Raw genomic sequence first — 72,089 nt, 5'->3', positions numbered from 1 at the left:
CACCAGTAATGCTTTACTTCACTTTTTACACAGCATGATATACAGTACATATAAAAAGCTATTGATGGTCAGGGCCCCTTAATAAGTTAAAAAAAAACATTGGTGCCTGGCCCCCCCCTTACAAGTTAAAAAAAATTGGGGCCCCAAAAAATATTTTTAAAAAAAACATTGGTGGCAGGGCCCCCTTACAAGTTTAAAAAAAATTGGGGCCTCCAATTTTTTTTAAAAAAAACATTGGTGGCAGGGCCCCCCTTACAAGTTAAAAAAAATGGGGCCCAAAAATAGTTTTTAAAAAAACATTGGAGCCAGAGCCCCCCCTTACAAGTTAAAAAAAATTGGGCCCCCAAATATTTTTTTTAAAAATCAACGTTGGTGCCAGGGTCCCCCCCCCCCTTACAAGTTAAAAAAATTGGGGCCCCAAAAACATTGGCAGCAGGGGCCTATAGAATATTAAAATAATACATTGGTGGCTAGGGGATTAAAAAAAAAACCCACATTGGTGTTCAGTAGAATTGAACTCAAGGCTTCAGCACTTCAACTTCAACTCCTTTCGTGACTTTGGGTCTTTTCGCAGCTTCAGGACTTCAAGTTCGGCTGTTTTCGTGACTTCAGTTCTTTAGCCGCTTCGGGAGTTTGGCTTCAGCTGTGTTCTTGGCTTCGGGTCCTTTTGCTGTTCTCAGCACTTCCGCATTTCGGCTGTTCGGCTGGCGCTCGCAAGGGGGGCCCGGCTCTTTTCAAAACTGCAGCACTGCCAGGCATGAAGGGGGGCACTTGTCCCCCTGTCCCCCCCTGATGGCGGCCCTGATTCAATGTATTGTGGAACCCATTTCAGTTGATAAAAAATGAAGGGTCTGGGACATTTTTGACATATGTTTAATTTCTAATCTGTTTATATTTCCACAGACAGGGGTCTATTTTTATTTTCCACTATTTACATACTTTAGAGTTGCCAAGTAGGTCACAGGAGCATGCGCAACCACCTTGAAGATTTTGTATGACTTCTTCTATCCCCTGAATGACTGTATTTGATTTGAATAATTGTTCCACATGCCTCTGAATCATTGTACCACTAACTGATCATTCCCTACCCCTGAACAGATAAATACCTTTTTTTTCCTGATCTACAGGATCTGGGGTGTTTGGTAGAAGTGGAAATTGGAAACTGTCTTTCATCATACATGTAGGCAAATGGTTTCAACCTGGGAATTGTTTAATTGATTAAATAAATCATTTATTATTTAAAATACACAATAGCATGCTGATTGGTGAACGCATTTTCAATTTTGATTTAAAGGGGTTGTTCACCTTCACCCAAGTTAAATTTTAGTATGAATGACCAATTCTAAGCAACTTTTCAATTGGTCTTCATTATTTATTTTTTACAGTTAATTATTTGCCTTTTACATCTGAATCTTTCCAGCTTTCTAAAAACAAATGCTCTGTAATGCTACACATTTATTTTTATTGCTACTTTTTATTACTCATCTTTCTATTCAGACCCTCTCCTATTCATATTCCGGTCTCTTATTCAAATCAATGCATAGTTGCTAGGGTACGGTATATACTCGAGTAAGCCGAGTTTTTCAGCATCCAAAATGTGCTCAAAAATTCTACCTCGGCTTATACTCGGGTCAGCGGGCAGTAGCTGAGATTGCAGTCACTTTTAATCATTCCTATATCAACAGTTCACTTGGGGAGAGACTGCAATATCACACAGCGCCCTCTGTTGGTTATATGAAAGAATAACAGTGACTGCAATAGCACACAGCACCCTCTGTTGGTTATATGAAAGAATAACAGTGCGCCCTCTGTTGGTTATATGAAAGAATAACAGTGACTGCAATATCTCACAGCGCCCTCTGTAGGTTATATGAAAGAATAACAGTGACTGCAATATCACACAGCGCCCTCTGTTGGTTATATGAAGGATTAACAGTGATGGCAATATCACACAGCGCCCTCTGTTGGTTATATGAAGGATTAACAGTGATGGCAATATCACACAGCGCCCTCTGTTGGTTATACGAAAGATTAACAGTGATGGCAATATCATACAGCACCCTCTGCACATGGTAGTGGGACAGTGGGACAATGCACACAGTAATCCGTTTGGCAATTCTCTGTCACCATCAACTTTGCAAAGAAGTCCTGTTGATCCCTGGGGGGGTCAATTTGGCGGAATGTGCGCTGCTGGGAGACAGGGCTGTAGTTTTGTCTAGGCTTATACTCGAGTCAATAAGTTTCCCCAGTTTTGGTAGGTAAAATTAGGTACCTCGGCTAATACTCGGGTCGGCTTATACTCGAGTATATACGGTAATTTGAACCCTAGCAATCAGATGTTTTGCATAAGTATCTTCATTTTCTGAAGTCGCCCGAAGTTGCCTCACGATTTAACTTCGGACGACTTAGGAATATGAAGCGCCGCATGTGCCATGCCACAGGTGATTTTTCATTATAGCCGGCGCAAGACAGGGGGAAGCCGTTCGGGTAGATTAGTCGCCCCCCAAAGAAGAGGTGATAAGTCGCCAGGCGACTAAATCTCCCAGAATCACCAAGTCTGCCCTTACCCTTAGAGGTCTAGGAATGGGGAGAATTAACATGTCATAATATTGACCAACCCATTGGGAAATCAATTTTATCTTGATCAATTTTGGATATTTGATTGCAAACTTGGACTGTCTAATTGGGTACCGCTTAGGCCACGTACTTGTGACTTAAGAGTGATAAGGAAGTCATCTTTTACGCTCCATTAGCCACTGTACTTGTCACGATCGCCGCCCGGAGCAGGTCCTGGAGCTCCGGGCGGCGCGTCCCTCCCTGCCGGCGTCGCTCCCAAAATGGCGGCGCCCATGGCCGCCACGTGGGTAGCGGCGCCGGCGCGATGACGTCAGCGCGTCGACGTCGGCGCAAGGACGCAGATGACGTCAGAATGGCGCCAAATTCAAATATAAAAGCCTCACTAAGACGCCAGAATGGCGCCCAAGTATAGGAATCTATTCCTGTGAGACTCCTGGGTTCCCTGTGAGCTTCTATAGCTATATCCTGTTCCTGATTGTTATTTTGACCCTTTGTCTGGACTTTGGACTTTGCCTGCCTGTGAACTCTTGCCTGGATCCTGACTACCCCCTTTGATTAACCCTTTGGACACCGCGACCTTGCACCCTCAAGAGGGCTTCCTCCTCGATCCTGACTACCTCCCTGGAGGGAGCTCCCGGCTCCCTGACATTATACTTGGGCCATGGATCCTACTGAGGAAGCTACGCCTGATGTCGGACGAGCGCTCCGCGGACTGGCATCCCGCATGCAGGAATATGAAGCCCAGCAGTACCACATAGGACAGGCACTCGATACCCTTCTCTCCCGAGTGCCTCCAGCGCCTCCTGCTTCCCAAGCGGCTGCAAATCCTCCCATGGCGGACGTCTCATCTAGCACAGGTTTCTCGTCTGGTGAGCCTCGTATTCCACCTCCTCCTCGCTTCAGTGGGGACCCACAGGCCTGCAGAGGTTTCGCTACACAGTGCCAGATCCAGTTCGAGTTTCAACCCTCGCACTTCCCCAATGAACGTTCCAAGTTGGGGTATGTGATGTCTCGTTTGGTGGGCAAACCGCTTGAGTGGGCAACATCTCTTTGGGAGAAGAATTCTCCACTGACTTTTGATGCCAAGGCTTTTCTTCAAGCATTTCGTACTGTGTTTGATGCCCCGGGTCGGGTCACTAATGCCCCTTCTCGTCTTCTGCAACTCCGACAGGGAAACCGCAGTGTCAGTGACTATGCTATTGACTTTAGAACTTTGATGGCTGAAACTTCCTGGAATGACGATGCCTATAAGGCCGTATTCTATCAAGGTCTGTCTATTCGCATTAAAGATGATCTTGTCTCCAGGGAGTTCCCTGATCTGCTGGAAGATTTGATTGCACTATCCATTAAGGTGGACACTCGTCTCAGAGAGCATCAAGTAGAGAGGGAGCGTTGTAAACGATTTCAACCCTTGTTGGCACCTCGCTTCCAGAGACCTCTCTTGCAAACTCCAGCTGCTCAAGCTTCTCCTTCTCCTCCGGAGGAACCGATGCAGGTTGGAAGGGCTCGCCTCTCCGAACAAGAAAGACTCCGTAGACGAATGGCTGGCTTATATCTGTATTGTGGCGGACAGTCTCATTTTGCGAACTCTTGTCCGGTGAAGCCCACGAGTTCTGTTCCCCGAGGTATATCTAGGGTAACTCATGTAGGGGGCACTACTCCGAAGTCTCAAGAGAACACTCACAGGTTTCTCCTTCCTTTACAGATTCGCCTAGCCACTAAGACCATTGTCGGCTCAGCTTTCATTGATTCTGGAGCTGCTGGGAACTTCATGGACGCTCTTTTCGCCAAACACATGGAAGTTCCCTTATTTCCGTTGTCTACTCCGCTTCGAGTCACTGCCATTGACGACAGACCCCTGGAGGCTGAATTTATCTCTAAAACAACGGGGGAATTGCCTGTGCAGCTTGGGACGCTGCATAAAGAAAGACTATCGTTCCTTATTATTTCCTGCCCGTCCGTTCCTGTTGTTTTGGGTCTCCCTTGGCTGTGCCTGCATAATCCCACCATTGATTGGTCCGCAGGACAGATTTCCCGTTGGAGCCCATTTTGCCAGCAGCACTGTCTTCCTGCTGAACCCCTCCAGAGGGTGAATATCTCTATGTCTGATCTGAAGACTCTACCCTCCTTCTACAGGGAATTCTCTGATGTATTCTGTAAGAAATCCGCAGAATTCCTTCCTCCACATCGACCATACGATTGTCCTGTCGATCTCCTGCCAGGAACCATGCCCCCTAGGGGTCGCACCTATCCTCTTTCTCCGGCTGAGACTTCTGCCATGAAAGATTATATTCAGGAAAATCTCCAGCGGGGGTTTATCCGTCCCTCTACTTCTCCTGCTGGGGCAGGTTTCTTCTTCGTGGAAAAGAAGGATGGAGGTCTACGTCCTTGCATTGACTACCGGGGCCTTAATAAAATCACTGTTAAAAACCGGTACCCCTTACCTTTGATTGCTGAACTCTTTGACCAATTGAAAGGGGCTAAAATTTTCTCTAAGTTAGATCTCCGTGGGGCGTACAACCTCATCCGCATCCGTGAAGGGGATGAATGGAAGACGGCATTCAACACTCGGGATGGGCACTATGAATATCTCGTGATGCCCTTTGGCCTCTGTAATGCCCCCGCTGTCTTTCAGGAGCTTGTGAATGACATTTTCCGGGATCTCTTGGGAAAGTCTGTGGTCGTGTACCTGGATGACATCCTAATCTTCTCGAAAGACCTCGAATCTCACCGCTCCCAGGTGAAAGAAGTACTCTCTCGTTTGAGGAAGAACTCTCTCTTCGCCAAGTTGGAGAAATGTGTCTTTGAAGTGTCTAAGATTCCTTTTTTGGGTTATATCATCTCCCCAGAAGGTTTCGAGATGGATCCCGTTAAGGTGTCAGCAATCCAAGAATGGCCCCTTCCCTTGAGCACCAAGGCTATACAAAGGTTCATCGGATTTGCCAACTACTACCGGCAATTCATCAGGGGGTTTTCTTCCCGCATTGCACCTATCCTTACTCTCATCCGAAAAGGGGGCAATCCCAGGTCCTGGCCTCCAGTTGCCGTAGAAGCTTTTCAGTCCCTAAAAGACGCATTTTCTTCTGCCCCAGTCCTCCGTCATCTGGATCCTAAATTGCCCTTTTGCATTGAGGTGGATGCATCTGAGGTAGGTGCAGGGGCTATCCTATCCCAGAGACATTCTACCGATGGGAAATTGCACCCCTGTGCCTTTTTCTCCAGAAAGTTTTCTCCTACGATGTAGGAAATCGAGAACTCCTGGCTGTCAAACTTGCTCTCGAAGAGTGGCGTCATCTCCTAGAGGGTTCTTCAATTCCGGTCACGATTTACACTGATCATAAGAACTTGGAGTTCATACATTCTCTCAAGAGACTGAATCCTCGTCAGGCTAGGTGGGCTCTGTTCTTCTCCCGCTTCAACTTTGTCTTGACCTTTCGTCCTGGCTCCAAAAATCGGAAAGCCGACGCTCTGTCTCGAAGTTTCACTCCGGTGGATCGTACTCCTGAAAGACAAGAGCCTATTATTCAAGATCATCGCTTCACTGTACCCTCAGTTTGCTGATCAAATCCTGGCTGGTCAATCTTCTGCCCCTCCTGATACCCCCATCGGATTGGCTTTTGTACCTCCTGAGCTTCGTCTGCCTATTCTGCAACAGACTCATAGTTCCAAACAAGCGGGACATCCTGGTCCTGTTAAAACTCTTGAACTTTTACGGCGTCTTGTCTGGTGGCCGACAATCCGTAAAGATGTCAAAGACTTTGTTTCTGCCTGTACTGTTTGTGCCACTTCCAAGTCCAGCCATTCTCGCCCCAGTGGGTTACTACAGCCGTTGCCTGTTCCCTCTCGTCCTTGGACGCATTTGGCAATGGACTTCATTGTTGAACTTCCTCCCTCATGTGGGAACACCGTGATTTGGGTTGTCATTGACCGCTTCAGCAAGATGGCCCACTTCATCCCTCTACGGAAGCTTCCATCTGCAGTGGAGTTGTCACAGTTGTTCATCCAGTTCATCTTTCGCCTGCATGGCTTCCCAACTGAGATCGTTTCTGACAGAGGGTCTCAATTCACGGCTAAGTTCTGGCGTTCCCTGTGCAAAGATCTAGGTATTAATCTTCAGTTCTCCTCAGCTTATCATCCCCAGACTAATGGAGCGGCTGAGCGAGTGAACCAAACCTTGGAACAGTTCTTGAGGAACCACGTTTCCCTTTGTCAAGATGATTGGTCTGATCTCCTCCCATGGGCGGAATTTGCTCATAACAATGCCTGCCACACTTCCACTGGAAGGTCTCCATTTATGTCGGTGTATGGTCAACACCCTCAAGCCTTCCCACAAGACTTTGTGTTGTCTGATGTTCCGGCCACGGATGACCATGCAGCCCACATGTCTGCTGTTTGGGCTGCAACCAAGTCAAACCTGGAGAAGAGTGCGCTGGTTCATAAGACGTTTGCAGATCGTAGACGTAGACCCTCTCCTCCCTACAAGGTCGGTGATAAAGTCTGGTTGTCTTCCAGGAACATTCGGTTGAAGGTACCATCTCCTAAGTTGGGTCTGAGGTTCGTAGGTCCATTTTCCATCTCGGAGGTGATCAATCCTGTGGCTGTCAGACTTCAGCTTCCCCCTGAGATGCGAATTCCCAACGTGTTTCATGTCTCCTTGGTGAAACCCGCTACCTCCAACCGCTTTTCCGTTGTCCAGCCTCCCCCTCCTACTATCTCTGTGGATGGTCAACAAGAATATGAGGTGGAGAAGATCCTTGACTCCAGAATCTCCAGGGGTTCTCTTCAGTACCTCATCAAGTGGAAAGGCTTTGGCCCTGAAGAATGCTCCTGGGAAGGACGCTCTGATGTCCATGCTCCTCGTCTGGTGAGGGAGTTCCACTCTAAATTTCCCCAGAAGCCCAGTCCTGGTGGTCCGGAGGCGCCCCGTGAGGGAGGGGGTACTGTCACGATCGCCGCCCGGAGCAGGTCCTGGACAGTACTCCCTGACAGTACTGATGGGAAGGGATCTAACAATTAACTTTTTAGTTGACTAATGGCCCCACATCCAGTGATGGGTAATCAGCTTAGCTGAAAAACAAAAATGTATTTCCTGAAACATGACCCCTGATTATCAGCACTTGATTTCTGTATTCTGCATAACTTATCTGTTACATGCTATGCAAAAAAATACCCTTGAATGCATACCTAAATTACAGTTTAGTTTTATAAAATATATTAGAACTTCTGAATATTATTGTCACGGTCGGCACCCAACACCAGAACAAACACCAGGCACCCTGGTCTCGGCTCGTGCTTCACCAGTAGTGTGACCGCCTTTGGGCCTCGGGAGGAGCCCTCGGCTTACTTGGATGCCACCTGGACTTAAACGAGAGGTGCAAGATGAGGGTTCTGGATAAGCAGAGGGGCACGACAGTAAAGCAAAGTCTTTGGACAGAAGATCGTAGTACAAGGCGTTTAGGCAAAAGAGTAGTCAGATCAGGCCGGGTCGAGGCAGGCAGAGAATAAACGTTATCAGGCAGGCAAGGGTTAAACCAGGAAGTCAATCAGAGGGTTAATCAGAGGAGGTAGTCGGTAATCAGGCAAGGGTCAGAATCCAGAAGTCAGAATAGTCAAATAGCCAGGCAGGGGTCAAAAACAGGAATCAAACAGGTTCAGAATATAGCACAAGGCTCAGAAGCACCAGGAAACAAAATCCTATCACGGGCAAGGTCCCACAGCCCTAATGAGCTTTAAATAGTGTTTTTTAAATTAAACCAGAGCGTGCCACGCGCGCCCTAAGACACCGGCGCCTGCGGCCTACAGGAAGCCGCTCGTCGAGGCGGGTGTCCCCGCCGAGGGGGCGTCAGGCGTCCCTGCCGTCCCCCCCCTAGACCACCAGGCACGTTCATTACAATTATATTCAGTATATAATATTTCAATGTATAAAATATGCAGCTATTAATGTTATTTAGCAAAAGGATAAGGAAATAAATAATAAAATGAAATGCGCATTTCACATATATGTATATTAATCTAATAATAAAGTAAATTTTAAGGTTCACCTGTTTAAAAGGAAATATCTAATGGTTTGCTATAAGTTACTGCATCTTTATACCATTTATTACATACAGGAAAGTATATTTTCAAGACATTCATAGTACAGTTCATTCTCATGCATTTATTGTATATCAGTCTCTTTTTAGAATAATTATTTGAAATTACATATATATATATATATATATATATATATATATATATATATATATATATATATATATATATATATATGAAACAAACATACAATGAGAATAGAAGCAGCATTACGGAATAGAACGGTGTTACTTTAAATGGCATAGCCAAAGCGTTTCAAACACATGTTGCTCATAGTTGTCTTTTGATGCAATGAGCATTTTAAATAAAAACATTTTAATTATTATACATCATAATTTCTGTTCAATCTTTATTTGTTAGTCATTATAATTATGGAATTGTGTTTTTTAATAAATACAATTCATTGCAACAGATTAGATCTGTCTAAATGTTCTCAAGCTAAAACATATAATTAATATATTTTTACACAAAATTGTATGGTCCTTTGAGTGTTGTCTGCCTCCTTTGGCTGACATTTCTGCACCTTTGGTGTAATCTGCTGAGAGAAAGGATATCACAGTTGTACTACAGACCTACTAGCACTATGGGGCAGATATTTCAGGTGAATTTTCGTATTCAAAAAATTCAAATTTTGAGCTATTTTTGTGTACTTTGACTAGGGAATAGTCCAAATTCTTTTTGAATTTGAAAAAAATTCAAATTCAAATTTCGAAATTTAGAATTTTTTCGAAAATTAGAATAGAGGGGGACCTCCTAGAACTATTTGGAGTCAATTGGTGGACTTTGGAAAATGTAAGTTTTTTAGGGGGGAAAAACTTAGATTCAAATTCGATCGAATGTGCTATTACTTTGATTCGTATGATTCTAATTTGGCCTAATACGGACCTATTTGATCAAAAACAGAGCAATTTGCCCAAAAAATTAGAATTTTGAAGTTTTCCAAATTCGAAATTCGACCCTTGATAAATATGCCCCTAAGTGTCTTTTGCTGCTATATATATATATATATATATATATAATATAAACCTAACGTTTAGCCACGACAATTAAGTAATATTCATGACCATACAACTACCAGATTAAATTTCACATATACTGTAATTTACATATTTTATGTTGTTATTTGCATATCGTAAGGACAGGGTGTTTTTCTTTGGAGTTTCTAATGCTAATTAGATACTATAATTTAATTTTAATGATGATTTAAAAACTTTAGGATGCCTCACACTGTAAGAAAAAAATCGATTTCTATTATATAAAATTGTTTCCAGCAAATACTAAATGACTTTTAGACAATGTTGTTTAGATGTAATGCTTGTATTTGGCTGCCCAGTTAAGTAGATTATAATCTTTTCTTTATTTAGTGCTGGCATACTTCAAAGAATGCTGCAGTGTATGTTCAGTAATTGACCTTAGTCACTACTACTACAATAGATCTGACAAAATAGTTCTCCTGCCACAATTAATCAAATAGATATGTCAGTTAATCTTCACAAAGCCTGTAAGGAAAGTCATTCAAACAGAGGCATAGGTACTCTAGGCAGATAGTGCCCTGGCTGTAATGATTACTACCTTGCCCTCTTTCACCAAAATTAGACTGCATTAACCTTGAAATTCATAGGCATTTGTGTGGTTTCTACAAGATAATGGATATGTGCTTTTCTTTTCTTTTCTCAGGTCAGTCGGTGAGAAACTATTGTTACTTTGTTGTATAACAGGAGACCATATCTTTTACACAGACACTTATTCCGTAAGAATAAGTTATCTCATGGTTTATCATGTGAAAACTCATGGACGGGATTCAATTTGAGGAGAAAAATGTTTTCCACTTTCATTTCCAGTTTTTTTCCCATAGACTTTTCCCATAGACTTCTATAGAGTTTTCATATGAAAAAGTGAGATACGTTTTTATGAATCTCAAATTGATCTTGTTCATGAATTTTCACATGATAAACCATTTTCTCACTAAATTGAATCTTGCCCTTAATTGGAAGATTTCGGTATTTCAATCACTTAAATCACCTGTTTCCTCAAATTAGAGGGGGACAAGGCAATATATTAATGAGAAAGCATTTGTAACAGACCAACATATTCAGAGTTACTGCTACGGTTTCTACTGCCATCCCTTCCAAGATATTAATACAAAAATAAAGTTTTACAACAAGTTCACAATGTAATTTAATTATATTTTGGCTGTATTATTGTTCCTGGACAAAACCAAATGTGATGACATTTAGACCTTACTAGCTTACATTATATATATGTATGAATAATCTGTTTGAGTTCAGCTTTTGTAAACTGCAACTAACTGTTCCAAACCTGCTATGTCCATTTAAATTGATGTTACTCGTGACTTTGTTTTATTAAATTGGATGTTGTCACCTTGTGTGATTCTGTTGTTAGGTGGTATAGAGTAAAGCACAGACTATGCTTGCTTCACAACACAGTAAAGGCTTCTGGAACATAAGGCAAGCAGTGCATTTGGCACACAGTACAGAAGGAGGGCACACCTTAATAATGGATTTCAGGTCCAGCAGCTCTTCAATTAAATCTCAATTAAAAAATTAATTTTAAATATAGTAGACAGTTCAGGACACAGTGAGAGGCAGCTGCAATCAACCTGACGGTTTTTCTATACCACCTTAAACTGAATAACCAGAATTACTAATAGTCAGTCCCAGCTTTGTTTTTATCACACTATAGAAGCAGCCATATTCACAATTATTGTTGTCCCAACAGGGGCCAATAAAAGCCCATATGTGGGAGCACCTGATGGGCCTGGCCAAATTTGACTTGCATTTTTGATGATGTTTGTTTTCTCTTGTGTCCTCTTTATAAGGAATTTTGGCATCCATTTTGACCAAATCTCTGAAACCAGTTCAGATCAGGTTAATTTCCTATAAGACAAGGACTGTTTCAATGGTTTCAATCTTTAGGGCATATTCTGGCAAATAAAATCACATGTCATGCACAGTTATGGGTCCACCTCATGTGAGTCCCCAACCTTTTTTTCTTGTGAGCCACATTAAAAATAAAAGTTTGCATGCAACATAAGCATGCAAAAAGTTCATGGGGGTGTCAAATTATGGCTATGAATTGTTATTGGTAGCCCCTATATGGACTGGCAGCCTACAGGAGGCTCTGTTTGGAAGTACACATGTTTTTTATGCAACTAAATTTGCCTTCATCTCAGGAATTAAAGAAGAAGCATCTGCTTTTAGGCCAGAGGGAGCATTGGTTGGTAAGTAACATGTTGCTTGTGGGCCACTGGTTGATGATCATTGCTTTGAAGCAAAGAAGTACATCTTGTTGGACAGCAGCAATTTATAGAGAAGCTCTGGTCTGCCTCTATATTTGTTTTAAGATATGGATAGGAGAACAGAGTTGCTACTTCACCCCTTTAAATAAAAAATGAGAAATCCTCATGGGCACAAGGCTGATATGTAATGGATTCAGGGCCGGATTTACCCTCCTTGCCCCCCTAGGCCCAGCTACTGTGCCGCCCCCCCCCCCCCGCACGCATTTTCTGGATGTGAATCTTTTTCCAATCAGGACATTTATGCAAAAGTGGATCAGATGGATCAACTAGCAGTTAGGCTTGTTTGAGATATATCTATATATATTCTCTATATATAGACACCTTTTTATACATAGATGCAGAGAGAGATGTGTCCCTTGTTTTGATAAGTTTGTCAATTGTGCTACAGTGGGCAGCCGCAGCATCAGTTAAATATTTATTATAAAATAAAAAAGTCAAATCTTGGCAGCATCATAATCTTTGTAGTTCCTATTTCTCAGCAGACATTATCCCTTATAATACATGAGTGATACTCCGAGTTCCCTGTATAACTTAGCCTGCAGCCTTGTGCCTTTATATGGTTACTGGACCCCTCAGTGACTTCTTATATCCTTATCATTTACAGTAGGGGTTACATTATCCCTTATAATACATGATGATACTCCGAGTTCCCTGTATAACTCAGCCTGCAGCCTTGTGCCTTTATATGGTCACAGAACAACCCCGTCAGTAACTTCTAATATCCTTATCATTTACAGTAGGGGGTACATTATCCATTATAATTCATAAGTGATACTCAGAGTTCCCTGTATAACTCAGCCTGCAGCCTTGTGCCTTTTTATGGCCATAGACAGGGCCGCCATTAGAAATCACGGGGCCCCGTACAACAAAATTTTTGGGGCCCCCTGGGCCCCGCCCACACTGACGACCAAGCTCCGCCCCATATCCCGCCCACATCGCAGTTAAAAGACCACACAGACATCAGCGCTAAAAAAGTAACCCCCCCCCCCACACAAGTTGTAAAAAGCTATTGATGGTCAGGGCCCCCTTATAAAAAAAATTGGGGCCCCAAAAAAAAAAAATTAAAATTTTTTTTTTTAAAAAAACATTGGTGGCAGGGGCCCCCTGTTAAAAAAAACTTGGGGCCCCAACAAAAAAAATGTAAAAAAAACTAAAAAATAAACAAACATTGGTGGCAGGGGCCCCCTTCTAAGTTAAAAACAAATTGGGGCCCCAAAAAAAAATTTGAAAAAAAATTAATTTTTTTTTGAAAAAAAAAAAAAACATTGGCGGCAGGGGCCCCCTTATAAGTTAAAAACAAATTGGGGCCCCAAAAAAAAATTTGAAAAAAAATTAATTTTTTTTTGAAAAAAAAAAAAAACATTGGCGGCAGGGGCCCCCTTATAAGTTAAAAACAAATTGGGGCCCCAAAAAAAAAATTTGGAGAAAAAAAAATTTTTTTGAAAAAAAAAAAATGGTGGCAGGGGCCCCCTTACAAGTTAAAAACAAATTGGGGCCCCAAAAAAAATTTTAAAAAAAAATAATTTTTTTTTTGAAAAAAAAAAAAAACTGGTGGCAGGGGCCCCCTTACAAGTTAAAAAAATTTGGGGCCACCAAAAAGAAAATTAATTTTTTTTTTAAAAAAAAAACCCAAAAAAAAACAATGGTGGCAAAGGGCCCCTTACGAGTTAAAAAAAAAATTGGGGCCCCAAAAACAAAAGTTTTAAAAAAAAGATTGGTGGCAGGGGCCTATAGAATATTAAAATAATACATTGGTGGCCAGGGGATTAAAAAAAAAAAAAACACAAACTGGTGTTCAGTAGAATTGAACTCATGGCTTCAGTACTTCAACTTCGCCTCCTTTCGTGACTTCGGGTCTTTTCACCGCTTCAGGACTTCGGCTTCGGCTGTTTTCGTGACTTCGGGTCTTTGCGCTGCTTCGGGACTTCGGCTTCGGCTGTTTTCGTGACTTCGGGTCTTTTCGGCGCTTCGTGACTTCGGGACTTCGGCTTTTTCCGTGACTTCGGGTCTTTTCGTCGCATCGGCTTCGGCTTTTCGGCACTTCCGCATTCGGCACTGAAGAGGCAAGACGTACGGCTCGGGCGCTCGTAAGGGGGGCCCGGATCTTCAAAAAAATGCAGCGCTGCCGGGCCCCCCTTCATGCCCGGGCCCGGTACGCTTGTCCCCCCTGTCCCCCCCTGATGGCGGCCCTGGCCATAGAACCCCCTCAGTGACTTCTAATATCCTTATCATTTACAGTAGGGGGTACATTATCCCTTATAATACAAGAACTGAAATGGTTTTCATTTTGTAGGAAGCAGGAAAGGGACATAAAAAAATCTGTAACAGGTTTAGAAGTTAGAACACTTGTGATTCTGCACCTCCAGCAAATCTGCAAGTTGACTATGACATATTTCTCTACATGGCCGATATACAGCAGATCTGCAGGGGAAATATTAAATGTACATACCAGGAACAGATCACCTTGCTGGGACACACGCAGCACAGCAGAGGCAGCAGCAGCACGAGCACAGAGAGGAGTGGGAGGGGGCGGAGCCACAGCGGGAGATAAGCTGGAGGAGCGGTCCTAAAGCCAGCCGGATCTATCAGGAGCAGCCCACTTACAAAAGATGTTAGGGGGCGCCTTCTTGCCGCCCCTAACATCTTGCCGCCCTAGGCCCGGGCCTAGGGGGCCTTTCCCTAAATCTGGGCCTGAATGGATTCAGATGCATCTTGTATAGATATTTAGGAACAGAATTGGATACAGTATATGTCTGTTCTTTAGGATATATGTCAGTATCTATATTTCTTATGTAGTCTGTATTAATGTAATGAGCTGGCCAGCCTAAAATTGATTTCCTCCTTTTAATCTGACTTTGTTTCGCCACATTATCTTTTTAAAACTAGTCATTGATCAATTACACTGGTCAAAGTTGTTAGGAATAAAGACAAAAAAGATGCTGAATGGATGCATATGAATTGGCATACATGAGAAATAGACATGTGCATTCAGAATAAGGTAAATGGCTAATTAATAAAAAAATTCCACTTTAATAATACAGTGCCACAACAGAAAAAAGAAAGCTAGGGATTATAGAGCTGTGGATCTTTACTGCTGTAACCATGTGATGTATTCTGAGTCTGAATAGTAATTCCAATACATAAAGTATGGCATTCCTTGCTTAATCCTTGCTAAATTACTGCTTCACAAGCAGGATTAGAAGTTATAAATCTTGTGGTAAGCAAAATATATTACTGCAGGCATGCTATTGTATTTCAAACCCCATAATAAGCACAAAGTTCTTGCCTGCTGCATGGAGTAATAAGAGATTTTTTTTACACTCAACATAGATATACCATGTTGATATCTGTTCAGAAGAAAAAGTTATTTGATAGTCCTGTATCTTTTTCTTTGCCTTAGTTCAGTTTCAGCCAAAACCCAGTGACATAAATAGACCATATGCATTTGATAACAGTAGTATGGTATGGTTAAAGCTACTGGGAGAGACATAAATGAGGTACATGGACTCCTATTTAAAGGAGAAACAAACCCTTGATAAAAAAACCCTACTCCCTACCCTACATAGACCCCCTCCCTCCTCCACCCCAGCCTACCTGCCCCCCCCCCTCGGGGAAATGTCCCTAACTCTTTACTTATCTCTCCATGCGCATTCTGTCCAGTGCAGTTCACGGCAGCCACCTTCAGCCACGTTAGTAATCTTCAGCAATATTTGTGAGTTTATGTGCATGCCCAGTTGTCGCTAAACAGAAAATTACTCCAACTGCATGTGCCGCTTCACCGGTCGCATTTCACAGATTACTGAAGAGAGGAAGATGGCTGCTGTGAACTCCATTATAATAAAATCACTAAAACCTATTGGTGAAGATCTGTGGTCTTGTCATATATATGATGTCACACACATATTTAGAATTCCGTAAAACCCTTTCAGCTGCACTATATACACATAAATTATTACTCTTTTAATTTTGCCTTTTGATTAAAATGTATAAACCTGTCCCTTAGATATCACTCACAGTAAACAACACCACCTTTCATTCCACCACAGAGGCACGCTAGACTCACATCTGTATTTTTCACCACACATTCAAACACTTGAAAATCTTGTCGTATTCAACTGCGCAACATTGCTGGAATACGACTATATCCCAGTTTACAATCAACTAAAACACTGATTCAGTCTCTCATTATCTGCTGCCTTGATTACTGCAACCGACTCCTCGCAGTTATTCCAACAAATCACCTTTCACAACTCCAATCTGTGCTAAATGCTGCTGCTAGACTCATATGTATGTCCCTTCACTCGCTCCCAATATCCTCTAGAATCAAATTCAAATTACTAACACTCACATTCAAGGCCCTTAATAATGAAGCCCCTCCCTATATTTCATCTCTGATCTCCAATACACTCCTTCACGCAAACTTCACTCTGCTTCTGATCTTCGCCTTGCTTCTCCTCTCATCACTTCTGCCCATTCTCATCTACAAGACTTCTCTGGGGCTTCTGCTTTTCTCTGGAACTCTTTGCCTCGAGCTGCCAGACTCTCTCCTTCTTTCCAAACTTTCAAATGCTCCTTAAAGACCCACCTGTTTAAAGAAGCTTTTTCAATGTACCTTAATTAATCAATCATTGCTGAATCAAAAATCACAAAATTGTTTCTAAAATCCTAATGTCTCCATTGTACCTTTAGTTTGTAAACTCCAATTTGTAGGACCCTCTAATCCTATTGTACTCTGTAACCTTTTTTTGTTATCCATCATTTATTCCCTGTTTGTTATAACTAAGGTAAAGCACTGTGTATCTTGTCGGCGGTATATAAATAAATGATGATGATAAACTTTAATGGTCCATATTATGATGTTTTTTCAGCATGTCAGCATACAAATTAGTGGATCATAGGCTTAAGCGTATGATCCACTAATTTGTAAATAAGATCCACAAGTTTGTATTCTGACATGATAGATTTCTTTTTCATTAAAGAAAGTAAAACTGGAATATTATTATTTTTTTGCCATTACAGCCCCTTTAATCACAACGAGGGCTGAGTGGCCAAATAAAGGAAGCTTTGTTTATTCCTCTTGGTATTAAACATTTTGTAATTCACGCTATTACGCCCAAACTTGTGTCCATTTATATGTTGTGTTTGGAAGTGTTGCACGCCATGTCAAAGTTCTCATAGCATGACAACTCCTATTGTATTTCATATGAATCTGAATCACGCTCTCCTTCCCTTTCACAACCTGGTGCTACAATTAAGGAAGTTTTTGGTTATTCTTCTTGCAGTTAAGTATTTACGGCTGTCAGACCCAAACTTGTACTGCTAGTAGTGTTACAACACTATAGAGACATGAACAGTATTGGCACATATCCTTAATTTAGCTGGGTGTTGTAAAATCACATTAGATTGAGTATAAACCGAGTTTTTCAGCATTAAAAATGTGCTGAAAAAGTCTACCTCGGCTTATACTCGGGTCAGCGGTACCCGACCCGAGTAGCTGAGATTGCAGTCACTTTTAATCATTCCTATACCAACAGTTCACTTTCATATCCCACATTGCCCTCTGTTGGTTATATGAAAGAATAACAGTGCACCCTCTGTTGGTTATATGAAAGAATAACAGTGACTGCAATATCACACAGCGCCATCTGTTGGTTATATGAAAGAATAGCAGTGACTGCAATATCACACAGCACCCTCTGTTGGTTATATGAAAGAATAACAGTGCGCCCTCTGTTGGTTATATGAAAGAATAACAGTGACTGCAAAATCACACAGCGCCATCTGTTGGTTGTATGAAAGAATAGCAGTGTGCCCTCTGTTGGTTATATGAAAGATTAACAGTGACTGCAATATCACACAGCGCACTCTGTTGGTTAACAGTGACTGCAATATCACACAGCGCTCTCTATTGGTTATATGAAAGAATAACAGTGACTGCAATATCACACAGCACCCTCTGTTGGTTATATGAAGGATTAACAGTGATGGCAATATCACACAGCGCCCTCTGTTGGTTATACGAAAGATGAACAGTGATGGCAATATCACACAGCGCCCTCTGTTGGTTATACGAAAGATTAACAGTGATAGCAATATCACACAGCACCCTCTGCACATGGTAGTGGCACAGTGGGACAATGCAGACAGTAATCGGTTTGGCAATTCTCTGTCACCATCAACTTTGCAAAGAAGTCCGGTTGATCGCTGGGGGGGTCGCTTTGGCAGAATGTGCGCTGCTGGGAGACAGGGCTGTAGTTGTGTCTAGGCTTATACTAGAGTCAATAAGTTTTCCCAGTTTTCGTAGGTAAAATTAGGTACCTCGGCTTATACTCGGGTCGGCTTATACTCGAGTATATACGGTAATATATTATGACATAGTGGGGGTCACAAATTTGCCCATGGGCAGTTACCTATAGCAACCAATCAGTGATTAGCTTTTTAGTGCCAGCTGCAAGTAGAACAATGAATGCAGCAGTCTGATTGGTTGCCATGGGTTACTGCCCATGGGCAAATTTGCCCAGTGTTGATAAATGAACCCCAGTGTGTATAAAAGCAACCTGAGTGAATCTCATTGGTTTATTATATGTAAATATGTAGTTGCTGTAAATGTTTTCATCCCTTTGTAATTGCTTAATTGTTCTTCTAGAAGTTACAGAATCTAAACCGAAACCTTAAAATGGTAGTTTACCTTTAAATTAACTTTTATTGTAATATTGTGAAACAATCACAATGTTTATGAAGAGTGAATGGGGGAGGCAGCTAGGCATCTCCCCTCCCATCCCTGCTTTGCTGCCACCAAGTCTGCTCTCTACCACCTTGCTTGCACTCCTATCCAAGTAATAAATCACCTCTATAAACTTAATTTACTGGATTTTAAATACATCACTTTAAAAGGGAACTAAAGTCTAAAATAGAATAATGCTATAAATGTTGTATTTTGTATATGTAGGGATGTGTAAATAGCCACCCCTAGTATTTTGTGCAGGCAGTCCCTCCATGTTATGGACACCTAAATGGGTCCTAAAAATACAGTTTAGAGGGGTACTGTTGACTCTTGTTGTTTCCCACAGTGACCAGCAGATGGCACTGTGCTAGAGTATAAAAGGCTCTGAAGGCAGATTATCAGTGTCCATCTTGTGCTGGCTCTAGCCTGTGCAGGAGGCAGAGCTCGAGTTGGAACCTAGACAGGTCAGGTCTAGTAAGAATAGGTTACTCACCTTTATAGATCACTCTAGGAGTGATAGTCAGTCAGATTATTTAGCTGAGCAGTCTGAGGCTCCTACGAGGATTGCAGTGGGATTAAGATCCCAGGGTACTCATTGCCCAGAAGTAGGGACTAAGTGTACAGACCTAGGGTAGATAGATTCCCCTCAGGTTCCACTTAGGGAAAAGGCTGAAAGCTGGGTGTACCTCCTCAAAGCTGCATGTATTGTTCCTATCTCTGAGGAGAATCATACTGACCAAAGGTGTTGTGAGTACTGCCTATTCAATGTATTGTATGAACCTGCAATGTTCTGATCTATGTACACTCCACTGAGGATTGTATACTGTGCTCAATAAATCTGTTATTTGGTTAAGTTATAAGAACCACTGGCGCCCAATTCTTTGCACCCTGATTACTGTTACAATTGCACTACACCCTGCTTCCACCTCGATGCGAAGGCTCACTCCCTAAGATTTAAGGTCTCATCCGGAGCATATGTAATAGGAGTGAAGCCCATAGTAGAGTAAGGTGCACTCAATTTACTAGTGCTACATATACTAAACATAAACATGAACTTATTGCACCAGAAGCCTAATTAAACAAATGATTTCTGTTTTCAAAGTTGGCTGCAGGGGTCATCATTTTGTAACTTTGTTAAACATCTTTGCAAGACCAGGACCATGCACATTCTCAGTGTGGTCTGGGCTTCAGTTGGGAGGTTAAGCTTAGGGATCGTCATAAATTATCAAAACAAGTCAAATAATATCTGCCACAGAAGCAGATACAGCGTGACTGATTAATAATCAGAATATGCCTTTTGCCTTTTCTCCAAATAGGAGCATGTGTCTCCATATTTTGGGAGGATTTGGGAGCCTTGGTATTCCAAGTAGTTGTTATTCTATTCTGTTACTCCGAGTTCTTGTTTGAAGTTCAAAGCATGTGTTAATATGGTACTGGCAAACCACCGATCTTTCTGTAACTGCTTAAAAATGTAATGATACCATAATTACTTCTGAAACACTGTATTCTTATCGAAGGTTTGTATTTCTTGTTTTTATGAAAATCTTCAATAAAACTTGTTAAGTTTAAAATAATCAGAATTTGCCAACTGCACTGGGTCACTAGAATGGGATTTTATTTTTTTTACCTTTACACCCACTTTAAGATTGCCTAAGATCAGTTTCGTAACAGCAGCAGCAGACCCTAGGGGGTGGGTCGACCACAGGGGGTAAGCTGGCAAAAAGTAAGCTAACAGGTTGGCTGGCTGAACGGGGATGGTGGAATAACTGCAAAAGATCGGCACACAGGCATTCAAGTTGCAGGATATACCTGCTCGTTTATTGTGCAGAATGCAACGTTTCGGGGTCATGCCCCTTTGTCAAGCATGATGGTCCACATCATGATTGTTAAGTTAAAGGGGTGGGTCACCTTTAAATTAACTGCTAGTATGATGTAGAGAGGGAAATTCTGAGACAATTTGCAATTGGTTTTAATTTTTTATTATTTGTGGTTTTTGATTTATTTAACTATTTATTCAGCGGCTATTCAGTTTGCAATTTCCCCAATCTGGTTGTGAGGGTCCAAATTACCCTAGCAACCATGCACTGATTTAAATAAGACTGGAATATGAATAGGAGAGGCCTGAATAGAAAGATGAATAATAAAAAGTAAAAGTCAGTGACCACCATTTAAGCAGCTGAAAAAAATCAGAAGAAGGCGAATAATTCCAAAACTATATATATAAAAAAAAAGACCAACTGAAGAGTTGCTTAGATTTGTCCATTCTATAACATACTAAAAGTTAATGTTAAGGTGAACCACTCCTTTAAGTGAAATAGTGACTATTAATTGTGTTATATTTTTGTACCTTTAATTAGATGTGAAATACAGTAAAAGTTAAATAAGACACATACCCAATACTACATTTAAATTATGCATTATTTAATTGATATATTTAGAATGCCATTTGCAGATTTTTAAGCAAGTAATCTCAGACTTTAATATTGGGTGATATTGAAGCTATAGCGTATGGTGATTAATGTCTCTTGATAGCAGCCAGTCAACATCTTGTGTCATTCCTTCTTTCAGTGTTGGTGTTGACCTCCATGGGTCTGTTTTTGCTTACATGGATCTAATTAAAAAAATAAGACAAAGATAAATCCTGTTTGAGATATACCCACATTTCCAAGAATGTGTTTGCCCCTTGCATACAAAATGATATCAAGGTTGTGTAAAGGTTTATGCTAGGCCAAAAATTCCCCTGTTTGTCAGATATAATCTGTATTTCTACATTAATGTGTGATAAAAGGTGGCCTTTTTTTCCTTTTGAAGCTTTTTACTATATGTCATGGTTGTCTATCTTGATGCCCTCAAACCACATGTGGCCCTATGAGGTTTAATATTTCTGTGGCCTCCTTCTTATCTCGCAAGGGACCAAAATACAATTTATTGTAGATTGATGTGTAAGGGTTATTCAGGTTGTTGAAAGGCCCAGTTCTGTGGAGAGACCACCAAGGCCCTGGCGTAGAGCAGCAGGATTTTAGGGGGCGGCATGCTGCCCAACCACACGCACATTGGTTCAGAAACACTGGTGATACGCAGGAGATACAATCGTTTTTAAATTTCCTGGGTGCCAATCCCCATTGCTCCAGTCCCGATGATGAAAATGTTAGTGAAAAATCGGGAGGGGATTGGGGTGACGAAAGACAGTGGGCCTAGGGGCAGCTGTTATGTAAATTCGGCCCTAGTTGTCGCTCCCCTACACCTATCTCTATAATAGTGGTCTTGCTCCTTTAAAAATGGGTGTTGGTCTGGGCGAACTTACTCCTCTAAAAGCTGCAAACAGGGGAGAACTAAGCCTGTGAAAACAATGCTTAGCTCTTGTCAGCCTCTCCACTTATAAAAGTTATTGGCAGGAAGGATCAAGCCTGTGACTGAGACCAATGTCCAGGTCAGGAGACACCTTTCTCAAAAAATGCTACCAAGCAGGGAGGTGTCAACATATTAAAAATATGACTGGAGGCAAATAGTTAGGACATCCATTTGGGGTATACCTTGAAATGGTTTGGTGGCTTACCAAATTTATGATTGGAATTTTGTAACAAAAAAACTTTTGGAAAGTATAAACACTTGCACAGATAATAATAACTAATAAAACAGAGGAACAGTGAATGTGTTCAAACCCAGATCCTCTCCCCTGCTTGCGCTGCCCTGGCAAATATTTGAATTAAAGCTATGTGAGGCAACACAAACGCATGCTTGCTTGAGGGAGGGGCATATGTGTCAGGAGGGGGGCTCTGGTGGTCAGGAGGGGCCCTTCAAGTCAGAAGTCACTGGACCACTGCTGCCCCAGTCTGATGCTGTATGTATGTTTATTGAGACATTACCTTTAAGTGATTTTTTTATGCAAAAGTTAAGTCATTTCTTGTCTCAAACTCAGTCCAGTTTATCCTTATGTTTTTCAAATGATTTTATGTCACATTAAAAAAACAATTGTTTCATTACCTTGGCATTGTGGGACTGGCTTAGGGCAAGCTGAAAAACAAAAGAAAAAGAGATTGTAAATAAGTGGAAGTAACAAATAATAAAATAATCTGAATTTTCAGAAAAGCTGTGACTAATCTTCAAGTAAGCAAACCCAAAAATTGTCTTTTCTGTGCACTTCATAAGTGGCATAAGTGGTGTGCATGCAAAGTGGTGAGTGGGTCCAAGCAAGTAATGAATTATGTGTCTGCATACAAAACTCTTTGTTTGTTCCACAATTTCATTTCCCTTTTTGTTTATCGCGGACATGTGCATAAGGCAAAGGAAACACAGTTGCCTTAATGCTAAACTGCTTTTTAGTTTGCCAAGCAGGATCACACTTCCCAATGTGTTGCAGCTTTACAATTAGCTTTACAACATGGCTCTCAGGCTAAACTAAATTGCACAAATTCCTTCTATTAAGCAGTTATTTCATGCAATTCAGTTCCTTATATTTAAATACATAGCTAGGTTTCTGTATTGCTCAGTAAACCATTAGCTCTTCTATGAGATCAAATCTTAATTAAGCTAAATTACACTGTTTTATATATGTTATTATACTACTAGTATTACATGTACAGAGTGCATCTAGTTGAACTCTAATATTGCAGTTTAATCATGCCAAAGATGTTGATAGGGATGATAGGCATTTGGGCCTATCTAGCAGGTAAAGAAAGAGTGGAAGGAATATAATCTGTTCTGAACCTTTCTTAACATCACTTAACAAACATGTACTGACAATCGAAACAAACTAATTCACTTATATCACTATCTTGCTTTTAAATAAATCATTTAGCATAAAGCATTTTAGCGTATTTCATATTACATACACATTCGAAATATCAATACACTGAAGCTTCAAATCAGAACAGTAATAAGCATTATACTTACGATCCGGGCACTTCTGTGGTGGAGGGCATGGGTTACAGGGCTGTGGAGGGCATGGATTGCAGGGCTGTGGTGGGGCTTGGTCTTGGCATTTCTTCTGTTGACCTTTAACTCCAGACATGATTTGAAGTGCTAAACCCAAAGGATTGCAGGTTTCTAAAATGAACTCTAGAAGGTCTGATTGCTACTAAGCTGTTAGTGCTGAGTGTATTTATACAGAATGGAATGGGAGCAGTATGCAAATTAGAAACCAGGATAAAACTATTTTAAACATTTTGTAATTCACACTATTACACCCAAACTTGTGTCCATTTATATGTTGCGTTTGGAAGTGTTGCACGCCATGTCAAAGTTCTCATAGCATGACAACTCCTATTGTATTTCATATGAATCTGAATCATGCTCTCCTTCCCTTTCACAACCTGGTGCTATAATCAAGGAAGTTTTTAGTTATTCTTCTTGCAATTAAGTATTGCGTAATTAGGGCTGTCAGATCCAAACTTGTACTGCTAGTAGTGTTACAACACTATTGAGACATGAACAGTATTGGCACATATCCTTAATTTAGCTGGGTGTTGTAAAATCATATTAGATTCTTGGTAAGATATTATGACATAGTGGGGGTCATTTATCAGAACTGGGCGAATTTACCTATAGCAACCAATCAGTAATTAGCTTTTTAATGCCAGCTGTAAGTAGGGATGTAGCGAACCGCCGATAATGTGTTCGCGAACGCCGTTCGCGAACACCGGCAAAAAATGCGGACAGTTCGCGAACAGTTTGCGAACTTCGAACATCCGAAAATCGTTCGATTCGAACGATCGAAGGATTTTAATCGTTCGATCGCACGATTTTCGTTCGAATCGAATGATCGAAGCCATTCGATCGAATGATTTCATTCAATCCAATGGCTTCGATCGTTCGATTCGAACGAAAATCCTTCGATTTTAGCGATCGAATGGTCGAATGGTCGAACGATTTTGACGCGAACGCCTATAGGCGAACGTCGCGCGACGTTCGCGAACTTGCGGCGGACGCGAACAGCCGATGTTCGCGCGAACAAGTTCGCCGGCGAACAGTCCGCGACATCCCTAGCTGTAAGTAGAACAATGAATGCAGCAATCTGATTGGTTGCCATGGGTTACTGCCCATGGGCAAATTTGCCCAGTGTTGATAAATGACCCCCAGTGTGTATAAAAGCAACCTGAGTGAATCTCATTGGCTAATTACATGTAATATGTAGTTACTTTAAATGTTTTCATCCTTCTGTAATTGGTTAATTGTTCTTCTAGATGTTACAGAATCTAAACCAAAACCTTAAAATGGTAGTTTACCTTTATATTAACTTTTATAGTAATATTGTGAAACAATCACAATGTTTATGAAGAGTGAATGGGGGAGGCAGCTAGGCATCTCCCCTCCCATACCTGCCTTGCAGCCACCTAGTCTGCTCTCTACCACCTTGCTTGCACTCCTATCCAAGTAATAAATCACCTCTATAAACTTAATTTACCGGATTTCAAATACATCACTTTAAAGGGAAACTAAAGTCTAAAATAGAATAATACTATAAATGTTGTATTTTGTATACTAAACATAAACATGCACTTACTGCACCAGAAGCTTAATTAACAAATGATTTCTGTTTTCAAAGTTGGCTGCAGGGGTCATCATTTTGTAACTTTGTTAAACATCTTTGCAAGACCAAGACCATGCACATGCTCAGTGTGGTCTGGGCTTCAGTTGGGAGGTTAAGCTTAGGGATCGTCATTAATTATCAAAACAGCACAAGTCAAATAATATCTGCCACATAAGCCAATACAGCAAGACTGATTAATAATCAGAATATGCCGACTGCACTGGGTCACCGGAGCTCTCCCCTGCCGTTTAAAAGTATGATAGTTTCCCTGCAAAGCAGTTATTGACGTCTGAAGTTTCCTATCTGCAGCTGTCAGAGCAAGTAAAACGAATGGGAAATTACCTGCATACAGTCAGGTTTATTATAAAAAGGTACACATTTTTTAATTCCAAGTATATTGGAGATAGATTTCTTTTTCACTAAAGAAAGTAAAAATGGGATTTTATTTTTTTTACCTTTACATCCCCTTTAAGACTGCCTAAGATCAGTTTGTAACTACAGCAGACCCTAGGGGGTGGGTCGACCATAGGGGGTAAGCTGGCCAAAAGTAAGCTAGCAGGTTGGCCGGCTGAACAGGGATGGTGGCATAACTGCAAAAGATCAGCACACAGGCATGATGCTTGACAAAGGGGCGTGACTCTGAAACGTTGCACTCCGCACAATAAACGAGCAGGTATATCCTGCAACTTGAATGCCTGTGTGCCGATCTTTTTCTGTTCTATAGCATATGTGAGGCTGCCGGAGCCTCTAAGACTGTGCACCAGGCTGATCTGCATAAGGGTGTGCGCCTGTTCTACCTATTCTGGTATAACATAACTGCAAGCAACGGACCACAGTAGATTTTTTGGACAGGGAGCCCAGACACTTACAATACTTACTTACACCACTGTTTAAGGCAAGACACCCCTTGCTCATTTGATGATTTATATGTCCTAATTATATGCCCTTAATTTACTTTGTGCAAATTTGCATTAATAATTAATACATTAATAAATGCTTAATGCATAACGCATACCTGTAATAGAACTGGAAGCAAAGTGGGTGACTAAATTAACAAACATTTACAGGTTTTAATTGTATGAATGAAAAATTAATTATATAATCAATATTTATTGTAAAAGCACAATACAGCACCTTTATCAACATAAATGTAATGAGCAGGGTCTCATGCTTATTGCTTTAAAAGTATATTTTCATGCACTAAACAAAGCAAATAGTGAAATTCAAACCACTTTCCAGTTTCCTAGTTCTACCAGGTCACTGTTTAAAAATGAGAGATTAGTAAAACAAACTATCAGTATACAGATAGCCCTTTGATAGCTGCTCCTTATCCCAAAGACCAAGAAAGACTTATTGCTTAGCAAAGGGAGGGGATAATTTTTTTTTTATATAAAAAGAACAGGCAGAGTTCATTTGTCAACATTCCTATTTATTGTGCTGAGCAAATATGCAGTATGTTTAGGTGTATACTTTGCTACCTCACCCAGCATTTTATGGCCAAGCTCATCTTGGAAAGCTGCGTATTAACATGGACAGAGTTCAGTAACTGATAGCAACCAATCATCTTCAACCAGTATCTTACTTACCAGTGTGAAGCAATTTTCATTATATGTTACACCACAACAAAAACACAATGGAACAAAAAGTACTAACTTGTACCTGTAACTGGAAAAAGGTCAGAGAACCCTTCTCTTGAGGCAATACAATTGAAAAGACTAAATTAAGAAAAAGAAAAATTAATAAGTACCAGACTAACTGCACCTAACTTTGTGAAGGTATCTTAGAAAGGCAGACATTTACTAAGTGTAAAATTGTACAAGGTATTGTATAGTTATGCCAAAAATGTTGTAAAAGAATAGAAATTGAAAATATATTTTAAACGTGTGACACGCACCTCCTACATACCCAGGTTAAGTTAGGCAGTTTGGGGCTAGATTCAGTTCAGTGAGAAAAAGGTTTATCATGTGAAAGGTCATGGACAAGATTCAGTTTGAGATCCATTTTTTCTCCTCAAAATGAATCTCGTCCATGACTTTTCACGTGATAAACCTTTTTCTCACTGGATTGAATCTGGCCCTTGGTGTCAATGTGACCCTACTCTACTGTCAGACCATGGGCCAGATTCAAGTCAGTAACAAAAAGGTTTATGGACATGGACGAGATTCAATTTGAGATGCAATTTTATTCAGAAAAACGTAACTCAGAGTTGGGAAAACTCCAACTATGGGGAAAAACTGGAACTGAATTTGGAAAAAATATTTTTCTCCTTGAATTGAATCTCATACATGATTTTTCATGTGATAAACCAGGAGATAACTGCATTGTATCTGGCCCCATGAATGGTAAGCTGGAAATTTTGACAGATCATCCTGAAGTGGTTTTTGTATTATCTATTTCAGTTTCCCTTCCTGGTAGAAAAGAGTGTTGCAAGTTTATGAGGCTCTGGTGTCCCCCCCAGTGTTGCAAGTTTATGAGGCTCTGGTGTCCCACCCTTAGTAGATTTTTATTGCCATTTTATAATCATGGAGGAATTAGTTTTACCATTGCCTTGCTTACCCTGACAGTGTTGTTGGTGAAATGGGGTATAAAAACTTTCATTTTTAATGTGCATTCGTTTATATCATTTGTAGAAAACATCCTTTATTTTTTTCTTTGGTCCATATCATGAATGTATAGCTAACTTCAAGGGGTGGGTCATCTTTAAATTAACTGCTGGTATGATGTAGAGAGATAAATTCTGAGACAATTTGCAATTGGTTTTCATTTTTTATTATTTTGACTTATTTAACTTTTTATTCAGCGCCTCTCCAGTTGATCCAAGCAAGTAATGAATTATGTGTCTGCATACAAAACTCTTTGTTTGTTCCACAATGTCATTTCCGTTTTTTGTTTATTCCGGACATGTGCATAAGTGCAAAACGCAAAGGAAAAACAGTTGTCTTAATGCTAAACTGCTTTTTAGTTTGCCAAGCAGGATCACACTTCCCAACGTGTTGTAGCTTTACAATTAGCTTTACAATATGGCTTTCAGGCTGAACTAAATTGCACAAATTCCTTCTATTAAGCAGTAATTTCATGCCATCCAGTTCCTTATATTTAAATATATAGCTAGGTTTCTGTATTGCTCAGTAAACCATTAGCTCTTCTATGAGATCAAATCTTAATTAAGCTAAATTACACTGTTTTATATATGTTATGATACTACTAGTATTACATGTACAGAGTGCATCTAGTTGAACTCTAATATTGCAGTTTAATCATGCCAAAGATGTTGATAGGGATGATAGGCACTTTTATCTAGCAGGTAAAGAAAGAGTGGAAGGAATATAATCTGTTCTGAACCTTTCTTAACATCACTTAACAAACATGTACTGACAATTGAAAGAAACTAATTCACTTATATCACTATCTTGATTTTAAATAAATCATTTAGCATAAAGCATTTTAGTGTATTTCATATTACAATCACATTCGAAATATCAATACACTGAAGCTTTAAAGCAGAACAATAATAAGCATGATACAATTTTGGCACTTCTGTGGTGGAGGGCATGGGTTACAGGGCTGTGGAGGGCATGGATTGCAGGGCTGTGGTGGGGCTGGCTCTTGGCATTTCTTACATAGTAACATAGTAATATAGTAAGTAAGGTTGAAAAAAGACACACGTCCATCAAGTTCAAATTTTTTTTAAAAAAAATCTGCCTAACTGCCAGTTGATCCACAGGAAGGCAAAAAACCCATCTGAAGCCTCACCAATTTGCCTCAGAGGGGGAAAAAAATCCTTCCCGACTCCAAAATGGCAATCGGACCAGTCCCTGGGTCAACTTGGACTATGAGCTCCCATAACCCTGTATTCCCTCACTTGCTAAAAAGCTATCCAACCCCTTCTTAAAGCTATTGAATGTATCAGCCTGTACAACTGATTCAGGGAGAGAATTCCACATCTTCACAGCTCTCACTGTTAAAAACCCCTTCCGAATATTTAGGCAGAACCTCTTTTCTTCTAATCAGAATGGGTGACCTTGTGTCAGCTGGAAAGACCTACTGGTAAATAAAGCATTAGAGAGATTATTATATGATCCCCTTATATATTTATACATAGTTATCATATCCCCTTAAGCGACTCTTCTCCAGCGAGAACATTCCAAATTTGGCCAGTCTTTCCTCATAGCTAAGATTTTCCATACCTTTCACAAGCTTGGTTGCCCTTCTCTTCTCTGTACCTTCTCTAACACAATAATGTCATGTTTGAGTGATGGATACCAAAACTGAACGGCATATTCTAAATGGGGCCTTAAAAGTGCTCTATACTGTGGAAGAATGACCCCCCCTCCCACGACTCTATGCCCCTTTTAATACAGCTCAAGACCTTATTTGCCCTTGATGCCGCTGACATTGCTTGCTACAGCCAAGTTTATCATCTACAAGGACTCCAAGATCCTTTTCCATAATGGATTTGCCTAGTGCAGTCCCATTAAGGGTATAAGTGGCTTGGATATTTTTACATCCCAGGTGCATGACTTTGCATTTATCAACATTGAATCTCATTTGCCACTTAGCTGCCCAGATTGCCAGTTTGTCAAGATCGTGTTGCAAGGATGCCACATCTTGGATGGAATTAATTGGGCTGGATAGTTTTGTGTCATCTGCAAACACTGATACATTACTTACAACACCCTCCCCTAAGTCATTAATGAACAAGTTAAATAAAATTGGACCTAATACCGAGCCCTGGGGGACCCCACTAAGAACCTTACTCCAAGTAGAGAATGTACCATTAACAACCACCCTCTGTACCCGATCCTGTAGCCAGTTTCCTATCCATGTGCAAACAACTTCATTAAGCCCAATAGACCTTAGTTTAGAAAGCAGTCGTTTGTGGGGCACAGCAAAATCCAATAGATCACATCTACTGCCCCCCCCCCCACTGTCCAGCATCTTACTTACCTCTTCATAAAAAGCAATCAAATTTGTCTTACATGACCTATCCTTCATAAAGCCATGCTGATTGCTGCTCATAATGTTATTCACTAGGACAAAATTTTGAATGTGATCCCTTAACAAGCCTTCACATAATTTGCCCACCACCGATGTCAAGTTTACTGGCCTATAATTGCCAGGCTGAGAACGTAATCCCTTTTTAAATATTGGAATAACATCAGCTTTTCACCAATCCATAGGCACCATACCAGATGAAAGTGAATCTGAGAAAATCAGAAATAGGGGCTGGTCTAAAACTGAACTAAGGTCTCTTAGAACCCGGGGGTGTATGCCATCAGGCCCTGGAGCCTTGTTTACATTAATTTTTATTAAAGCTTTATGAATCGTATCCTGAGTCAGCAACTGACTAGATTGAGCTGAGCCATTAGTGCAGCTACAAGGTGAGCCTTGGAACTCAGCCTCCTCTATTGTATGCACTGAAGAAAAAAGATTATCTAAAAAAGCTGCAGAAACCCTAACCCAGGGGTGTCCAAACTATGGCCCGTGGGCCAAATGCGGCCCGCGATCCATTTATAATTGGCCCGCAGCAAATTCCGAAAGTATACCAGAATATGGGCCGCACACAGGGTCGGATTGGCCTGCCGGGGCACTTGCAGCGTGCGCTGCGTCTGCACGTAGGGTTTGATTGCGCAGCACCCCGTGACTCCTCTTCCTGATGTGACTGGCCAGAAGAAGGACCCGACTCCTGTAGAAAACATTGCGCTCATGCTTGGATGCACTCACACGCTCAGCACAGCAGGGAGCAGCGATGGTCCTGAGACGGCAGCATTTAAATATGATCAACATTTTGTTGCTTCCTAGCAGCCATCTTCCAAGTGCTGCCTGGACAGGAGGGAGGTCGGTAGTGTGAGTGAGAAGTGAAAGGGACAGGGGAGAGAATGGTGGAGGTGGGTGAAGGGGAGAGGTCCAGTATGAAGAGAAGGGAGAGTAAGAAGCAGCTAGGATGGGGAAGTGAAATTGCAGCAGGAGGTCAAGTGAGGTGTCTGGAAGGTATTAAAAAAGCAGGGCCCACATCCTATTGTTCCAATGGGGTTAAAAATCATTTGTAACAAAGCAACACAATATGGGCTCTTGGACAAATGTAACGGGCTACAAAGATTTGTACACAGCACAGAATACTATTTGGCCATGCCCTCGTTTGACACACCCAGGGTTGCTACTTTTTATTACTCATTTAGGGCCTAAATTGCTAGTTAGATACCTCGGAAGGGATATCGGTGTCAGGCTGAATGGTCGGCCCCGCACATTTTCACCTCTCCAAATCTGGCCCTCGTTGCAAAAAGTTTGGAGACCCCTGCCGTAACCCCACACAGGCAGTATGACTGCCCAATAGATCCCCCTCGAGGTAGAACTTATCCTCTTTCCTTGCCGGAAGCCCAGGCAATGAGAGTATATCAGGGAAAACCTTGATAGAGGGTTCATTAGGCCTTCTCGGCAGGCTTCTTTTTTGTTGGGAAAAAAGATGGTGGTCTTCGCCCTTGTATTGATTATAGGGGTCTTAACAAGATCACCATAAAGAATCACTATCCCCTTCCTCTGATTTCTGAATTATTCGACCAGTTTAAAGATGCCAAGATCTATTCCAAGCTTGATCTTAGAGGTGCTTATAACCTCATTCGTATCAGGGAAGGGGATGAGTGGAAAACAGCATTTAACACCAGGGACGGCCACTATGAATACTTAGTAATGCCATTTGGTCTCTGTAACGCCCCCGCAGTGTTTCAGGAATTTGTCAATGACATCTTCCGAGACCTGCTGGGTATATTCGTAGTGGTCTATCTTGACGATATTTTAATTTTCTCTTCTAACCTATGTGAACATCAAAATCATGTTCGTGAAGTCTTACGTAGGTTAAGAGAAAATCATCTTTATGCGAAACTTGAAAAGTGTACTTTTGAGGTTATTTCTGTTCGGTTTTTGGGTTTCAATATTTCCTGCAAGGGTCTAGAGATGGATCCAGGAAAGGTGAAAGCTGTACTGGATTGGACCCAACCTCTTTCTTTACGTGCAACCCAAAGGTTCCTAGGTTTCGCCAATTACTATCGTCAATTTATTAAGAACTTCTCCCTGTTAGTGGCTCCCATTACAAACTTGACTAAGAAGGGTGCTGATCCGAGCATTTGGCCCCCCCGAAGCTATCCAAGCCTTCGAATTCCTCAAAAAAGAGTTCAGTTCAGCCCCTATTCTATGGCACCCTGATACTATACTTCCTTTTATTGTTGAGGTAGATGCCTCAGAGGTTGGGGCAGGATGGTCCTTTCCCAAATGCATCCGATAACCAACAAAGTGTACCCCTGTGCTTTCTTCTCTAAGAAATTTTCGCCTGCTGAGGCAAACTATGGCATCGGTTATAGAGAATTGTTGGCTATCAAATGGACCTTTGAGAAATGGCGGTATCTGCTAAAGGGAGCAAAACATTTGATGACGGTCTTCACTGACCATAAAAATCTCCTGTATATAGAGTATATAGAGTTGGCCAAGTGACTAAATCCTATGCAGGCTAGATGGGCTTTGTTTTTCACCAGGTTTCATTTCTCTCTAACTTTTAGACCTGGTTCTAAAAACACTAAAGCAGATGCACTCTCTAGGAGTTTTGAATCCAGCCCCTCTGAATCTACCACTATCCTTCCTGGTGCATTAATTGTGGCAGCTCTGGAATCTGATCTAACTTCCTTAATATCTCCTGTTCAATCTTTTGCTCTTGTAGAAACTCCCTCTGGGAGATTATTTGTACCAGAATATTTTAGGGAGCACGTTTTGAGTGAGGTCCACAATTCTAAAATGGCAGGACATCCTGGCATCGCTAAGACTGTGTCACTTTTGTCCCGCAATGTATGGTGGCCCTCCTATAAACTGGATGCTAAAATTTTTGTTAATTCCTGTCCAGTTTGCCAGAGGTCTAAATCTTCCAGGAATCTGTCTCAGGGATTGTTAAATTTGCTACCCATCCCTGACAAACCTTGGTCCCATCTTTCAATGGACTTTATTGTTGATTTGCCCCCTTCTCAAGGAAAAACTGTGATTTGGGTAGTAGTGGATAGGTTTAGCAAAATGGGCCATTTTGTTTCCCTTCCACAGCTCCTTTCTGCCAAAACCTTGGCTGAATTGTTCATTTCTCACATTTTTAAGTTGCATTGTTTTCCGGTCAATATTTTTTCTGACAGAGGGGTTCAGTTTGTTTCGAAATTTTGGTGAGCATTCTGCTCTTTGGTTGGGATTGATTTATCTTTCTCTACCGCTTACCACCCCAAACCAACGGTCAAACTGAAAGGGTTAATCAGTCCCTTGAACAGTATCTGAAGTGTTATGTATCTGACAACCAAACCTCATGGGCTGAGTTGTTACCTTGGGTAGAGTTTGCCTACAATAATACTACTCATTTCTCCACTGCGGAATCTCTGTTCTTTATTGTCTATCTATGGTTTACATCCCAAAGCATTTTCCTTTTCTTGTTCTTTGTATTCTGTACCCTCTGTTAACTCCTCTGTCAAACAGTTTGCGAAAATTTGGTCTCAGGTGCACGACTCTCTTTCCGCAGCTACAGCCGCTCAGAAAAAAGCAGCTGATAGATCCCGTAGGGAGGCACCCAAATAAATATAAGGTTGGTGACTCTGTTTGGTTATCTACTAAAAACATCAAGCTTAAGGTCCCCTCTCTCAAGTGGAACCCAGGTATATTGGTCCATATCCCATCTCAGAAATAACTAATCCGTCCTCTGTCCGTCTTAAGTTACCAGTCAATTTTAAGATTTCTAATTCTTTTCACGTTTCCCTCCTGAAACCACCTTCACAGGTCCATCAACTGTCTGTTCCTCCCCCAGTGTTGGTAGAAGGTCAGTCTGAATTTGAGGTCCAAGAGCTCCTCGACTCCTCGAATTTGTATGTGGTAAGCTCCAGTATTTAGTTAAGTGGAAGGGCTTTGGTCCCGAGGAGAACTCTTGGGTTCTCAGTTAATGACATCAGGGCTGACCGTCTCAGGACACAATTCCACCAAAAGTTTCCTGAGAGACCTGGGGATCCAGTGCCCCCCCCAGAGGGGGGGGGTAATGTGATAAAAACTACTCACCCTGGTAGTCTAGTGGGGGGACGGCAGGGACGCCTGCTGCCCCCTCGGCGGGTACACCCGCCGCGTCAATCTTCAGCGCCACAGGCGCCAGTTCCTTAGGCCACGTGCTGCATGCCTCCTTGTGATTTAAAGGCGCAGGAATGGCCGAAATTTAAAAGGTATTTAAAGATACATTTTCTTTTTACACGCTGCCCGTGATAGGCTCTTGTTCCTGATGCTTTGTGAGCTTCTGTATTTTTGCATTCTGATTCTGATTCTGGTTTTGACCCCTGCCTGGCTATATCGACTATCCTGACCTCTATATTTGACCCTTGCCTGATTATCGACTACCCCTTCTGCTGTACACTCCTGTCTGATTGATTACCCGGTTTTGACCCTTGCCTGCCTGATTACGCTTTACATCTGCCTGCCTCGACCCGTCTATTCTGATGACGATTCTGGTTTCCTGTTTTGTACCGTGACCCTCAGTCTAAAGACTCTAGCTAACAGTCGTGCCCCATTGTCTATCCAGAACCTCTAGCCTTGCACCTCTCGTTTAAGTCCTGGTGGCATCCAAGTAGCTGAGGGCTCCTCCCGAGGCCAACGGCGGTCACACTACAAGTGAAGCACGAGCCGAGACCAGGGTGCTTGGCATTTGTTCTGGTGTTGGGTGCCAACCGTGACAGATTTAATATCATTTTAAATGACAACTATTTCTGTTCTGTGTTTTTAGCTGAAAACTTAATGCCCCAATCAATGCTCTGAATTGCATACATCAAGGCACTAAAATTAGCTTTTCTGAAATTCATGGTTTTTGTTGCCCCAGTGTATATTTGTTTATTGCACTAGACATGAAATCATATAACATTATGGTCACTATTACCCAGGGGTTCAATGACTTGCACATTTGCTATAAGTTCTGGGTCATTTGAGATCACTAAATCCAGAATAGCATTTTTTCTTGTTGGCTCCTCAACAACCTGTGCCATAAAATTGTCATGCAACAAGTTTATAAATCTGTTCCCATTAACTGATCTGGCAGTACTGTTGCTCCAGTCAATATCTGGGTAATTAAAATCCCCCATTATCATTACTTTACCCAAACTAGCAGCCTTTTCTATTTGCATGAGGAGCTTCGCCTCCTCCTCCTCACTTACATTAGAGGGTCTATAGCATACACCTACAATTAATTTGCTGGACTCTTTACAATTGGTAAAGAACTCCACCCACAAAACTTCTGCCCCCTCATTTTCTAACATAACCTCCTCCTTTTTATAAGCTTTTAAATCTGCCTAACAAACAGACATACCCCTCTTCCTTTTCTATTGCCTCTGTCCCTCCGAAACAAAGTATAGACACTGATATTTACTGCCCAGGCATGCGACTCATTCAGACATGTTTCAGCCACACCAATCACATCATATTTTCCCTCCAGCACCAGCACCTCCAGCTCTCCCATTTTACCAGTCAGACTCCTTGCATTTGCAAACATACATTTAATACTGGTACCATATTGAACATATGACATGTGGTCCTCCCTATCCTTAACAGTACCCCCAGCCAAATCTCCTCCCCCATTTTCCCTTTCTTTGCCCACTATTTCATCTAACCTGTCTTTCACTGAATCTTTTACTGAACCCCCCCCCCCCACCTAGTTTAAAATCTCCTCCAACCCTCTAGCCACCTTCTCTCCCAAAACAGCTGCACCATCATCATTGAGGTGCAGCCCATCCCTAGCAAAGAGCATGTAGCTGACTGAGAAATTAGCCCAGTTCTCCAAAAACCCTCCTCCCTACACCAATCTCTCAGCAACGCATTAATCTCCCTACGCTCCTGCTGTGTCCTTAGCGTTGCTCGTGGCTCAGGTAATATCTCTGAGAAAATTACCTCGGAAGTCCTCTGTTGACCTTTAACTCCAGACATGATTTGAAGTGCTAAACCCAAAGTATTGCAGGTCTCTAAAATTAACTCTCAGATGGTCTGATTGCTACTAAGCTGTTAGTGCTGAATGTATTTATACAGAATAGAATGGGAGCAGTATGCAAATTAGAAACCAGGATATTCCTTATCAAGATTGAAAAACTATTTTAAACTATTTAAAACATTTAGTAATTCATGCTATTATGCCCAAACTTGTGTCCATTTATATGTTGTGTTTGGAAGTGTTGCACACCATGTCAAAGTTCTCATAGCATAACAACTCCTATTGTATTTTATATGAATCTGAATCACGCTCTCAATCAAGGAAGTGTTTGGTTATTCTTGGTTATTCTTCTTGCAATTAATTATTTTATAATTATGCCTGTCAGACTCAAACTTGAACTGCTAGTAGTGTTACAACACTATAGTGACATGAACAGTATTGGCACATATCCTTAATTTAGCTGGGTGTTGTAAAATCACATTAGATACCTATTAGATAGCTATTACCTATAGCAACCAATCAGTGATTAGCTTTTTAATGCCAGCTGCAAGTAGAACAATGAATGCAGCAATCTGATTGGTTGCCATGGGTTACTGCCCATGGGCAAATTTGCCCAGTGTTGATAAATGACCCCCAGTGTGTATAAAAGCAACCTGAGTGAATCTCATTGGTTGATTACATGTAATATGTAGTTGCTTTAAATGTTTTCATCCTTCTGTATTTGCTTAATTGTTCTTCTAGATGTTACAGAATCTAAACCAAAATTTTAAAATGGTAGTTTACCTTTATATTAACTTTTATAGTAATATTGTGAAACAATCACAATGTTTATGAAGAGTGAATGGGGTAGGCAGCTAGGCATCTCCCCTCCCATACCTGCCTTGCAGCCACCAAGTCTGCTCTCTACCACCTTGTTTGCACTCCTATCCAAGTAATAAATCACCTCTATAAACGTAATTTACCGGATTTCAAATACATCACTTTATGGGGAACTAAAATAGAATAATGCTATAAATGTTGTATTTTGTATACTAAACATAAACATGCACTTACTGCACCAGAAGCCTAATTAAACAAATGATTTCTGTTTTCAAAGTTGGCTGCAGGGGTCATCATTTTGTAACTTTGTTAAACATCTTTGCAAGACCAAAACCATGCACATGCTCAGTGTGGTCTGGGCTTCAGTTGGGAGGTTAAAGGGATACTGTCATGGGAAAAAAAAAATTTTTCAAAATGAATCAGTTAATAGTGCTGCTCCAGCAGAATTCTGCATTGAAATCCATTTCTCAAAATAGCAAACAGATTTTTTTATATTCAATTTTGAAATCTGACATGGGGCTAGACATTTTGTCCATTTCCCAGCTGCCCCATGTCATGTGACTTGTGCCTGCACTTCAGGAGAGAAATGCTTTCTGGCAGGCTGCTGTTTTGCCTTCTCAATGTAACTGAATGTGTCCCAGTGGGACATGGGTTTTTACTATTGAGTGTTGTTCTTAGATCTACCAGGCAGCTGTTATCTTGTGTTAGGGAGCTGCTATCTGGTTACCTTCCCATTGTTCTTTTGTTTGGCTGCTGGGGGGGGGGGGAAAGGGAGGGGGTGATATTACTCTAACTTGCAGTACAGCAGTAAAGAGTGATTGAAGTTTATCAGAGCACAAGTCACATGACATGGGGCAGCTGGGAAATTGACAAAATGTCTAGCCCCATGTCAGATTTCAAAATTGAATATAAAAAAATCTGTTTGCTCTTTTGAGAAATGGATTTCAGTGCAGAATTCTGCTGGAGCAGCACTATTAACTGATTCATTTTGGAAAAATTTTTTTTTCCCATGACAGTATCCCTTTAAGCTTAGGGATCATCATAAATTATTAAAACAGCACAAGTCAAATAATATCTGCCACAGAAGCCGATACAGCAAGGCTGATTAATAATCAGAATATGCCGACTGCACTGGGTCACTGGAGCTCTCCCCTGCCGTTTAAAAGTATGATAGTTTCCCTGCATAGCAGTTATGGACGTCTGAAGTTTCCTGTCTGCAGCTGTCAGATGGGAAATTAACTGCATACAGTCAGGTTTATTATAAAAAGGTACACTTTTTTTAATTCCAAGTATATTGGAGATAGATTTCTTTTTCACTAAAATGGGATTTTATTTTTTTTACCTTTACATCCCCTTTAAGACTGCCTAAGATCAGTTTCGTAACTACAGCAGACCCTAGGGGGTGGGTCGACCATAGGGGGTAAGCTGGCCAAAAGTAAGCTAGCAGGTTGGCCGGCTGAACGGGGATGGTGGCATAACTGCAAAAGATCGGCACACAGGCATGATGCTTGACAAGGGGGCGTGACCCCAAAACGTTGCATTCTGCACAATAAATGAGCAGGTATATCCTGCAACTTGAATGCCTGTGTGCCAATTTTTTTCTGTTCTATAGCATATGTGAGGCTGCCGGAGCCTCTAAGACTGTGCACCAGGCTGATCTGCATAAGGGTCTGCACCTGTTCTACCTATTCTGGTATAACATAACTGCAAGCAATGGACCTCCAGTAGATTTTTTTGAAGGGGAGCCCGGACACTTACAATACTTACTTACGCCACTGACAAAAACACAATGGAACAAAAAGTACTAACTTCTGGAAAAAGGTCAGAGAACCCTTCTCTTGAGGCAATACAATTGAAAAAACTAAAAAAGTTTTGAAAAGAAACATGGGGCTGTGCTAGTGTTGCACAGAAAAATTAATAAGTACCAGACTAACTGCACCTAACTTTGTGGTGGTATCTTAGAAAGGCAGACATTTAAGTCTAAAATTGTACATTGTATTGTATAGCTATGCAAAAAAATGTTGTAATAGAATAGAAATTGAAAACATATTTTAAACGTGTGACACGCATCTCCTACATACCCAGGTTAAATTAGGCAGTTTGGGGCCAGATTCAGTTCAGTGAGAAAAAGGTTTATCATGTGAAAGGTCATGGACAAGATTCAGTTTGAGATCCAATTCAATTCAGAAAAACATATCTCATGGTTTATCACGTTAAAACTCTACTGAAGTCTATTAGGAAAAAAAATTTTCTCCCAAAATGAATCTCGTCCATGACTTTTCACATAATAAACCTTTTTCTCACTGGATTGAATCTGGCCCTGTCAGACCATGGGCCAGATTCAAGTCAGTAACAAAAAGGTTTATCACGTGAAAAGTCATGGACGAGATTCAATTTGAGATGCAATTTTATTCAGAAAAATGTAACTCAGAGTTGTGAAAACTCCAACTATGGGGAAAAACTGGAACTGAATTTGGAAAAAATATTTTTCTCCTTGAATTGAATCTCATACATGATTTTTCATGTGATAAACCAGGAGATAACTGCATTGTATCTGGCCCCATGAATGGTAAGCTGGAAATTTTGACAGATCATCCTGAAGTGGTTTTTGTATTATCTATTTCAGTTTCCCTTCCTGGTAGAAAAGAGTGTTGCAAGTTTATGAGGCTCTGGTGTCACACCCTTAGTAGATTTGTTATTGCCATCTTATAATTATGGAGGAATTAGTTTTACCATTGCCTTACTTACCCTGACAATGTTGCTGGTGAAATGGGGTATAAAACCTTTCATTTTTAATGTGCATTTTGTTTATATCATTTGTAGAAAACATCCTTTATTTTTTTCTTTGGTTCACATCATGAATGTGAACCAAAAAAATTAACGTAAAGAGGTGGGTCACCTTTAAATTAACTGCTAGTATGATGTAGAGGGATAAATTCTGAGACAATTTGCAATTGGTTTTAATTTTTTATTATTTTTGATTTATTTAACTTTTTATTCAGCGCCTCTCCAGTTTGCCATTTCCGCAACCTGTTTGCCCAGCAACCCTAGCAACCATTGATTTGAATAAGAGACTTGAATATGAATAGGAGACGCCTGAATAGAAGATGAATAATAAAAAGTAAAAGTCAGTGACCCCCATTTAAGCAGCTGAAAAGAGTCAGAAGAAGGCAAATAATTCCAAAACTATAAAAAATACATAAATAAGACCGACTGAAAAGTTGCTTAGATTTGTCCATTCTATGACATACTAAAAGTTAACGTTAAAGGGGTTGTTCACCTTCAATGTACAAATCTTATGAAACCACTAACAATGCTCTCAATGTGTTAGAAAAACCATTTTCCATAACAAAAAGTAAAAATGCCATTGTAAAAGCTAATTTCTATACCTATTAACTCAGCCCTTCTCCTGTCTCTCTGACCAGTTTTCTGAAGTGATGGGAGTGGCCTATTTTGAACCTGACACACCAAGAACTTCCTATATGATGACATCATCATGCCCAGGCTTTGCCCTTACTTGTTTCCTATTGGATGTTGATACTGCCCTCCTCCTAGTAATTTATTGGTTGCTTGTGAACTGTAACCAGTCACATAATTTGAATGGTCATTGGTTGATTACTCAATTGTAATGGCAGAGGTTAACAGACGCAGCAGATAAACAAAGCTGCCTTGCAACAAACAATCACACAGCCATGCAGACAAATACTGCAGAAAAGAAAGGAGCAACATTGTTTGGCAACCTTTGGCATTAAGCATAATGTCAGTTATTTACAAAATTGCAACAAAACCAGCAGTGACTTGCTTAGAAACGTATGTAACTTACACATCTAGCAGGGACAGTAGGGCTGCCACCTCACCCTTTTAAAACCAAACACATATGAAATCCACAGCCTGCATGGCTAATTATCAACTCATTTAGATGCTGCAGACTGAACTGATTTCTGTGCAGCCATGTATCATGCATCTAAATGAATTGCTAATTAGCCATGCAGGCTGTGGATTTCATATGTGTTTGGTTTTAAAAGGGTGAGGTGGCAGCCCTAAGTGACAGGCAGAGCAGTGATGAGGGCAGGTACGTTTTTTGAACATTTTGTGTGCTCTCCCGGGGGGGGGGGGGGGGCGGTAATTTACCTAGGAAAAAGATACCTTTTTTAAGTGTTCCACTTCTGGAACAAGATTTAGAGCTCTAAATACCAAAAAATGAAAAAGTTATATTTTTCATGATATAGGGATCTATACCAGAAAAATATTTTACCTTTTTTATGAGGTAAATACACAAAATAATACATGGACCCCCCCCCCCCAAAAAAATAATATATTTCTGGAAAGTACAAGTGTCATCTCCCATAGTAGCCATTATAATCCAATAATTCAAATTTTTAAAAATGATTTCTTTTTCCTGTGTAATAATAAAACAGTAGCTTGTACTTGATCCCAAAGATATAATTAATCCTTATTGGAAGCAAAACCAGCCTATTGGCTTTATTTAGTGTTTACACCATTTTCTAGTACTAAGATCCAAATTACAGAAAGATCTGCTATCCGGAAGACCCCAGGTTGCAAGCATTCTGTATAACAGATGCCATACCTGTACCTTGTACTTGATCCCAACTAAGATATAATTAATCCTTATTGGAGGCAAAACCAGCCTATTGGATTTATTTAATGTTTACATGATTTTCTAGTAGACTTAAGGTATGAAGATCCAAATTATGGAAAGATCCATTATCCAGAAAACTCCAGGTCCCGAGCACCTTGATACCCCCATCTGTTGAAGTCTCTGCAGCACAAGCCCACACTCCCCCTCCCTCTCACAAACTTGTAACAGTTTCTCTTCAGTACCTGAATGCTGCTCAAATTCCCCAGCACAGCCAGCACAGGAAGCAGTGGCAGATTGACAGCAGACATAGCCAATAGGAGTTAAGTTAGCTGCCAGTACAATGTGTGATGTCATATAAGGAAGAGGAAGTGAACACTGTAGTGTTTTTGGGGGTCAGTGACCCCCTCCCAGCACAGGGTCTGTGTGGAACTGAAGGATTAGTACAGGGACACTTCTGAGGTGAATATCTCTTGAACTCTACTTTTTCTGTTAATTATTTCTATGGAAAAGTTTGTTCTATTCATGTTAACTGTTAGATTTGTCAATTTGTTACAAAGGTGAACAACCCCTTTAAGGTGAACCACCCCTTTAAGTGAAATAGTGACTATTAATTGTGTACTATGTCATATTTTCGTACCTGGAATACAGTAAAAGTTGAATAAGACACATACTCAATAATAGATTTAAATGGTGCATTATTTAATTGATATATTTAGAATGCCATTTGCAGATTTTTACGCAAGTAATCTCAGACTTTAATATTGGGTGATATTGAAGCTATAGAGTATGGTGATTAATGTCTCTTCATAGCAGCCAGTCAACAACTTGCGTCATTGCTTCTTTCAGTGTTGGTGTTGGCCTCCATGGGTCTGATGTGGCTTACATGGATCTAATTAAAAAAATAAGACAAAGATGAATCCTGTTTGAGATATACCCACATTTCCAAGACTGTGTTTGCCCCTTGCACACAAAATGATATCATGATTGTGTAAAGGTTTATGCTAGGTCAAAACTTCCCCTGTTTGTCAGATATAATCTGTATTTCTATATAAATGTGTGATAAAAAGAGGCCTTTTTTTTCCTTTTGAAGCTTGTTACTGTATGTCATGGCTGTCCATCATGATGCCCTCAAACCACATGTGGCCCTATGAGGTCTAATATTTCTGTGGCCTCCTTCTTACCTCACAATGGTTTTTTTTACCTTCTAAGAGACCAAAATACAATTTATTGTAGATTGATGTGTAAGGGTTATTGAGTTTGTTGCCAGGCCCAGATCTGTGGAGAGACCACCAAGGATTTTAGGGGGCGGCATGCTGCCCAAACACACCCACATTGGTTCAGAAACACTGGTGATACGCAGGAGATACAATCATTTTTAAATTTCCTGGGTGCCAATCCCCATTGCTCCAGTCCCAATGATGAAAATTTGAGTGAAAAATAGGGAGAGGATTGGGGTGGCGAAAGACAGTGGGCCTAGGGGCAGTTGTCATGTAAATCTGGCCCTGGTTGTCGCTCCCCCACACCTATCTCTTTAATAGTGGTCTTGCTCCTTTAAAAATGGGTGTTGGTCGGGGCGAACTCTCTCCTCTAAAAGCTGCAAACAGGGGAGAACTAAGCCTGTGAAAACAATGCTTAGCTCTTGTCAGCCTCTCCACATATAAAAGCTATTGACAGGAAGGATCAAGCCTGTGACTGAGACCAATGTCCAGATCAAGAGACACCTTTCTCAAAAAATTCTACCAAGCAGGGAGGTGTCAACATATGAAAAATATGACAAATAGTTAGGACATCCATATGGGGTATACCTTGAAGTGGTTTGGTGGCTTACCAAATTTATGATTGGAATTTTGTAACAAAAAAACTTTTAGAAAGTATAAACACTTGCACAGATAATAATAAATAATAAAACAGAGGAACAGTGAATGTGTTCAAACCCAGATCCTCTCCCCTGCTTGCGCTGCCCTGGCAAATATTTGAATTAAAGCTATGTGAGGCAAACGCATGCTTGCTTGAGGGAAGGCATATGTGTCAGGAGGGGGGCTCTGGTGGTCAGGAGGGGCCCTTCAAGTCAGAAGTCAGTGGGCCACTGCTGCCCCAGTCTGATGCTGTATGTATGTTTATTGAGACATTACCTATAAGTGATTTTTGATGCAAAAGTTAAATCATTTCTTGTCTCAAACTAAGTCCAGTTTATGCTCATGTTTTTCAAATGATTTTATGTCACATTAAAAAAAATGTTTGCTTCATTACCTTGGCATTGTGGGACTGGCTTAGGGCAAGCTGAAAAACAAAAGAAAAAGATATTGTAAATAAGTGGAAGCAACACGTAATAAAAGAATCTGCATTTTCAGAAAAGCTGTGATTAATCTTCAAGTAAGCAAACCCAAAAATGGTCTTTTCTGTGCACTTCATAAGTGGCATAAGTGGTGTGCATGCAAAGTGGTGAGTGGGTTCATGCAAGTAATGAATTATGTGTCTGCATACAAAACTCTTTGTTTGTTCCACAATTTCATTTCCCTTTTTGTTTATCGCGGACATGTGCATAAATGCAAAACGCAAAGGAAACATAGTCTTAATGTTAAACTGCTTTTTAGTTTGCCACCAGGATCACACTTCCCAATGTGTTGCAGCTTTACAATTGGCTTTACAATATAGCTCTCAGGCTAAACTAAATTGTATAAATTCCTTCTAATAAGCAGTTATGTCATGCCATTCAGTTCCTTATATTTAAATACATAGCTAGGTTTCTGTATTGCTCAGTAAACCATTAGCTCTTCTATGAGATCAAATCTTAATTAAGCTAAATTACACTGTTTTATATATGTTATGATACTACTAGTATTACATGTACAGAGTGCACCTAGTTGAACTCTAATATTGCAGTTTAAACATGGCAAAGATGTTGATAGGGATGATAGCCACTTTTATCTAGCAGGTAAAGAAAGAGTGGAAGGAATATAATCTGTTCTGAACCTTTCTTAACAACACTGAACAAACATGTACTGACAATTGAAAGAAACTGATTCACTTATATCACTATCACTATTTGAAATAAATCATTTAGCATAAAGCATTTTAGCGTAGTTCATATTACATACACATTCGAAATATCAATAAACTGAAGCTTCAAAGCAGAAAAGTAATAAGCATGATACTTACGATCCGGGCACTTCTGTGGGGGAGGGCATGGGTTACAGGGCTGTGGAGGGCATGGATTGCAGGGCTGTGGTGGGGCTGGCTCTTGGCATTTCTTCTGTTGACCTTTAACTCCAGACATGATTTGAAGTGCTAAACCCAAAGGATTGCAGGTTTCTAAAATGAACTCTAGAAGGTCTGATTGCTACTAAACTGTTAGTGCTGAGTGTATTTATACAGAATGGAATGGGAGCAGTATGCAAATTAGAAACCAGGATATTCCTTATCAGGATTGAAAAACTATTTTAATATTCCTAAATATGGAAAAGAATGAGAATCATTTGAATATAATTATGTTGTTGTCTCTCTTTAGGCAAAGGTGTGTCTTTAACACAGGGTGTGTTCTATGTCTGCAGTGTAGGTGTTGAAAGAAATCATTAATGTCAAAAGAATGCTATTCAATCTGTATAGATACAAAAAGTAAATTCAACATGAAAATATTTAAAGTGTAAAGGTGCCTCCATGGCAACAATGACAATATATTAGGTTCTTTATAATAGAAATGATGTAGTACACTCATGGGATCTATTGGTCTTAAAAGTTTGAACTGGTAATGTGATTTCCTTACATGTGCTGACACAATGTTTGACTGGTTTGCTTTTAATCTGTAATAAATGACAGCACTCTCAACAGGCTAAATCTATGCTAATAGTAGACAATGGATATTTAGCTTCTATATTTTTAACTACTCTTAAAGCGTGCATTTCCCCATTAAAAAAGGCCAGTTTTAGGAGAAAACAAAAGAGTTCTGAAGCATTCCAGATAACAGATTCAACACATGTAGTAGAAATGAGGGCCACCATCAATCTAAAGGACATCTAAGGACAACTATGGGATATTTTATCTGGAAAATTATTATCTACAAAGTACAACCATTTCACAGTGTGCTTATTTTTTTTTTGCTAATTCGCTTTCTGGATGCTATGCAGAATGTTAATCATGTCATTACTCTTGTAACCTCCATGACTGGTTTATGCAATGCCATTTTCCAGACATTACAAGAAGAAGCCACATCATAAACTCTTATTAAGCAATGCATACCTCATAGTTTCAGCCAACAGAAATAGTAATTATGTTGGCTTTGAAGAAGCCAACATATTGATCTACTAGTTCAGCTCGTTCTTATTCTTATTATGTTGGCTTTGAAAAAGCCAACATCTTGATCTACTAGTTCAGCTCGTTCTTATTCTTCTTATTATGTTGGCTTTGAAGAAGCCAACATATTGATCTACAAGTTCAGCTCGTTCTTATTCTTCTTATTATGTTGGCTTTGAAGAAGCTCGTTCTTATTCTTCTTCTTATTATTATTATTAGCGCCCCCCCCCATTTTCTAAACGCTACTCCTCCTACAGTTTTAGGGGTACAAGCGCCAAACTTTCCACACCTATTCGCCTTATAGCAAAGTACGTTGCTTGTGCTTTAGTAAGCGATCCCACCCACTGCGCCCGTGCGGTGGACCACCGAAGACGCCTTTTTTTGTATTGACTTTAACAGGGAAAATTTTCAAATTGCTGCCGCTCGTACAGTTTTGAAGCTACACTCCCCAAACTCGGACCGCATATTGTTGGTGCCACCCCGAATAAAAATATATATTTTAGGGGGGCACCCCAAAGTGGGCGGAGCTACCAACAGCCAATGAAATTTTAGCAATTTTCTAAACGCTACTCCTCCCAGAGTTTTAGGAGTACAATTATGAAACTTTGCACACTTGTTGGGCTCATACCCGAATAGGTTGCTTGTGCTCTGTTAAGCAATCCCACCCTCCGTGGCCCTGTGGCGGCCCCCCAAAGACCCCATTTTTTCCCATAGACTTTCATTGGAAAATTTGAAACTTTTGCCACTCGTACAGCATTAAAGTTACACTCACCAAACTTGGGTCACTTAGTCATGGGGTCAACCTGAAAAGTTCTGTCACATTTTGGGGACTCCAAAAAGTGGGGGGAGCAAGAAACAGCCAATCAGATCTTACCTATTGACTTCAATGAGAAAATGTCAAACACTGTCATTCCCACAGTGTTAAAGCCAGAGACCCAAAACTTGGCACCATGGGTCACTGGGGTTAAAATTTTGAAAAGTGGGCGGAGTCTACCACAGCCAATCAAATATTAGCCATTTGTTTCAATGGGAAAAGTTAAAACTGTTGCCGCTCTTAGATTGTTCATTGGAGGGTCCTCAAACTTGGCACAGTTGGTCACTGGAGGACCGGGATCAAAATCTGGAAAAGTGGGTGGAGCCAAAAACAACCAATCAGATTTCTTTGATGATTTAAATGGGAAAAATTTAAATTGCTGCCATTTGCACGTTATTGATGTCATGGACCTCGAATATCACAAATGTGGTCACTGGGTGTTTGCACTTCAAAGTTAGGAAAAGTGGGTGGAGCCACCAACAACTAATCAAATGTCATTCATTGATTTTCAATAGAAAAACATAAAATTGCTGCCATTTCTACATGTTAAATGTCATGATTCCGAAACCTTAAAGTGTTAGTCACTTGGTGACTCTGGTTCAGAATTAGGAAAAAAAAGGGGGCGGGGAAACAACAGCCAATCGGATTTCAGCCATTGACCTTAATGAAAAAGCCAAATTGCTGCTATTATTACAGCGTCCATGCCAAGTGTCCCAAACTCAGCGCAATTACTCACTGGGTGACTGTGGTCAAAATTTAGGAAAAGTGGGCGGAGCCAATAACAGCCAATCATATTTTACCTATTGACTTCAATGTAAAAGTTTCAAATACTGCCATTCTCACAGTTTTAAAGCCAGAGGCCCCAAACTTGGTACAGACCATGACTGGGTGACTGGGGTTAAAATTTGGAAAACTGGGAGCTTAAAACAGCCAATCAAATGTTACCTATTGCTAATCAATGTCAATATATAAGTTGCTGCCATTCTTTCACAGTTAATGGCAGGGACATCAAACTTGGCACAGTCGGTCACAGGGGGACTGGGAATCAAATTTTAAAAGTGGGTGGAGCCAAAAACAGGTTTTTTGATTGATTTTAATGGTACAATTTGATCTGCTTCAATTTTCACCGTTTTAAACCAGATTCTACCAACTTTGTGTACTCTCTATGCACCAGGGGCGACTGGCCCCAACACCTCTTGCGTTTCAAAGCCAACATCTTGTGGTTTCTTCAGAAACAACACCATCTAGTTATTATTGTTATTCAAAATGAAAAGATTGATATATGAATGAAGTGGTGACTGTGTCAATATCATCATCATTAAATATGTGTTTATGCGCATGGTATGTACCTGGCAGTAATCACTAAATTACTTAATGATAAAAAATAATATGCTGATATCAATAATACAGATTCTACTATAAAGCGTTAATTCTAATATGCCATTCAAAAAGCTGAAATATTGTGCCCAGCAAAGTGAGTTTGTGAAATTCCTTTACAGTTAAATACAGTAGTAATAGACACAAAATACTGAATACTGTTGCCCCCACGTATGATAATCTATACATGGAGTCCAGGTTGGAAACATTATTTATTGGTAGTGTGGAATACCTTTATGAACAAGAAGGATGTCAATGTAAAATTTACCTGTGAATGCAGTACAGTAATGTTGTATTTTTAGGATGTCCACTTGACTAGATGTGGTACCAGTATTAAGACTGACATTTTTCTGAAGAGCACAGATATAAAGTCTGTTACATTACTCTAGCTTTCACCCCATGTCACTTAAGAAATCTTTACCATCCCCACAGTTCACAAGGGTCAGAAGAATTGTGAGTGAAGGCAAAGTTTGCACCACACAGTTATCCAAAATGGTTTAAATGTTTTGAACTAAGAGGATACCCTAAAGAATAGGTAAAAGATTCACCTGGAGATAGCCAAATCCTTGTTCTTATAAACATAGCTGCAAGAATTCTCCTCCTCCTATCCTCTCCTCTGCTGCAGTCCTTATCAATGCTTCCCATAAAACAAAGTCCCCTCTTTAAAGCCCTTCATTACTCAGCACCTCGCGGCACCTCACTACATCTCTTCACTTGTCTCTATATATTTCCTGGCCTGGCCAAATTGTCTGCTCCTATCAGAGCAACCACTTGCTTGCACCCCCCCACACACACTACTAATGCTGTTTCCTGCATCAAACCCTTTTGTCTTGCTGCACCATTTATTTGGAATGCCATTCCTGAATTTCTCTCCTGTTCTCCTCTCTCAATGTCTTTAGAACAAAATTCCAAGACTACCTTTTGGAGCACTTGCATAACACGTGAACTGGGAACTGGCACTTATATGGCAGTGTCATCCATTATAACCTGCAGCACTTAATATCCCTGATCTGTGTCTGTACGTTACCCTTCCATTTACACTGTAAGCTCAATGGGGCAAAGATATCCATCCTTTTGTTTGCTTGATAATAAGCACTTAATCTGAATGTTAACTATACTTTATATTTATGTGTATTGTATTTTTGTACAATTTTGTACCCCCGTTTGCTCTACTATTTTATTGGTTTGCTGAACAGTGCTTTGCCCTCAAGGAGCAATATACCAATAAAAATATACATACATTAATTTGTCAAAAAAAATGTAAATTTGATTGTTAACAAATGACCCCTTAATAAATCTCACATTTTTAGAGTTTTAAAGAAATATAGAAAAACTGCCCAATTTTACAGATTTATGAAAAAAAAAAAGAAATTTGAATGTTAGCAAATAGGTCCCATAGAGTACTGGATGCTCTCTTAATCACAAAGAGGGCTGAGTGGCCAAATCAAGGAAGCTTTTGTTTATTCCTCTTGGTATTAAACATTTTGTAATTCATGCTATTAAGCCCAAACTTAAGTCCATTTATATACTGTGTTTGGAAGTGTTGCAAGCCATGTCAAAGTTCTTATAGCATTACAAGTCCTATTGTATTTAATATGAATCTGAATCACACTCTCCTTCCCTCTCACAACCTGGTGCTAAAATCAAGGAAGTTTTTGGTTAATCCTCTTGCAATTAATTATTTTATAATTATGGCTGTCAGACTCAAACTTGTACTGCTAGTGGTGTTACAACACTATAGAGACATGAACAGTATTGGCACATTTAACTGGGTGTGGTAGAATCACATTAGATTGTTGGTAATATATTATGACAAAGTATGTAAAAAAGCAACCTGAGTGAATCTCATTGGTTAATTACATGAAATATGTAGTTGCTTTAAATGTTTCCATCCTTCGTTAATTGCTCAATTGTTCTTTAAGAAGTTACAGAATCTAGACCAAAACTTTAAAAGGGTTGTTTACCGTTAAATTAGCTATTATAGTAATATTGTGAGACAATTACATCTATAAATCACTGTCGGCATTTCTCAGCGCTGTATTTATGAGCAGTTAATGGGGGAGGCAGCTAGGCATCTCCCCTCCCATCCCTGCCTGGCGGCCACCAAATCTGCTCTCTACCCCACCTTGCTTGCATTTCTATCCGATTAATAAATTACCTCTATTAACTTCATTAACCTGATTTTACATGCATCACTTTAAAGGGGAACTAAAGTCTAAAATAGAATAATGCTAGAAATGCTGTATTTTGTATACTAAACATAAACATGAACTTACTGCACCAGAAGTCTAATTAAACAAATGATTTATGTTTTCAACGTTGGCCGCAGGGGGTCATAATCTTGCAATTTTGTTTTGCATCTTTGCAAGACCAAGACCATGCACATGCTCAGTGTGGTCTGGGCTTCAGTTGGGAGGTTAAGCTTAGGAATCATCATAAATTATCAAAACAGCACAAGTCAAATAATATCTTACCTAGAGAATGATTAATAATCGGAATATGCAGACTGCACTGGTTCTGTGGATACAAATCTCTACACAATCGCCAGCTGCTTTACAGGGAAACAAACAAAGCTGCTCGGGTTCTGGGAAGTAAGGTGGGGGCGGCTCCCCCTATCATTTGAAAGTATGATTGTATCCCTGCAGAACAGTTAGGGACCATCTGAAGTTTCCTATCTGCAGCTCTCAGAGCAAGTAAAATGAAGGGGAAATATACTGCATACAGCCAGGTTAATTATAAAAAAGATGGTACACATTTTTTAATTAAAGTATATTAGAAATAGATTTCTTTTTCATTAGAGAAAGTAAAAATGTGTTTTTATTTTCTTGCCTTTGCATCCCCTTTAAGACTTCCTGAGATCAGTTTCGTAACTAAAGCAGACCATATAGGGGGTGGCTCGACCACAGGTTAAGTAAGCTCACCAAAAGTAAGCTGGCAGGTTGGCCGGCTGAACGGGGGTGGTGGCATAACTTCAAGCAAAGGACCCCCCCTGCAGATTTTTTTGATATGGAGCCCGGACACTTGTACTTACGACACTGTTTAAGCGAGACACCCCTTGTTGGTTTGATGATTAATATGCCCTAATTATATGCCCTTAGTTTACTTTGTGAAAATTAGCAAAGCAGACATTTCAGTGTATAATTGTACAAGGTATTGCATGTTATGCTAACAATTTTGTAATAGAAATACCCAGGTTAAGTTAGGCAATGTGGGGCTAGATTCAGTTCAGTGAGAAAAAGGTTTATCACTTGAAAGGTCATGGACAAGATTCAACTTCAGATCCAGTTCAATTCAAACGTATCTCATGGTTTATCACGTAAACTCAACCGAAGTCTAAGGAAAAAAAATTAAAGTAAATTAGGAGAAACATTTTTTCTCCTCAAAATGAATCTCGTCCATGATTTTTCACCTGATAAACCCTTTTCTCACTGGATTGAATCTGGCCCTTGGTGTTGATGTGACCATACTCTACTGTCAAACAATGGGCCAGATTCAATTCAGTAAGAAAAAGGTTTATCTCGTGAAAAGTTATGGATGAGATTCAATTTGAGATGCAATTTAATTCAGAAAAACTTATCTCAGAGTTTATCATGTAAAAACTCCATCTATGGGGAAAAACTGGAACTGAATTTGAAAAAAAATATTTTTCTCCTTGAATTGAATCCCATTCAGGATTTCTCATGTGCTAAACCAAGAGATAACTTAATTGTATCAGGCCCCATGTATGGTAAGCTGGCGATTTTGACAGATCATCCTGAAGTGTTTTTTGTATTATATATTTCCCTTTTCTTCAGGTAGAAAATGTTTGGAGTGTTGCAAGTTTATGAGGCTCATGGCCTTTTCACCCTCTACCTGTGTGGGAGTCTGGTGTCCCACCCTTAGTAGATTTGTTAATGTCATTTTATATCATGGAGGAATTTGTTTTACCGTTACCTTACTTACCCTAATAGTGTTGCTGGTGAAATGGGGCATGAAACTATTTCATACACTTTCATTTTTTTTTAAACTTTCTTTATTTTCAAAATTTAGGGATACAAAAACCAAAAAAGGAAGGGAAAGGATAAGGTGAGATAAGCATAAAAAAATTCTACACAATTCAGTGAATCCACTTTTTCGCAGCAGGTTAATTTCTTAATAACATTGCAGCATTTAACAAAGTAAATTTACATATTCCATTCAGTCTAGTAATAACAGTAATATGGCCTATCATAATTACACAAATATTCAAGTACCTGTAGATACCTATCTTCCAAAAAATGAAGGAACTGGGTTCCACATTGTTTTTAAAAATGAAATCCAAGGATTCCAGATTTTTCCAATAGCTAACACTTGTACCATAAATCATATGTGTAATTTCTTCCATTTTCCTTATTTCGTCTACCAGACTTCTCCATCCACTTTAATTTTTAATGTGCATTTTGTTTATATCATTTGTAGGAAACATCCTTTATTTTTTTTCTTTGGTCCACATCATGAATGTAAAGTTAACTTAAAGGGGTGGGTCACCTTTAAATTAGCTGTTAGTATGATGTAGAGAGGGATATTCTGAGACAATTTGCAATTGGTTTTTATTATTTATTATTTGTGGTTTTTAACTTTTTATTCAACAGTTCTCCAGTTTGAAATTTCAGCAATCTGGTTGCCAGGGTCCAAATTACCCTGGCAACCATGCATTGATTTGAGTAATAGACTGGAATATGAATAGGAGAGGCCTCAATAGAAAGATGAATACTAAAAAGTAAAAGTCAGTGACCCCCATTTGAAAGCTGGAAAGAGTCAGAAGAAGAAGGCAAAGAATTCCAAAACGATAAAAATAAATAATGAAGACCAACTGGAAAATTGCTTAGATTTGTCAATTCTATAACATACCAAAAGTTAACGTAAAGGTTAACCACCCCTTAAAGTGAAATAGTGACTATTAATTGTTGTTGTATAGGCAAGTACTATGTCACATTTTTGTACCTTTTATTAAATAGTGTGGAATACAGTAAAAGTTAAATAAGACACATACTCAATAATAGATTTAAATGGTGCATTATTTAATTGATATATTTAGAATGCCATTTGCAGATTTTTAAGCAAGTAATCTCAGACTTTAATATTGGGTGATATTGAAGCTATAGAGTACGGGAATTAATGTCTCTTCATAGCAGCCAGTCAAGAACTTGTGTCATTGCTTCTTTCAGTGTTGGTGTTGACCTCCATGGGTCTGATGTGGCTTACATGGATCTAAATAAAAAAAATAAGACAAATATAAATAATGAGATATACCCACAATTCCGATAATGTGCTTGCCCCTTGCACACAAAATGATGTCAAGGTTGTGTAAAGATTTATGCTAGGCCAAAACGTCCACTGTTTGTCAGATATAATCTGTATTTCTATATAAATGTGTGATAAAAGGTGGACCTTTTTCCCTTTTGAAGCTTGTTATTGTATATAATGGCTGTCTTGAGCATCTTGAGGCCCCTTTAACCACACGTGGCCCTATGAGGTCTAATATTTCTGTGGCCTCCTTCATACCTCGCAGTGTGTTTTTTATACCTTCTAAGACCAAAATACAATTTATTGTAGAATGATGTGTAAAGGTTATTGAGGTTGTTGCTGCCAAACACCTGTCTCCTTTAAAAATGAGTGTTGGTCTGGGCGAACACTCTCCTTTAAAAGCTGCAAGCAGTGGAGGACTAAGCCTGTGAAAACAATGCTTAGTTCTTGTCACCTCTCCACTTATAAAAGCTAATGGCAGGAAGAATCAAGCCTATGAACAATGCCCAGATCAGGAGAAACTTTTCTCAAAAATTGCAGGGAGGTGCCAACATATGAAAAATATGACTGGAGGCAAATAGTTAGGACCACCATATGGGGTATACCTTGAAATGGTTTGGTGGCTTACCAATTTTATGATTATAATTGTGTAACGAAAACACTGTTTCAGAAAGTATAAACACTTGCACAGATAGTAAATACTAATAAAACAGGGGAACAGTGAATGTGTTCAAAACCAGGTCCTCTCCCCTGCTTGCGATGCCTTGGCAAATATCAGAATTAAAGCTATGTGAGGCAACACAAATGCTTGATTGCTTGCTTGAGGGAGGGGAGTGTGTGTCTGGAGGGGGCCCTGGTGGTCGTGAGGGGCCGTTCAAGTCAGAAGTCAGTTGGCCACTGCTGCCCCAGTCTGAGGCTGTATGTATGTTTATTGAGACATTACCATTATTATTATATGCAAAAGTTAAGTCAATTCTCGTCTTAAACTCAGTCCAGTTTATGCTTATGTTTTTCAAATGATTTTATGTCACATTAAAAAAACGATTGCTTCAGTACCTTGGCATTGTGGGACTGGCTTAGGGCAAGCTGAAAACAAAAGAAAAAGAGATTGTAAATGATTGGAAGCAACACATAATAAAATAATCTAACTTTTCAGAACAAGCTGTAACTAATCTTCAAGTACGCAAACCCAAAAATGGTCTTTTGTGTGCACTGCATAAGTGGTGTGCATGCAAAATGGTGGGTGGATCCAAGCAAGTTATGAATTATGTGTCTGCATACAAATCTCTTTGTCTGTTCCACAAATTAATTTATCTGTTTTGTGTATCACGCACATGTGCATAAGTGCAAGATGCAGAAGGAGCACAGTTAGGGGGTTATTTACTGAACTCCGAATGCAAGAAACCCTGAGGATGGAAAAGTCTGAATCAGAAAATCCAGCATCTCAGACCTGTTGAGGTTGCATATAAGTCAATGGGAGAAGTCCCAATGATGTTTTGATGTGCACTGGGGTTTCAGGTGAGAAAAATCTGGAAAAATCATGAAAATCGGGTCGAAATTCTGAAAAATTCATAAAATTTGTACATATTTCACGATTTTCGGGTAATAATAAATAAGCCAAAAATACCTGTGCAGATTTGGTCTGAGTTTTTTTCAGAAAAAATTTAGATAAATTCGGACTTTGAAAAATAACCCCCTTAATGTGTTAATGCTAAAGTGGTTGTGTCTTTGCCAAGCAGGAGCACACTTCCCAATTTGTTGCAGCTTTACAGTTAGCTTTACAATATGGCTTTCGGACCAAACTAAATTGCATAAATTCCTTCTATTAAATTATTTCATGTCATTCAGTTTATTATTTGTAAATACATAGCTAAGTTTTTATAATTAAACGGTTTTATATATGTTATGATACTACTAGTATTACATGTACAGAGTGCATCTAGTTGAACTCTAATATTCCAGTTTAATAATGCCAAAGATGTTGACAGGAATGATATGCACTTTTATCTATCAGGTACAGAAAGAGTGGAAGGAATACAATCTGTTCTGAACCTTTCTTAACATCACTTAACAAACATGTACTGACAATTGGAACAAACTAATTCACTTATATCAATATCTTGATTTTAAATAAATCATTTAGCATAAAGCATTTTAGTGTATTTCATATTACATACACATTCGAAATATCAATAAACTGGAGCTTCAAAGCAGAACAGTAATAAGCATTATACTTACGATCCTGGCACTTCTGTGGTGGAGGGCATGGGTTACAGGGCTGTGGAGGGCATGGATTGCAGGGCTGTGGTGGGCATTGCTCTTGGCATTTCTTCTGTTGACCTTTAACTCCAGACATGATTTGAAGTGCTAAAAGCCAAAGGATTGCTGGTTTCTAAAATGAACTCTAGAAGGTCTGATTGCTACTAAGCTGTTAGTGCTGATTGTATTTATACAGAATGGAATAGGAGCATATGCAAATTAGAAACCAGGATATTCCTTATTGGGATTGAAAAACTATTTTAATAGTTCTAAATATGGAAAATAATGAGAATCATTTGAATATAATTATTTTGTTGTCTCTCTTTAGGTGTGTCTTTAACACAGGGTGTGTTCTATGTATGCAGGTGTCAAAAGAAATAATTAATGTCAAAGGAATGCTATTCAATCTGTACAGATACAAAAAGTAAATTCAACATGAAGAGATTTAAAGTTTAAAGGTGTCTACATGGCAACAATAGCAATATATTAAGTTCTTTATAGTAGAAATGATGTAGTACACACATGGGATCTATTAGTCTTAATTGTTATTCAGAAAGCTCAAAATGGTAATGTGATTTCCTAACATGTAGTGCTGACACAAAACAATTCTTTATTTTTGCTTTTAATCTGTAATAAATGACAGCACTCTTAATGGGCTAAATCTATGCTAATAGTAGACAATGGATATTTAGCTTTTATGTTTTTAACTACCCTTAAAGCATGCATCTCCCCATCAAGGAAAGGAACATTTTTGGAGAAAACAAAACAGGTCTGAAGCATTCCAGATAACCGATTCAACACCTATAGTAGAAATGAGGGCCACCATCAATCTAAAATGATGCAATTGTGGAGGCATATCTCCATATTTAATAGTGAATGTTGATGTTACAGGGGACAAGAATTAGACCGGATCTCCATAAGGTTCTGTTACCACTAGAATTAATGACAATTATCATGTTAATCCAATAGCTACTGATAAACAAGCTACCTAGATTAAATACTGACTTGAATTACTCTTTTACCAAAATGGTAAAGTTAAAAATAGGGCCTATTTTCTCTTCAAAAGGACAACTATGAGATCTTTTATCTGGAAAATGATTATCTACAAAGTACAGCATTGCCATTTCGCAGTGTGCTGTTTAACAGAAATCATTATTTTTTCGCTAATTTGCCTTCTCTTTGTACTAAATGATAGTGAACTTCCACAAAGTAATATTTTAGGTTTAACTTGAAAGTGGGTTCCAAATTACAAAAAATAACCTTTATCTAAAACCCTTACCCTAAGCAATCTATACCAGTACATACTGTTTGCTTCATTATGGAAGTTATTAATCACTTATGATGCCTATTAGTCCTTTCGGGATGCTATGCAGAATGTTAATCTTGTCATTACTCTTATAACCTCCCTTACTGGTTGATGCAATGCCATGTTTCCAGACATTACAAGATGAAGCCACATCATAAACTTTTATAAAGCAATGCATACCTCATAGTTTCAGCCAACAGAAATAGTAATTATTATTGTTATTAACAATGAAAAGATTGATTTATGAATGCAGCGGTGACTGTGTCGATATCATCATCACTAAGGGGCACATTTACAAAGCTCGAGTGAAGGATTCGAATTAAAAAAACTTCGAATTTCGAAGTGTTTTTTGGGCTACTTCGACCATCGAATTGGCTACTTCGACCTTCGACTACCACTTCGACTTCGAATCGAACGATTCGAAGTAAAAATCGTTCGACTATTCGACCATTCGATAGTTGAAGTACTGTCTCTTTAAGAAAAACTTTGACCCCCTACTTCGGCAGCTAAAAGCTACCGAAGTCAATGTTAGCCTATGGGGAAGGTCCCCATAGGCTTGTCTGAGATTTTTTGATCGAAGGATATTCCTTCGATCGTTGTATTAAAATCCTTCGAATCGTTCGATTCGAAGGATTTAATCGTTCGATCGAACGAATAATCCTTCGATCGTTCGATCGCAGGATTTGCGCTAAATCGTTCGACTTCGATATTCGAAGTCGAACGATTTTAGTTCCTAGTCGAATATCGAGGGTTAATTAACCCTCGATATTCGACCCTTCATACATCTGCCCCTAAATATGTGTTTATTTGCATGGTATGTACCTGGCAGTAATCACTACATTACTTGATGATAAAAAATAATACACTGATATCAATAATCCAGATTATACTATAAAGATTTAATTCTAATATGCCATTTAAAAAGATGAAATATTTTGCCCAGCAATGTGTGTTTGTGAAATTCCTTTATAGTTAATAACAGTTGTAATAGACACAAAATACTGTATACTGTTTCCCCCACGTATGGTAATCTATACATGGCTTTTCTGAAAGACACACACATTTATCAGAATCCACTGTGGAAGCATTGTTTACTCTATTCTCGTTACACTGATTATTTATTGGTAGTGTGGAATACATTTATGAACAAGATTGATGTCAATGTAAAATTACATTTTACATACTAGTGTCAATACTGACATTTTTCGGAAGAGCACAGACAGAAAAAGTCTGTTACATTACTCTAGCTTTTGACCCCTGTCACTTAAGAGATATTTACCATTCCCACAGTTCACAAGGATCAGAAGAATTGTGAGTAAAGGCAAAGTTTGCACCACATGGTTATCCAAAATGGCTAAATGTTTTGAACTGAGAGGATACCCTAAAGAATAGGTAAAATATTCACCCGGAGATAACCAAATCCTTGTTCTAAACATAGTGGTTTTATTAGTGGATCCATCATTTGCACTACATGTTTTGGTTTATCAGCCTTCCTCAGGTACTGTACATACTCAGGTTACTACAATATACATTTACTACAATATACATTGATACAAAAGGATTAAGCAATTTTGTTTGAATACCCTAAAGAATTGTTGTATAAAAAATGTTGTATATTATGTTTTGGAATTCTTTACCAGTCCCAGGCAACCACAGCCCTTTTGCAATGAGAATATGTGCCTCCAAAGATGCCCCAGTAGCTCATCTTCTTTCCCACCGATTCACTGCACATGATCTGTGCTGCTGTCATTTACTGAGCTTAAAACCAGTGCACGATATTCTGTCTGACCCTTGAAGAAAAAAATCAAGTGATGAAAAGGCATGAACAGAAGACAAAATCACATATGCTAAACAAAGGCAAAATATAATGCAACTGTTAAGTGGTAAAATAGGATCAACTTTAGAGATGTTTTTTTTTCTATAATTTGTTAATTGTAAGTGACGGCAAGTGAATTTGACACATGGATGTGGGCAGAAGGATAAAATAAAGTAATGCTGTCAGGGCATGAAAGGGATAAGAAATAAAAATGAATGCATACTAACATATTGGAAAAATGGATTGTCGAAATGATAATCTCATGTAAACAGACCAGAACATTATATATTTTGGAAACCTAAACCTATAAAAAAAACTACTAAAAAAAAAGCAGGCAATAAAGATATGGTACTGTAGTGCTATTAATAAGAAGGACACATTACTGTGTAAAAAGAAATATGCATTTTCTCAAAAGTGAAGAACACTGCTGTTAGATGTAGGGATGTAGCGAACTGTTCGCCTGCGAACTTGTTCGCGCGAACATCGACCGTTCGCGTCCGCCTAATGTTCGCGAACGTTTGGGAACGTTCGCAATTTGAGTTCGCGACCATTCGACCGCTAAAATCGAACGATTTCCATTCGTTCGAACGATTAAAATCCCTCGAACGTTCGATTCGAATGAAAATCCTTCGATCGAACGATGAAAATCCTTCAAACGTTCGAATCGAACGATTTTGCAGGTGTTCGAAGTTCGCGAACTGTTCGCGAACCGTTCGCATTTTTTGCCGGTGTTCGCGAACGGCGTTCGCGAACACCAAAACGGCAGTTCGCTACATCCCTAGTTAGATGTACAGTATATGAGTCATTTACAAGCAGATCAGTAAGTACACTGCCCATATTTCTTGACCATATTTCCTACAATATTTTCTGTTTTTGCATATACATAAAGGAATGTTTTTTTTTAATAAATGCAAAAGATTTTTAAAAAATGTCAGCCATGCACAAGCAAAACTCATTTTAATTTAATAAGGCATGCATTATGCACACCCTGTCTTAAAGGAAAAAAAACAAAACAATTACATGCAAATACTTCCTTTATTCCATTAGGGATTTTACTCATCATTTTTTACCTGTTAAAGAATTATTCTTGGTATTTGCATACAATTTTGTATAAATACCCTTAGTACTGTCTAACTAAAAGCAACCAGAGAATCCTAAATTGAATCTTCGTGCCTGCAATCCTTTGCCTTCTAGCACAGATAACCATGTCTGGAGTTAAGGGTCATCAAACAAAATGCCCAGATCCATGCCCTCCACCACAGAAATGCAAAGATCGTAAGTATTAGATCATTTTTTTTCACAGACTTTGTTCCTCCACCAACTAAAAATTAGATGTCATCTTATCAAATCATTAAGAAAATCTTTAAATTAAATTATTATTGGGTTTTACTGCACTAGTATTGTTACATTTTACTGTAGAGGACATACGTTTGCAATCACTTTTACATCATACTATAAAATGACAATAAATTATTGGCCCTCAAAGATACAGTATACAGACAAGAAATTTAACTTTTTTTTTTTTACATCGATCATCACATTGTCTATGCATGATATTTATAATTGTACTAGAAAAGGATTCTTTATCAGTCCAAGGTAACCACAGCCCATTTACAATAAAATTGTAAATAAACCCGAATCCTATAATTTCTATAATTTTGCACTCAAAACTTGCCCGAAAGCTTAGATTTTTTTGAAAACCCAGCACTACTCAAAATATCTTCCAATTGTTAATAGGACATCTGCCATTTACTTTTACATTGTCTCGGCAGGTCTGAGTTGGAGTACTTTTTTGCTTCTGACTTTTAACACCACCGGACTTTTCGGGACAGTAAATCCCAAGAAAATCAAGTTTTTTTTTCTCCAAAAAATGGATTTTTAACTTTAAAAGGCCGACTAGAAAAATTCTGAGCTTAATAAATAAGCCCCTAAATGTCACAATATACATATTTTTAGTAAACAATAGACTAGTACATGGCAGCTCAGAACCCAGTACAATGGCCATCATATTTAATAATCAGCTCTGTAGCATCAGCTTATATAACAATAATAATTTTCAGATTGATTTTTTATGACAACCGCTAAGCTCAGCATCTCAACAGCTGCTCAAAGCATGTCTGTGAAAAACAAAATTCGTAATGGGAACTTACGTGACAACTTTGAAGACCTGGATTATTATTACTATAAAGATGCCTTTAGGCTGATGCAATAAGTTCATTATATAAAATATGGCATTTCTAGTCATATTCATTTTTAGGGTTCAGTTCTCATTTTATGAACAGTACAAATGCCTTGTGTCCAATATACTGTATGGAAGCTGTCAAGCCTAGGGTTGCCACATTTGCTACATTAGGATTCCGGGCAAGGGGCAATACCCGGGATGTAAAGGGGCGGGCCTGTGAAGCGAAGGGGCGGCCCTGTGACGTGGCACCCATAAATGGCCACAACGGGTAGCAATTAACAGACTTGCCCGGTGTTCAGACATCTGAAAACCGTGCAGGTATTTTCAAACCGGACAGCAAGTGTAAAAACCTTACTGTCAGGGTCAAAACTGGACAGGTAGCAACTTTAGTCAAGCTTTATTCAGATATGAATGAATTTTACAAAAAGAGGGCAATATAATAGCCCTTGTAACATTAAACCTTCTTACTCAAATTAAATTTTAGCCTGTTTTTGTAGATCATTGTAAAATTCTGTTTTCAAATATATATTAATATATGTATGTTATGTTCTGTTGCAGATTGCAAGGATCCTTGCCCTAAGCCAGTCCCACAATGCCACGGTACTGCAATTTTCATGGTTCACTGTAATTTATCATATGTCCTGTAACTCACAATTATATATATGTATGCAGAAAAAAGGCCAACAATAGGTTTGTGAAATAATTTGTTTGATTTGGAACTAAGCATAATATCAACCTCAAATTGAATTACAGCAATAGCTGTAAATTATTTAAAAAAATATTTATTTATACTTGTAAAATGATTTTCACAATAATTTTATTTAAAATTGTATATACATATATGGGACCTTTTCTTCAGAATTCTTTAGACCTGGGGTATTCTGAATAAGGGGTATTTCTGTAATTTGGGTCTCCATAACTACTAAAATGTATTATAAAAAAAGTAAACATAAATAAACCCATTAGGATTTTTTTTGCCACTAATAAGCCTCCATTTTATGGTAGTTGGCTTCAAGTACAAGGTGCTATTTTATTATTACAGAGAAAAAGGGAATTGTTTTGAAAAATTTTAATTATTTGCTGAAGCTTATATGAGATGACCTTTCTGTAATTTGACACTTTGTAATGGGTTTCATATCTTTTCCATAGACCCATGCCAGAAGACTCATCAACATCAGGGGCATGGTCAAGGCCATAGCCAAGGCCATAGCCAGGGCAATAACCAACCTCATCACTGAAGGATATAATGAAATGAGAATCTCGGCTATTGTCTTTTACGCTACACTAAAGGATACAATGAGACAACAATTTGCTGGTGGCTGAAGCTTTCTATAATCTAAAGATGATTTCACAATTTAAAAATAAAAATCCTAGAGATTAATAATAAATGATTCCTTTTAAAGAGCATTTTATGTCTAAATCTTTGTATGCTTTGAATCTCTTTATTTCCAATACAAAATAATTTCATTATACACCTATCTAAAGTGAAATGTACAATATTTTACTACAAATCATAAGTAAAGCAGCAAGGTAGCACAATAAATCATTATGTTAAATCAGATTCATTATCCTAAACCGAAGCGCAACTACTAGACATCAATTGCAACTATTATTCAAAAAAGCACATTATTTTCATTTACAAAAAACATTAGTAACATACAATGTAAATTTAGTGATGATCGAATCAGACTCGTTTTACTTTACCAAAAATTCACGGAATGGGGAAAATTCGCCAAAATACATCAAAGTCTATGGGTGTCAATTTGTTTTTTGCCACCCGATGCTGCAACGCACACATTTTTTTTCATCCATTGAAGACTATTTATTTTTGCAATGAAACCAATTTCACTCATCACTAATTGTGGTATACAGTGAAAATCATAGTATAGTAAATAAAAAATAAAACACTGAGAGAACATATACATTAGCACCTTAAAATTATTGTGGACTCTCCTAGTGCTGGATCACCCTGACAAAGGAGTTAATTTACTAGTGGGCAGGGGGCAAAGTGCACAAAGCAACATGTTTTTGCCCTTTGCACTGTGCCCATGAGTTGCATGCTTAGACGCAAATTAAAAACCAAGGCAATAGTCAAAGCCACATTTCCATAAGAGATCACTATTATACTATGCCATTCCTCAGTGAAGACTTGAGATCAGCACTATGTAATTTTATCCACCACTGAGTATTAGGCTGCCTCTGCCTAAAGACAGGATGGCCCACTAATCTGCTACCAGCAGGAGCTGCATCTCCCATCATGAGAGAAGTTCAGTAGCCCTGCTGCCAGATCTGCAGTGTCTTGATGATAGGAAATCCAAGCAGGCTGTCACCTAGCACAAACAGCAGTAACTTGTATCTGTATCAATCAACCCACCGTGCAGTCACATGAGTGAATCTCCTTTCTTCATCTTCTAAAATTTTCTGTGCAATACTCTGACAAGGTCCTATTGCCACAACAAACCCAAATGAAAACCTTCAATTGGGTTTGTCCCCACCATAACTTTATAACTATGGTTTAGTGGGAGGGGGAAACATTGCTGATCTGTACAAGAGTGGCCCACTTGAACAAAAAGTAGAGCAGCCCCTCTGGCATTTGCCCGAACTGACAGATTGTCGATCTGGTTGGACAGGTTACAGCTAGGCTAACTTACCACTAGGTAGCCTGCCATACCAGCCCAAACAGTTCACCTCTAGAGAACTGGCAGTGTTGCTGGGGAAATGGGGCATTTAACTATTTCATACACTTTCGTTTTTTTTTTAAACTTTCTTTATTTTTAAAATTTTCATAGGAAAGGGATGCAAAAACCAAAAAAGGAAGGGAGAGGATAAGGTAAAATAAAGGAACTGGGTTCCACATTGTTTTAAAATAAAATCCAGGAATTCCAGATTTTCCAATAGCTAACACTTGTATTATAAACCATATGTGTAATTTTTCTACCAGACTTCTCCATTTAATATGTGTTGGAGGTGTGGTCTTCTTCCAATAACTCGATATCAAAAAAACTTTAATTTTTAATGTACATTTTGTTTATATCATTTGTAGGAAACATCCTTTATTTTTTTATTCGGTCCACATCATGAATGTAAAGTTAACTTAAAGGGGCGGGTCACCTTTAAATTAACTGTTAGTATAATGTAGAGAGGGATATTTTGAGACAATTTGCAATTGTTTTTTATTTTTTATTATTTGTGGTTTGCAATTTCAGTAATCCGGTTGCTAGGGTCAAAATTACACTAGCAACCATGAATTGATTTGAATAAGAGACTGAAATATGAATAGGATAGGCCTGAATAGAAAGATAAATACTAAAAAGTAAAAGTAAAAGTCAGTGACCCCCATTTGAAAGCTGGAAAGAGTCAGAAGAAGAAGGCAAAGAATTCCAAAACTATAAAAATAAATAATGAAAAGTTGCTTAGATTTGTCCATTCTATAACATACTTAAAGTTAACATAAAGGTGAACCACCCCTTAAAGTGAAATAGTGACTATTAATTGTTGTATAAGCAAGTACTATGTCACATTTGTGTACCTTTGATTAGTGTGGAATACAGTAAAAGTTAAATAAGACACATACTCAATAATAGATTTAAATAGTGCATTATTTAATTGATATATTTAGAATGCCATTTGCAGATTTTTAAGCAAGTAATCTCAGACTTTAATATTGGGTGATATTGAAGCTATATAGTATGGTGATTAATGTCTCTTGATAGCAGCCAGTCAACAACTTGTGTCATTGCTTCTTTCAGTGTTGGTGTTGACCTCCATGGGTCTGATGTGGCTTACATGGATCTAAATAAAAAACATAAGACAAAGATAATGTATGAATCATAAAGTATGAGATACACCCACAATTCCAATATTGTTTGCCCCTTGCACACAAAATGATGTCAAGGTTTGTGTAAAGATTTATGCTAGGCCAAAACTTCCCCTGTGTGTCAGATATAATAAGTATTTCTATGTCATGGCTGTATTTCTATGTCATGGCTGTCCATCTTGAGGCCCCTTAAACCACACGTGGCCCTATGAGGTCTAATATTTCTGTGGCCTCCGTCTAAGAGACCAAAATACAATGTATTGTAGATTGATGTGTAAAGGTTATTGAGGTTGTTGCTCCCCTACACTTGTCCCTTTAATAGTGGTCTTGCTCCTTTAAAAATGGGTGTTTGTCTGGGCGAACACTCTCCTTGAAAAGCTGCAAGCAGCGGAGGACTAAGCCTGTGAAAATAATGCTTAGTCCTTGTCAGCCTCTCCACTTATAAAAGCTAATGGCAGGAAGTTTCAAGCCTATGACCAATGCCGAGGTCAGGAGACACTTTTCTCAAAAAATGCTACCATGCAGGGAGGTGCCAACATATGAAAAATATGACTGGAGGCAAATAGTTATGACCACCACATGGGATATACCTTGAAATGGTTTGGTGGATTACCAATTTCATGATTATAATTGTGTAACAAAAAAACTGTTTTAGAAAGTATAAACACTTGCACAGATACTAAATACTAATAAAACAGGGGAACAGTGAATGTGTTCAAACCCAAGTCCTCTCCCCTGCTTGGGCTGCCTTGGCAATTATTTGAAATTAAGCTATGTGAGGCAACACAAATGCACGCTTGCTTGCTTGCTTGCTTGAGGGAGGGGAGTGTGTGTCAGAAGGGGCTCTGGTGGTCACAAGGGGCTATTCAAGTTAGAGTTGCGTGGGCCACTGCTTCCCCAGTCTGATGCTGTTTGTATGTTTATTGAGACATTATCTATAAGTGATTTTTTATGCAAAACTTAAGTCAATTCTCGTCTCAAACTCAGTCCATTTTATGGTTATGTTTTTCAAATGATTTTATGTCACATTAAAAAAACAATTGCTTCAGTACCTTGGCATTGTGGGACTGGCTTAGGGCAAGCTGAAAACAAAAGAAAAAGAGATTGTAAATAAATGGAAGCAACACATAATAACATAATCAAATTTTTCAGGAAAGCTGTGACTAATCTTCAAGTATGCAAACCCAAAAATGGGCTTTTGTGTGCACTGCATAAGTGGTGTGCATGCAAAATGGTGGGTGGGTCCAAGCGAGTTGTGAATTATGTGTCTGCATACAAATCTCTTTGTATGTTCCAAAAATTAATTTATCTTTTTTGTGTACCGTGGACATGTGCAAAATGCAGAGGAAACACAGTTAGGGGGTTATTTTCTAAACTCCAAATACAAAACCCTAAAAAAATTGTGTTTTTTTAGTATGAAATCCGGACTTTTAGTGAAAAAAAATCACAAATTTTTCAGAATTGATTAAACCCCGAGGATGGAAAAGTCAGAATAAGAAAATCCGGCGAAACAGACCTGTCGAGGTTGCATATAAGTCAATGGGAGAAGTCCCAATGATGTTTTGATGCACGCTGGGTTTTCGGGTTTAAAATCGGAAACAATTATGAAAATCGGGTGGAAATTCAGGATGATTCATAAAATTTGTGTTTTTCACAATTTTCTCCAATTTTTTCCCACAAACAAAATTTTCGGGAAAGTGTATTAATAAATAAGCCAAAAAAAACTGTGCGGATTTGGTTGGAGTTTTTTACAGAAAAAATGTAGATAAATTTGGACTGAATAACCCCCTTAATGTCTTAATGCTAAATTGGTTGTTAGCTTGTGTCTTTACCAAGCAGGAGCACACTTCCAAATTTGTTGCAGCTTTACAAGTAGCTTTACAATATTGCTCTCGCACCAAACGAAATTGCATAAATTCCTTCTATTAAGAAGTTATTTTATGCCATTCAGTTTGTTATACGTAAATACATAGCTAGGTTTTTATAATTAAACTGTTTTATATATGTTATGATACTACTAGTATTACATGTACAGAGTGCATCTAGTTGACCTTTAATATTCCAGTTTATTAATGCCAAAGATGTTGATAGGAATGATACATACTTTTATCTATCAGGTAAAGAAAGAGTGGAAGGAATACAATCTGTTCTGAACCTTTCTTAACATCACTTAACAAACATGTACTGACAATTGGAACAAACAAATTCACTTATATCAACATCTTAATTTCAAATAAAGGTCTTAGCAAAGAGCATTTTAGCGTATTTCATATTACATACACATTCTAAATATCAATAAACTGAAGCTTCAAAGCATTACAGTAATAAGCATGATACTTACGATCCTGGCACTTCTGTGGTGGAGGGCATGGGTTACAGGGCTGTGGAGGGCATGGATTGCAGGGCTGTGGTGGGCATTGCTCTTGGCATTTCTTCTGTTGACCTTTAACTCCAGACATGATTTGAAGTGCTAAAAGCCAAAGGATTGCAGGGTTCTAAAATGAACTCTTGGATGGTCTGATTGCTACTAAACTGTTAATGCTGATTGTATTTATACAGAATGGAATAGGAGCAGATGCAAATTAGAAACCAGGATATTCCTTATTGGGATTGAAAAACTATTTTAATAGTTCTAAGTATGGAAAAGAATGGGAATCATTTGAATATAATTATTTTGTTTTCTCTTTAGGCAAAGGTGTGTCTTTAACACAGGGTGTGTTCTATGTATGCAGTGTAGGTGTTAAAAGAAATCATTAAAAGAATGTCAAAAGAATGCTATTCAATCTGTATAGAGAAAACTGGAAATGTATTCCTTAGTGATCCACCAGTAGCTTTAGTAAATCAGACTCTTCCACAGACCAATGGAGTAGCCATCTCCACCTCAGTAACATGAAATAACAAGAAAGTCTGGAGAGTCTTTGCAAGTGTGTAGTTTTATTATCGCACTCGATAATAAAACTACACACTTGCAAAGACTCTCCAGACTTTCTTGTTATTTCAATCTGTATAGATACAAAAAGTAAATTCAACATGAAGATATTTAAATTGTTAAGGTGCCTACATGGCAACAATGACAATATATTAGGTTCTTTATAGTAGAAATGATGTAGTACACGCATGGGATCTATTAGTCTTAATTGTTATTCAGAAAGCTCAAAATGGTAATGTGATTTCCTAACATGTAGTGCTGACACAAAAAAAATCTTTATTTTTTCTTTAGTTTGACTGATTTGCTTTTAATCTGTAATAAATGACAGCACGCTTACTGGGCTAAATCTTTGCCAATAGTAGACAATGGATATTTAGCTTTTATGTTTTAACTACCCTTAAAGCATGCATCTCCCCATCAAGGAAAGGAACATTTTTTGAGACAACAAAACAGGTCTGAAGCATTCCAGATAACTGATTCAACACATGTAGTAGAAATGAGGGCCACCATCAATATAAAATGATGCAATTGTGGAGGCATATATCCATATTTAATAGTGAATGTTGATGTTACAGGGGACAAGAATAAGACCGGATCTCTATAAGGTTTTGTTACCACTAGAATTAACAACAATTATCATGTTAATCCAATAGCTACTGATAAACAGGCTACCTTAGTTAAAGACTGGCTTGAATTACTCTTTTACCAAAATGGTAATGGTATGTAAATAGGTCCTATTTTGTCTTCAAAAGGGCAACTATGGGATCTTTTATCTTGAAAATGATTATCTACAAAGTACAACATTGTCATTTCACAGTGTGTTGTTTAACTGAAACCATTATTTTTTTGCTAATTTGCTTTCTCTTTGTACTAAATAATAGTGAGCTTCCACAAAGTAATATTTTAGGTTTAACTTGAAAGTGTGTTCCAAATTACAAAAATAACCTTTATCTAAAACCCTGATGTCCTAAGCAATCTATACCAGTACATTCTATTTGCTTCATTATGGCTTTTATTAATCACTTATGATGCCTATTGTTTTCCACTTAATCAGGTCCTTTCTGGATGCTATGCAGAATGTCAATCATGTCATTACTCTTGTAACATCCCTTACTGGTTTATGTAATGCCATGTTTCCAAACATTACAAGAAGAATTCACACCATAAACTCTTATTAAGCAATGCATAACTCATAGTTTCAGCCAACAGAAATAGTAATTATTATTGTTATTAACAATGAAAAGATTGATGTATGAATGCAGCAGTGACTGTGTCAATATCATCATCACTAAATATGTGTTTATTTGCATGGCATGTACCTGGCAGTAATCACTAAATTAATTAATGATAAAAAATAATACACTGATATCAATAATCCAGATTATACTATAAAGCTTTAATTCTAATATGCCATTTAAAAAGATGAAATGTTGTGCCCCGCTGTGTGTATTTGTGAAATTCCTTTATACTTAATAACATTTGTAATAGACAGAAAATACTGTATAATGTTTCCCCCACGTATGCTAATCTATACATGGCTTTTCTGGAAGATTTACACATTTATCAGAATCAACTGTAGAAGCATTGTTTACTCTATTCTCGCTACACTGATTATTTATTGGTAGTGTGGAATACCTTTATGAACAAGATTGATGTCAATGTAAAATTTACCTGTGAATGCAGTACAGTAATGTTGAATTTTTTGGATGTCCATTTGACTAGATGTGGTACCAGTGTTAATACTAACATTTTTCGGTTGAGCACAGATAGAAATAGTCTCTAGCTTTTGACCCCTGTCACTTAAGAGATATTTACCATTCCCACAGTTTACAAGGTGTGAAGGCAAAGTTTGCACCACATGGTTATCCAAAATGGCTAAATGTTTTGAACTGAGAGGATACCCTAAAGAATAGGTAAAATATTAACCCGGAGATAACCAAATCCTTGTTCTAAACATAGTGGTTTTATTAGTGGCTCCATCATTTGCACTACATATTTTGGCTTATCAGCCTTCCTCGGGTACATCCTCAGGTTGAGAGGCATTTACTACAACATACATTGAGACAAAAGGATTAAGCAATTTTGTTTGGATACCCTAAAGAATTGTTGTATAAAAAAATGTTGTATATTATGTTTTGGGATTCTTTACCAGTCCAAGGTAACCACAGCTCTTTAACAGTGAGAATCTGTGCTTCCAAAGATGCCCCAGTAGCTCATCTTCTTTCCCGGCGATTCACAATATACTGTGTGAGTATGCTTATACTGTATACATAGAGCTGACAATGACTTTGTAATAAGACCTGCAGACAAAAGGGGAGCAATAGTTCTACTTGACTATTTGTACTATAGAAATGAACTCTTGGGCCAACTAGCAGATACCAGTACCTATAGACTACTTCCTGGGGACCCCACCAGTAAATTCAAAAATTAACTAGATGGGTTTCTCAAAATGGCTAAAAATGCTGGTTGGGTAGATCAGAATACCTATAGCTATCTGATCACGGAGTATTCCCGTGCCCCTAACATATACACATTACCAAAGGTACACAAATCCCTCTCTTGCCCGTCGGGCAGACCTATAATCTCAGCAGTGGGATCTCTGTACCAAATAGTATCAACATTCATCGATCACTTCCTACAGCAACTAGTCCAGCAGATGCCATCTTATACACAAGATTCTTGCCATGCTATTAAAAGACTCAAAGAACTAACAGATATTCCCCCTGGCAGTATATTGGTTACCATGGACTTCAAGAGACTCTATACAGTAATACCACAACGACAGGGTATGTAATATTGCAGGCAGACTCTACTGGCTGCACACAATCATACATTCCCTACTGTATTCCTTCTTGATCTCTTGGAACTAACACTGGCTCAGAACTCTTTCAGATTCGAGAAATCTTTTTACCTCCAGACCTCGGAGACAGCCATGGGAAGTGTGCTTGCGCCATCCTATGCTAATATTTTCAAGCTTGCATTTGAATCAACACATATTGTGCCCCTGTTGGCAAAACAAATACTCACCTACTTTCGCTACATCGATGATTTGTTCTTCATTTGGACTCATCCCAAGGAGGCATTACTTGCATTTCATCAACATCTGAATGACCTGAAAAACCCTTCTCAAATTAACTTTGAACTTTAACACAGATAATATTGATTTTCTGGACCTAAATATTTTTCTGGTGGACTCTGACATAGGAACTAGACTCTTCGGGAAATCTACGGACCGAAACTTAATTTTACCAGCAACAATCAGAGAGATCCTCTATTCCCAGTTTCTTTGAGTAATACGGAACAATAGCTCAAGGGTATCGATTTGGTACAAACACAAGAGATGTTTAACAGATTCCTTAAAAGGGGATACTCTGCTGCATTGTTCCACAGACAGCTAGACAGCTAGACAGAGAGGGCACTACAGAATTCACAATCGACTCTACTGGCTAACAAAAGAACCACTGATAATTCTGCTACTCCATTCATCTTTACTACAACTTATTCATCTGCCTCTCACCAATTGTCCACATGTATTAATAAGAATTGGACAATGCTTAATATGGATGCATCTCTCTCCCTACATCAGGCTCCAAAACCAATGATGGGATATAAAAGGGATTAAAGTCTGAAGGACCTAATAATGCACACAGACTTTCTGCAAATGGAGAATACAGACACAAATTGGCTAACCAAACATAAAAAATTGGGATATTTTAAATGCCCCGATTGTTTCACATGTAGATGTCTGCTTACTGGCACAAACTTTCAACATCCACATACAGGAAAACGGTTTAAGTTGTACATCATCTTATGTGGTTTACATCATCACTTGCCCTTGCAACCTATATTATGTTTGGCAAATGTGTACCACCCTCAAGGAGAGGATCGGCAACCACAGGTCAGCTATCAGCAAAGCCCTGAGAAAAGGCAAAGCTCTCCAACCTGTTACTAAACATTTTATTATTGAAAGGACATACGTTACCCACTTTCCTCTGCATGGCCATTGACTTCCAGCCCCCCCCCCCTCCTGGATAGGGGTTGGAATCGAGATCAAGCACTATTGAGAAGAAAATCCAGGTGGATATTTAGACTGGATACTGTGACTCCTCGGGGTCTAAATGAGATTCTGCCCCTCGGATGCTTCATATGACTTTTCCTACATTGGCTGAATTTTTGATACCTCAATGATTGGTCATTTCCTTTTCCAATTCCCCATTATGGCACATTAAATATTAACTCGTTAATATGTTGGTATTTCATCTCTTGTATGCAGTACCCTATCGTGTGTAGCTTGTAATATGTCCTATAATTCTTTTCTTTTTTGAGTACCGTTGTTTCCAGATACCGTGTTAATAGTGGCACCGTAATCTCTAATAACAGTTCCTACCACGTGAACGCGTATTTTAA

At 39.0% G+C, this 72,089-nt stretch overlaps 5 long non-coding RNA genes across 5 annotated transcripts; 1 reads left to right on the top strand and 4 right to left on the bottom strand.

Moving 5' to 3' along the window:
- Nucleotides 1-21,110: 21,110 nt before the first annotated feature.
- LOC108703361 lies at nt 21,111-23,799 on the bottom strand. The gene is made up of 3 exons (XR_001933448.2): nt 23,604-23,799; nt 22,695-22,724; nt 21,111-21,321 (listed from the first exon to the last, which is right to left on the bottom strand). It is a non-coding gene; the product is annotated as an uncharacterized LOC108703361 (long non-coding RNA).
- An 18,506-nt stretch (nt 23,800-42,305) lies between these two features.
- Nucleotides 42,306-44,946, bottom strand: LOC108703364. The gene is made up of 3 exons (XR_001933452.2): nt 44,787-44,946; nt 43,878-43,907; nt 42,306-42,516 (listed from the first exon to the last, which is right to left on the bottom strand). It is a non-coding gene; the product is annotated as an uncharacterized LOC108703364 (long non-coding RNA).
- An 8,180-nt stretch (nt 44,947-53,126) lies between these two features.
- Nucleotides 53,127-55,797, bottom strand: LOC108703363. Its single transcript, XR_001933451.1, has 3 exons — nt 55,612-55,797; nt 54,430-54,459; nt 53,127-53,337 (listed from the first exon to the last, which is right to left on the bottom strand). It is a non-coding gene; the product is annotated as an uncharacterized LOC108703363 (long non-coding RNA).
- A 4,119-nt stretch (nt 55,798-59,916) lies between these two features.
- Nucleotides 59,917-62,343, top strand: LOC108703365. The gene is made up of 3 exons (XR_001933453.2): nt 59,917-60,029; nt 61,495-61,536; nt 62,086-62,343. It is a non-coding gene; the product is annotated as an uncharacterized LOC108703365 (long non-coding RNA).
- Nucleotides 62,344-64,517: 2,174 nt separating this feature from the next.
- On the bottom strand, nt 64,518-67,292 carry LOC108703366. Its single transcript, XR_001933454.2, has 3 exons — nt 67,095-67,292; nt 65,806-65,835; nt 64,518-64,728 (listed from the first exon to the last, which is right to left on the bottom strand). It is a non-coding gene; the product is annotated as an uncharacterized LOC108703366 (long non-coding RNA).
- Nucleotides 67,293-72,089: the final 4,797 nt, after the last annotated feature.

The sequence above is a fragment of the Xenopus laevis genome, chromosome 7S (assembly GCF_017654675.1).
Source record: "Xenopus laevis strain J_2021 chromosome 7S, Xenopus_laevis_v10.1, whole genome shotgun sequence".
NCBI classification, from domain to species: domain Eukaryota; kingdom Metazoa; phylum Chordata; class Amphibia; order Anura; family Pipidae; genus Xenopus; species Xenopus laevis.
Note: the sequence above shows the minus strand (reverse complement) of the source record. Positions and strands in the feature narration are given on the sequence as shown.